Here is a 72,089-nt window from a genome sequence, read left to right on the forward strand (position 1 = left end):
AGTATAGATACACAAAGAGACAAAAAGTGAAAGACTATACATCAAAATGTTAGCATGTTGGAAATTAGTTTTAAAACTGCCGACACTAAACTCTACATTATTGATAAACTCTTCCGGACACACTCTCAGACTGTGCCTTCTTGGTTTTCATACTGCCTCTCTCCGGCTGCTTCTGAGAGGCCCTTGCTGGCTGTCTTCCTCCACCGGACCGCTAAATGTTGGAATTTCCTGGCTAGGTTCTGGGTACTTTTCTCTTTTTTTCTACAGTCACTCCTTATGTGCCCAGGCCCATGGCTGGTTTCTTTTCTGGTCTCAGCTTTGTGAACCTTTCTTCGCCCCGCTGAGCCTCCCTGTTGGTCAGCGGTTCCCACTAGGCTCACAGCCATGGAGACGTGTCCTGCGGAATCGTCTTTGATCTGTCTCTCTTCAGCTCTGCACAGTGAATGTTTGACGAGTTCATTGATTGTTCCTTCCAATCTGTTTCTCCTCGCTGTCTTCCCCTACAGCATAGTCCGGAAAGACATTGTAGTGTGGCCTTTTCTTCCCTCTAAGATACAAGGCAAGGTTCAGGATTCTGCACATGTCTTCCTCTCATAATAAATAACCAGCACCGTTCTCAAAACACAGTGCTGGGCTTTTAGGTTGAAGGGTTGCCCCGCTTCCCCATTTCAAACGTTAAATCCAACGCCACTACTCCTTCAATGCTTCTCTGAAACGTCTCTTTCCGTAGGAAACCTAACTCATCGGAGGATGGATCTCAAGTTGCTCCGATTATTGATATAAACCTTAAAAGAATAGTGTGTGTTACTTTCTTAAGGATATGAGCGGGGAGCAGTGAATTTGTTTTTGAAGATAGTGCTAGTAAAGTTGCTGGCGAACCGCTGCAACTAAACCCGGGAGCAGGTTGGATGAATCCCCGCTCCGCACCCCATGCTGCCGCGCGCCCCCACCCGGGCACCTTGGGCTCCTTCCGGCGGAGACTACATTTCCCAGAGTGCCCCGCGGGCCAGGAAGGCGCGTGGAGCTGGGCCGCCTAGACCCCGGACTGAGGCAAGATGGCGGGTTTGCGGTGAGCAGCAGTCCAGGTAACCGCTGCCCTCTCCTTTTCCTGTCCAGGGGTCCCTAGAAACTCGGCGGGCCCAGAGGCTTATTGGCAAGTGTTGAGGTCGCCTACCTCCTATCCTACGGCAGGATAAAGCCTCTGGCATGACCAGACTCAGGCTGTCTTGCAGAAGGGCCGGCGTGGATCCTCGCGCTTCCTGTGGGAGCTATGCTCCAGGTGAAAGGTGTTAGTTCTGGTAGCCTGTTTTTCAAACCTCAGTCCCTCTCAGGCTCTCCGTAACCCTGTATTCTTCAGGGTTAAATTCCAGGCCAAGGGATATACCCTCTGAATTCTTTTTTTGAGGTGAACAATCTGATCCCTGGGTTTCAGACAGAATGTCGTTTAAAACGTTCTGTTCCTCAGTTCGTAGTCGGAAGATACGGGTTTGCGTTTCAACCATACCACCTATTAAGCAGCGGTAAAGTGGGCGGACAAACCATTTGACTTCTCTGAGCCTAGGTTCTTAACTTTTCAAGTGGAGATGCCTACTTCCACACTTGTGAAAGAGCATATAATGTATAGGAAAATGGGTTGTAAACTATAGAAAGGATCTCGGGGATGTCAATGCTAATGTACCGACAGTGTAAGGAGTCAGCTGCATAGTTTAGCAGCTAAGACTGATAAAGTACGATTTTATCACTGTGCGGGGATGGGGGTATGGGGAATAGTCGTCGAATAGTCAGTTGCAAACGAGTGATGTATGTCATTTATTCCCAGCAGCCTGGAGTTGTTTTCCCCCGTTTTACCGTGGAAGAAACTGAGAGGATTGCTTAATGACTTGCCCAAACTTTCCCGGTTTGTAAATGATTGACTCTGAAGCTCTTGGAAGCAAGTTATTTAAATTTTGTACTTTAATTAATTCATGAATCAAAATAAAGATACTTCTCATGATTAATATGAGAGTAAAATGAATGGTAGTGAAAGCACCTTGCAAAGGTAGAAATCTCATACATATATAAGAGGGCGACATTTTATTTGGGGCTTTAGGATAGGATGTTTATGTGTGTTTCTCTAAGTCAATACTTAATAAGCCATGGCTGGGTCTTCTTGTTTAATATTTCATTTAATCAGAAGCAATACCACTGTAAGAGATGTAATAAGAGCTTGTGTTTGGTGCCTGGGAAGTTGTACACAGACACATTAGCTTTATGAAAGGAGAATGCTCTGTATAGCATGTGTGACTGACTGTTTCTAAGAGTAATTACACATTGGCTGTGCACTCATTGAATGGAAATAACTATAACATCTGATAATGTTGCTCTTTGTCCTGTATTGCCTGGAAAGAGAAAGTTGTGTAAAAAGTTTTGCGTTAGTGTCTATGGTTTTAGGTAGTGATCTTATTTTGCGGTGTTCAGTGTGTTGTGTCGCTTCAGTTTATCATAGGTAGCACTGGTTTCTCTTTATCTCTCATGCAGGGGTGAAGATTGTTATATCTAGAAGCAGATTTTGAAAGCAGTTTCTCTTCAAATCATCTTTATACCACCTGATAAGCATTTTGATTCAGCATGGCATTGGCAGCAGTAAAATGGGCAATATCAAGCAGAACTATCTTGAAACATTTATTTCCAATTCAAAGTAAGTTGGGTTTGTTTTTGTTTTAATGTTTAAGAGATTTTAAACTTTTTCAAATATTATAATGTGTGTTCACTGAAGAAAATTTACAGTGTTATTGTATATCCTTTCTATTATATAGGAGGTATATGTATTCCGCATGTTGTATGATGTGGAAAGATCCTTATATAGAGAGGGGTGTATGTCAGACAGTATCTGTTTTATGATCTAATTTGTGCATTTGAAAGATGATTGACCCATATGTGTATATCAACATTTATAAATGAAGAGTAAAAGATGTGGACCAAGTAAGTTATCTTTGTAGACCACAAGTGGGATTTAACTGAGGCCAAGTGAAGGACTAATAAAGAGGAACTTTTTCTGGTTTGAATCACTTATGTTTTCACATACCACTTTTTTAAAAAAGTGTTTATTTATTTACTTATTTATTTGGCTCTGCTGGGTCTTGGTTGCTGCTCAGGCTTTTTCTCTAGGTGCAGAGGCCGGGGCTACTCTTTGTTCGATGCTCGGGCTTCTTATTGAGGTGGCTTTTCTTGTTGTGGAGCAAGCGCTCTAGGGCACTTGGCCTTCAGTAGTTGCGGCTCCTGGGCTCCAGAACATCGGCTCGATAGTCGTGGCGCTAGGGTTTAGTTGCTCCCTGGCAGGTGGGATCTTCCGCGACCAGGGATTGAACCCATGTCTCCTGTATTGGCAGGCAAATGCTTTATCACTGAGCCACCATGGAAGTCCTGACATACTACTTTTTCGGCAGTTCTTAAAATTAGCAAACAAGGGCCAAATGTACAATTCCATCTTACAAAGATGATTATGTTAATATTTTGGTGTATTCTTTTGTATTTTTTCTATGTAATTTTTTTTAAATGTAATTTCTTCCTTTTCTGAAGAAATATAGTGTAATATTTTCTCCAAAGCCTAGTAATACATGTTTGATAGTCAAAACCATGACCTATATAAATAAACAGGCAATTAAAATCTTATTTCCCAACCAGCCTTCTTTTCTCTTCCCTTTTCCTCTGTTTGTGAACTGCATTTTCCTATTTCTAAAGCAGACATGGTTAGAATGCTACAATAGGTTTTCTTTTTCATGTTTAGCTAGTCAGCCAACATTTTTACTCATCTCTGCCCAATCTTAATTTCTTTGTTCATGTTTCCTGTTGACTACCATTTGTAATTGAACGTTTCTATTGGAAGGACTGATGCTAAAGCTGAAACTCCAATACTTGGGCCACCTCATGCAAAGAGTTGACTCATTGGAAAAGACCCTGATGCTGGGAGGGATTGGGGGCAGGAGGAGAAGGGGACGACAGAGGATGAGATGGCTGGATGGCATCACCGACTCGATGGACATGAGTTTGAGTGAACTCCGGGAGTGATGGACAGGGAGGCCTGGTGTGCTGCGATTCATGGGGGTCGCAAAGAGCTGGACACGACTGAGCAACTGAACTGAACTGACTGAGTTAAGAGGAAAAGAGTTATTTGAAGACTAATGGGTAAAAAACTATATAAGTAAAAGTATAATTAAGTAAAGAGGAGGAGATTGCTAAGAGTCTTTAGATATACACTAAAATCAGTGAAAGCAAAACTGCAGTCAGCCCTTGATTACCTGGGAGCATTTTTTGTTGTTGTTGAGAACTTGGGGAGAGAGCTCTGCTGCAATTAGTCTCTTTTTTGCTCTGATAGGAACTCAGCCCCAAGGCTGATGGGAAATCAGGCCTAATCAATTTTGACCTAGTCCATGTCCTGAAACAGCAGTTTGTCCTCACTCAGGTTAATCTGAAAACCAGTTAATCTGCCCATGGCAAAGTTAAAAATGTCTATGTAGACTTCAACAGTTGGGCTATCCCAGAAAATAACTCCATCATCAGTCATCCTAATAATCATTGACTACCTAACCTCTTGCATCCTGAAGCCCCTTATTCTACACAATTTGTATTATTACTAGTGAAGGTAAAATATTATTATTACTGTTGCTATTGATATTTTATACAAAAGGGAAGGATGTTAAAAGATTAGAGGCAAAGCAAACAGTTATTGGAAAATTCAATGAGCACAAATAAAAAGGCCTTCCTATACTCCGAAAGGAACATTTAAAACCCTCTGAAATATATAGTCACTGTGGAAATTTTACAGCTTTTAAGCACCTTAAGTCTTTTGATGTTTACAACTTTGAATTTTACAATAATTTACTTATCATGTGGTGGCATTCTCTTTCTGAAGATGAGAGTTCTCTGGCCCTCAGAAACTCAACCAAGTTGCACATCTGATAAATTAGAGCTAAGATCAAAACTGTGTCTTCTCAATATACTTTCTGCTATCCCATCTTTGTTGAAGTAATTTAAGATAATTCAGCATTTGAAAATGAATGGGACTATCAGCTTTTACAGATCGTATCATAATGCAGTTAAACTGTGTGTGTGTGTGTGTGTGTGTGTATAAATATATACATAAAACAGGAGAAGTCCTTGAGGTGTGGAGAACTGACTCTCATGGGAGATTCTTTTTGGCATATTGAGTTGCTTTGGATTGATTGATGTTAACTTTGGCATCAGTCCTAATTATGCCTTTAGAACTTCTGATACTTAACCATATCTAGAATTTTTCTTTTACTAAAATGTCAAATAAGTTTTTTAAGTATTAGTTATACAGAAGTTAACATTTCAGAGGTGGTTTAGCAGTCTCTTCTTTTTTATTAAGCATGATATGGGACACAGTAATAAGCAGGATGTTCATTTAAGAATTTATTTAGACTTGAAGTTAAAGTAGACAACTATGGAAACAGTACGTGGAATAGAAGGTAGAATGTATGTGTCATGAGGGTACAAACAAATGTCTGTAAGTGCGGAGTAGAAATTGTGCAGTTTCTGTTGAACTGAAAGTCTTGTCTTGAGTTTTCCCTCTTGCCTACCTAAAGAATGGTAAATTCTCTCTGTCCTTCCTCTGCCACCCAACCCTCTTTTCTTTCAGCAAGCATGTAGATCACTTAGCTGGTTTGTGTTCAGAGAATACAAATGACTTTTAATACTAATCCATACATAGTTAAGGTCCCCAACAGTGTCAAACAAAATAAAATACGTATAAATGATTTTTACATTACCCTCTGATTTGTCTTAATGAATACGCCTCTGTATTAGCACAGATAATGAAAATTAATAAATCTTTTGAAAGATGAGGTTATATTTATAATTCTTTGTATTTTTGTTATCTTTACATCAGTGGAATTGTGGGGTCAACATTTTGCTGAAGAATCTTTTACGGTCTAGTGAGTTTTGTTAAGGTACTTTTTAATGTATTTGAGTAAGGATTTATATTTAGAACTCTTAAGTATATGCAATCCTTGGGGAAAGGAGAGGTATACAAAGATGGAAAATGCAACTTTGTTTAGACATCTTTGATACATATAAATAACTGGTGCATTGAAAAAAAAAAAAGACCACAGAGATGGTATAGCAATGTTGTATGGAGTGTTGGTTGCGGAGTATGCAAAATAGATAGCTCTTCTGTGATGGGGGTTGTCGGGCAGGGAGAAGGGAAGAATTTCATGGAAGAGTAGCATTTGACTTTTGAAAGATGAGTCGCATTTGAACCAAGTTGGGATGGCATTCCATACTGAGGAGCAAGAGACTAGTTGAGAAGTTGATCTTTTCTACAGAAGATTTCAGAATTTTTTTTAACCATACTGAATTACATTTTTCCTTTATATTTAAAAGAGTTATCATTTCTCTGGACGTAGAGAAACCTTTTACAAACTGTCAAAAAAATATGGCTTTTGAATTTGCTGCTGCTGCTGCTAAGTCACTTCAGTCGTGTCCGACTCTGTGCAACCCCATAGACGGCAGCCCACTAGGCTCCTCTGTCCCTGGGATTCTCCAGGCAAGAACACGAGTGGGTTGCCATTTCCTTCTCCAATGCATGAAAGTGAAAAGTGAAAGTGAAGTCACTCAGTCGTGTCCGACTCTTAGCGACCCCATGGACTGCAGCCTACCAGGCTCCTCCGTTCATGGGATTTTCCAGGCAAGAGTACTGGAGTGGGATGCCATTGCCTTCTCCATTTGAATTTGCAGGTATTCTTAAAAAAGGAAATGTCAGCATTTTGATTAAGAAAAGTTGATTTTGAACAGTTTATTTTGTATATTGTCACTTAAACACTCTTCTTTTATGGACTGTGCTCTCCAGTTGCACTAAACTTTTTATTTATTTATTTGACTGTGCTCCCTGGCTTGTGGGATCTTAATTCCCTAACTAGGGATCAAACCCAGCCCCTGGCAGTGAATGCACCGAGTTCTAAACACTGGACCACCAGGGAATTCCCAACACTATAAAGTTTTATGTTCTTTTGTTGGCACTTTTTATTACCTCTTTAAGGAACGTTGTCGGAGAAGGCAGTGGCATCCCATTCCAGTACTCTTGCCTGGAAAATCCCATGAACGGAGGAGCCTGGTAGGCTGCAGTCCATGGGGTCGCTAAGAGTTGGACACGACTGGGCAAATTCACGTTCACTTTTCACTTTCATGCATTGGAGAAGGAAATGGCAACCCACTCCGGTGCTCTTGCCTGGAGAATCCCAGGGAGGGCGGAGCCTAGTGGGCTGCCGTCTATGGGGTTGCACAGAGTTGGACACAACTGAAGCGACTTAGCAGCAGCAGCAGCAAGGAACGTTGTACTCATCCACTAATAGCTCCAGTTTACTGCTTCATCCTTCAGAACACCCTAAAGATCATCTCCGCTGGAAAAGTGTTCTTGAACCTGTACTCCTCTTTTGTAGCTTGTCGGTGTGCCCCTTCTACTCCCATTTCTTCTGTGCTAACGGCTTATCTTTGTATTGGAGTTGTTTGTTTACATGTCCCTCTTTCACCGAATTTGAACCTTTTTTGAGGGTAGGATCTTAACTTGCTGAATCCTTAGCTCCAAGTACAACCCTGTTTCATAGTGAATATAGTAAATATTGGTTGAATGGGTAAACCTAACTTTACATTTGTGTGAGAATATATGCTCAGATGAACTAAATCCATTTTACTGTTTGGGGTTTTTACAGACGGAACCTTATATTGTGTTGGTCACAAATCTACATATTCTTCTCTTCCAGATGACTATAATTGGTATGTATTGAAATCTAATTGGAAAAAAAGAAATGAGTCTGTTAGCTCTAACTGAAATGATTGTTTTATTTCTTGTTTTGGTACTTCTGTTTTCTTTTCTGATTATTCTTTCTTTAATTTTGTTTAAAAAAAAATATTTCAGTGATCTTATTTACCCAGTGTCTGGACTTATAAATGTTTTAAATAAAAATCATTTATCATTGTGTTTCGGTGAATACTTCATTTGTTCTAAGACAGATGTGCTAATAGAAATGCTGTCTTTTCTTCCTGAAGCATTCTTTAGTTTTTTTGAAAAGTTAATTACTTTTATGATTTTCTCTTAGAGTTCATATCTGTTAGCTTAAACAATTATATATCTTTTCTTTTGTTGATATTGAATAATCCTAAATTGCAAATATTTAATTTAACCACAAATTATTTGGTACTTTCTCAGTTCTAGTCAGTATGCTAAGAACTAGGAATAGCATATGAATGGAATGTTGTCCTTCGTAGTAGAGTCCTACGTGCAGAAGCTACAGTGTTTTTTTTCTTAAGTTACTTTTATTTAATTATTTATTTTTGGCTATGCTGGGTCTTTTTTGATTTGTCTGGGCATTCTCTACCTGCAGTGAGCAGGGCCTTCATTGCTATGTGCCAGCTTCTCATCTTGGTGGCTTCTCTTGTGGAGCACGGACTCTAGGCATGGGGGACTCAGTAGTTGGAGCTACGGGGCTCTAGAGCCTGTGGGCTTCCGTAGTTGTGGTGCAATGGGCTTAGTTGCTTCATGGTGTCTGGGATCTTCCCGGACCAAGGATCAAACCCCCATCACCTGCATTGGCAGACAGATTTTTTTTTAATCACTGAAGAAGCAGGAAAGCCCCACAAAGTTGTTTTATTGTGAATTTTAGTAAAAATGTATTTTCTTATCTCTTGAGACCAGTTTTAATTGTAAATTTAGTGTTAGGATAGTGATGCAACAAGACTAGATAATAGGTGCCACTTATTGAACCTGAAAAGATTGAATTTTACATGTTTTGCATTATGCCAAGGGCGCTTGGAGAAATGCTGATCTAGAAAAAGTGTTCAACTACAATCTTTATGGTTGGAAATTCAGGTGATCCTTTACCTGGAAGATTATGTATTTTGCTGATCTTCAGCTTTAATAATTCAAGTAATCTTATAGCTTTTTGAAGGTAGCTTTTAGATAAGGAAAGGAAGTTCTATTAATAGTGATGAGTGAACATGAAGATCTCTTCCAAAGATTTGGAGAACAAACTAACAAAACAAGTAATTTGAAGGATAATAGATAAAATCATGGGTAATGGGTTTGTTATGGTAGTTAAATTGACATACTTTGTGGGATGATCTGAATTGTCTCCTGTGATATGGGTACCTCCTTTGCCAGTCCAGTGACACGGCACTTATTTTTCAGGGATTGGTGATTAACAGATTTCAGCTCTAATACTCATTTTGCCTTGAATACAGTATAAATTTGTCTCTGAAACGTTCATTCTTCTTTTTTTTTTAAGCAAAGTAGAGCTTGCTCTGACATCTGATGCCAGGACAATAGTATGCTATCACCCTTCTGTGGACATTCCATATGAACACACAAAAGTATGTATAAGCAGATCTCTTATGATTTTTAATTTGCTGTTGAAAATATACTTCTTTACAGTGTCCAAAGAGAAGGGAATTGTTTGATTTTCTTTATTTGATGTTGATCGTCTTTTGGCTTTTTTATTTTGCTGTTTTTATTTTTCTCTTCCTCTTTCTCTAAAGATTTTTTTTAATACACAATGTGAACCATTTAAACACAATTAGGGCATCAATTTTCTTGCCTAAAATTTGGCGGATTACTGACTAGGGATCAAACACACTTAGTATAAATTTTAAAAACACATTGTGCCATGCTACTGTATATTGCAGTCTAATAAATTATGAAAAGTTTGTATTTTAGAGTGCTGTTTCATAACTTTTATATTGTGTTGGTTCTGATCATCCTTTAAATGTTTGGTGAATTCCTTTTTTTGGTTAGTTTTTTCTAATGGGCCAACATGGGCATAATTTTAAGTGGCCTAGTTTAAGTAATGTTTTCCATATTTCTTCAAAAGCAGAGCACTAGATAAAGGAGGCTTTGTTTTTACTTTAATACAATTTATTTAACTTGACCCAAGTCTTTATTTATTATTTTATGTACGAATTGCTTTCTCTTTTTTCTTTAAGCCTTCTTCTATTATATTTGGTAATATTTGATTTGCTTTTTGAGGTAAAATTACTTAAGTAATTCATCATATGATGCATCTAGTGGTAGCTGTTTTTAAAAATCATCATTAAGGCTAGAGTACTGATTTGATAGAACAAATTAATGTCAGTTTGCTATTTTGTATTCTTTTTTTTATTTCATCATTTTGTCTGCCTACTTTGTATTCTAGCTAGATATCATAGGCAGTAATTTTGTACCTTTTCTGTTTCATTTCTTTGAACAGTTTTTAGAAAACAGGTAAAGTCACTGACTTTTGGCCTGTAACCTCTAGCTCATACTATATTGTGTCTTCTCCCATTTTTATTTTGTATTATTTTTCTGGTTATGTGCTTTATTCCTGTGTTAGCAGTTATACTAAAAAGCCCGAGATTGTGTGGTCTTTTCTCACTATCCAGACTCTCATCTCCATATAGCTCTTCGCATCCCTGAATCTGAGACTTTTCCTGTCCTTCCCAACTCTTAAAATGTCTACATTTTATTAAAACTTACTGTCTTTATAAAGTCTCTCAGAACCTTAACTTCTTCTAGAACGTTGCCTTCGCCTTCTAACTCTTAAAAGAAACTTGGCTGTACCCTGGCCCCATTGCTTCCTTAGCACTCTTAAGTAGTTATGCTTTCTCTCCTAAAGCCTTTTACTACTGAGCCTAGAGATAGAATAGATGTCCCTGTGGCTCTTCACTGTCATATCCAGATCATCTTTCTTCCTCCCTAACAGTTTCTGGCTTTGTAGTTTGGATCATTAAATCATGTTATCTACTTATCTTTTTTTTTTTTTTGCTGTCATCCTGCAGTTCACTTCTCATCCTCCCTTCCCCGTCCCTCCACCCTTCTTTGAAGATTTTAAATGTACTTTCACACTCACCAACACTGTTTGTACCCCAATTCTTTGTTATTTCAGTGTCCGTGTAGATGATCTGTCTACTACCCCAGCCTCTGACTTCTTGACCTTTTATCCCTACAGCGGCCCCCACTGCCATGGTTGTTCCTGCTACTGTGCTGTGCTTAGTCGCTCAGTGGTGTCCGATTCTTTGCGACCCCATGGACTGTAGCCTGCCAGGTCCTCTGTCCATGGGGATTCTTCAGGCAAGAATACTAGAGTGGGTTGGCCGTTCTCTTCTCCACGGGGTCTTCCCAACCCAGGGATCAGACCCAGGTCTCCCATATTGCAGGTGGATTCTCTGTCGTCTAAGCCTCCAGGGAAGCCCATGGTAGTTTTCTAGAGAGGTTTTAATCACAAATAATTCTTACTCCCAATCTAGATGTTTAAGAATTCCATTAGTATGCTACCAACTCGTCCTAGTTTCCCAGCTCCAAGAATTATTTATTCCCTCATTAAGACCTCCATCGACTGATGGAACCATGTTTTCGCAGTCCTTTACATATCTCATACAGTCTCCTTGCCTGGGATCGATTCCATGGTAGTCCTCATCATCACTCCCTTGCATACGTACCCGTCTCTGTTTCTCTTTTTGTTGCCCTTCCTTTATCAGTTGTCTCCTCTCTGGTGTCCTCAGTATCCCTCTCTCTAGTCTAGGAGATCACTCCTGTGAGGTCACACGTAATCCCTCTACACAGTGGATTCTCTGCTGTTCTTTAAGGTAGATACTTAGGAAGCTCCTGCCTCAGGGCCCATGAGGTTACTGCTTCCTCTGCCTGAATGCTTTCTCCAAAAAAATCCTGTAGTTATTCCCTCTCCTTGAGATCTTTCCTTATTTGTTACCTAGGGAGACCTTCCTTGGCCACTGCATTTAAAGTAGTACCCCTACCCCTGGAGTCCCTGTTGTCCTTCTTTGCTTTGCTTTTCTCAATAGCGTTTATCATTTCTGGCACAGTGGATGTTTTCCTGCTATTCTGTGTGTCTCCCTTCATTAAAATGTAAGCTCCATGAGGACAGGGCCTTGTCTATTTTGTTCTATTTTTTGCTATATTATCAGCACCTGGAAAACCTTTGTACTTGGTTGGTGCACAATAAATATTTGTTGATCAACTAAATAAATTGGGTCCTCTCCATGATTTTCTGTTCTAAAGCTAAGAGATACAAATTTGTAGAAGCTTGGAATTTTTTTGTTTCTCAAGTAATTACAGATTGAACTTTATTTACAATAGGAAGCATTCTTGAAAATACGTTGTTGTTAAAATATGTTCTTTTTGAATCTACATTTACAGATTTCACAAAGTGTATAGCGTTAAATAACTGTATTTAAACATAACTTAACATTTAGATTTGATTTTCTTTTCTCAAGGAAGTAGCTGCAACTCTGTTCTGTGCTGTGCTTAGTTGCTCAGTCGTGTCCAACTCTTTGTGACCCCAAGGACTAACTGTAGCCTGCTAGGCTCCTCTCTGTCCATGGGGATTCTCTAGGCAAGAATGCTGAAGTGGGTTGCCATGCCCTTTCTCCAGGGGCTCTTCCCAACCCAGGAATCAAACCAGGGTCTCTTGCATTGCAGGGGAATTCTTTACCATCTGAGCTACCAGGGAAGCTCAGCTGCAACTCTAGTGGATCCTTTAATTCTCTAGGCCTCTCCTAGAAAGCATATTGCGTACAAAGATCCTGGTCATATGCAGAAATACCTACTGACACTGACTTTAAGAAAATTAAAATGATTTATATCCTTGGTTTTCTGGTAACTTGCATTTGCATCTAGATGTTGATTATATTCCAAATATCCAGGTAAAAAGATCCTTCTTTCTGTTTCGGCCAGGTATAAGTCTTATTAAAACTAAAAATGTTTTTCTAGAATTTATATTTCTAGTTTAGGAAAATAAAGCTTTTAAACCAGGGACAGAAAAATAATGATTTGGAAAAATAAAGTAAAAATGTAAGTATTAGGCAATTCTTTTTAGTGGTTGACTTAGTGGAAAATTTCAAAAGTCAAATTTTTAAAATTCTTAAGGAAAACAAGGAAAATTCAAGATGACAGTTCTAAATGTTTTTTTTTAAGTTGACATACAGTTTTAGTTTTTCCTTTTTACTGAAATATTCATGTACCCTTTCTTTGAAATTTGATCAGGGAGATCAAGTGCAACCTAAAAGTCAGTTCTGAGTCTGTAGAGGCTTTTGGTTTAGATTTCGAGGGAGCCATTAATTCTAATATCTTTTTTCTGTGTGCCTGGGAAAGAAAATGTTTTTAATTATACAAAGCAGAGAGAATTTGTGATATATTAGAATTGAGCCTGTTTGGGAATAGGAAGAGAGACAATGAACATTTATTAACTTGAAAATAGCTGATAATATTTAAAACATTTGATCTTTAGTAACAAGTATAGTAACCTAAGGGGCTTCTCAGTTGGCTCAGTGGTAAAGAATCCACCTGCTAAACAGGAGACTCAGCTTTATCCCTAGGTTGGGAAGATCTCTCTGAAGAAGGAAATGGTGATTCATTTCAATATTGCCTGGGGAATCCTATGGACTGAGGAGCCTGGTGGGCTACAGTCCATGGGTCACAATAAGTCAGGAATGACTTAGTGACTAAAAACAATAACAGCACAATAACCTAAAGGAGAGAAAACTATAGGCTCTAATCTAGTGTTCGCTGGTATCCTTCAGAGCCTGATAGTAACTTGCAAAGACATATATTAATATTTCATTCTATATGTAAGAGATGACCTTATAAAATTACTTTAAATGTTTAAGGAACACTTCTTTAAAAAAAATTAAGTAATACTTTTTTCCTGTTTGAGGCCTTAAAAGAAATATTAGTAGTTTGTTCAGTCACTCAGCGGTATCTGACTCTTTGCAACCCCGTGAACTGCAGCATGCCAGGCTTCCTTCCCTGTCCTTCACTATCTCCTGGAGTTTGCGTAGTTTCAGTAATGAGTCAGTAATGCTGTCTAACCATCTCATCCTCTGCTGCTCCTTTCTCCTTTTGCCTTCAGTCTTTCCCAGCATCATGGTCTTTTCCAATGAGTCAGTTCTTCGAGTCAGGTGGACAAAGTATTGGAGCTTCAGCTTCAGCATCAGTCCTTCTGATGAATATTCAGGGTTGATTTCCTTTTAGGATTGATTGGTTTGATTTCCTTGCAGTCCAAGGGACTCTCAGGAGTCTTCTCTAGCACCGCATTTTGAAAGCATCAATTCTTCAGCTCTTAGACTTCTTTATGGTCCCAACTCTCACATCAAACCTATATTAAGTAGGTAATTACTCCTCAGATTTTACAGAAAGGAAATTAAGAGCTTAAATAACTTTTCCAAGGTCACAGAGTTAGTAGTTATTGACCAAAGCCCCAATTCTTAACCTCTTCATTATACTTTCTCCTTATTCCCTCCCACACTAAGGACGTGGTTCCTTGTTTCTACCTATGTCAAATTGTTGTGCTTAGTTCTCAGTGGTTAAGTGATGTCTGACAGTTTGCAACCCCATGAACTATGGCCTGTCATGCTCCTCTGTCATGGAATTTCCCAGGCAGGAATACTGGAGTGGGTTGTCATTTCCTTCTCCAGAGGATTTTCTTGACCCAGGGATCGAACCTGCATCTCCTGCATTTCAGACAGATTCTTTACCACTGAACCACAAAAACTGAAACTGAAAGCTTTTTATAATCTTAATTTCTCAGGGTCCTTTTTTTAAGATTACCTGTTCATTGTGTGTTTTTACCTACTTTGCTTTACTTGTAATGTTTTTTATTCCTTCTAGAACTCATTCTGCACTCTGTGACAAGGCTCTAACTTGGCTCCTGTTTTATTTTTCACTAATGTCTTTGTTATTTTGCATTTCTGTAGTACTTACTCAGTTGCACCACCATCATGTACTTACAGATTGCTTTTTTAAATGGCTTTATTTTTTCATGTACATAAGCAATAAATATGAATATATGCTCTAACATTTAATACAGTGGTAGAATGTAGTAGTTGTCATTAATAGAAATTCAAGGTTTCATTGTGTTGTAATACATATATAAGGTATTTGTAAAGCTTATATGTGTTTTCAGTTCATTCGCTTAGTCCTGTCTGACTCTTTGTGACCCCATGGACCGCAGCACACCAGGCTTCCTTGTCCATCACCAACTCCTTAGCTTGCTCAAACTCATGTCCATCGAGTCGGTGATGCCATCCAACCATCTCATCCTCTGTCATCCCCTTCTCCTCCCACCTTCAGTTTTTCCCAGCATCAGGGTCTTTTCATGAGTCAATTCTTCACATTAGGTGGCCAAAGTATTGGAGTTTCAGCTTCAGCATCAGTCCTTCCAATGAATATTCAGGATTGATTTCCTTTAGGATTGACTGGTTGGATCTCCTTACAGTCCAAGGGACTCTTAAGAGTCTTCGCCAACACCACAGTTCAAAAGCATCAGTTCTTCGGCACTCAGCTTTCTTTATAGTCCAACTCTCACATCCATACACGATGCTGGAAAAACCATAGTTTTGACTAGATGGACCTTTGTCGGCAAAGTAATGTCTCTGCTTTTCAATATACTGTCTAGGTTGGTCATGGCTTTTCTTCCAAGGAGCAAGTGTCTTTTATATATGTTATATATAAATATATATATGTTTTATATATGTTATATATATATAATATACATATATGTTATTTTATATATATATTTTATAAAACTAATATAATGTTACAATCTTGTGTTATATGTCATATCACTTAATATTTAAAATATGGGTAAGCTGACTTTCCAAGGCACTGATTTTTAAGAGCTTTAGTCAGCCACTGTTGCTGATGGGCATATGCTATCTTACTAGTGTTGGGAAGAAATGAGATTTTTTTTTTTTTAGTAATTAACGTCTTTGGGGAAAAAAACTACTCAAATTATTATAAAGCATCATTTAATGCCAGTGCAGTCACCTAAAATGAAAATATTGAAAAATTTTCCTGTTTCTTTTGGATATAAGAAATGTCATTTTCAATTAACGGTTTTTCATTGTATCTCACTTTAATGTTAGAGACTGTAGACACTGTAATTTTTCTTTTTTGCCTGAGCCATGTGATATGTGGGATCTCAGCTCCCTGACCAGGGATCAAGCTCGAGCCCCCTGCAGTGGAAGCATCAAATTTTAACCACTGGACCATCAGGGAAGTCCTGAGACTATAAACTTTTAAGTTAAAAAGTAAAATGGACACAATTTATAGTTTTGAGAAATAGAGACTAAAGTAATAAGTACTTTATTATTGGGGGAAGATAAATTTAAATAATAACTTTATTATTGGAAAGGAAACCCAGAACTTGATATGAGAAGGCAACTGTTTCTGGGGACTTCCCTGATGGTCCAGTGGCTAGGGCTTTGTGCTTCCACTGCAGAGGGCACAGCTTCAATCCCTAGTTGGGGAACTAAGATCCCATATGCCATGCCTGGTGCAGCCAAAAATAAATTCTGATACGCTAATGGATAGTGCAACTCAGTGAAACCGTTCTGGTGACTTATCTACCCACCTTGAGATACTGTGGTGGTAATTATTTTACCGTCAACTCAATCAGATGCTGGCTAACATTCCTACATGCTGATGTTCACTGCTGTTTGTTTTGTAGCCTATCCCTCGGCCAGATCCAGTGCATAACAATGAAGAAACACATGATCTAGTACTGAGAACCAGATTAGAGGAAAAGCGTGAGCACTTAGAGCAAGGACCCATGATAGAACAACTCAGTAAAATGTTCTTTACTACTAAGCACCGCTGGTATCCTCGTGGACAGTAAGTGGTTTTTTTTCTTCTTCATCTCTCACTGAACACTAAAGAAATAACACAACTTTCTTTCTGTTAACAGCCTTCTGAGGTTGTACTTTGCCTGAAGGGGTTAACACCCAGTATGTTCACCTACTGAATTGTGCTTTTAAATCTACATAAGTGTAGCTAAAATGAAAGTATACTTCTTTTCTTCCTTTATTTTAGTGGGAGAGTTTAATCAAAGCTTTCGGGGAATCTTGGAGGGGTTCTTAAAATTTTTTCTATTTTGTGATATAGTCATTTAAAGTATTGTTTTTATTCATTGTCCTTAGAATATTTCTAACTAGATAATCTGTGCAAAGTTTTAAATTCATTATAACAAAGCACAGCTCTTTTCCACTCAAAAAGAGCCTCTCTCTCCCTTAATAATCTTTCTGTAATGATATTTCTGCATCAGTTTCCAAGGGAAAAAAATCTATGATTTTTTTTTTGCCACTGTAGTGTCTGAGTTAAAACAATATTTGTTTTTAATTTATTGAAACATAATTGGCCTACAATGTTATATTAGTCTGAGGTATACCTCAAACTAGTGATTCAGTATTTTTATAGGTTTTACCCCATTTAAAATTAATACAAAATAATGGCTATATTTTCTTGTGTTGTGCAATATATCCGTGTTGCTTGTTTACTTTATACATAGTAATTTGTGTTTCTTAATCTCACAGTTTCTTAATCTACCTTGCATCTCTCCCTTCTCCCCACTGGTTACCACTAGTTTGTTCTCTATGTGAGTCAGTTTCTGTTTTGTTACATATGTGTGCATGCTAAGTCACTTCAGTCGTGACCAACTCTTTGCAACCCCATGGACTGTAGCCCGCCAGGCTCCTCTGTCCTCCAGGGGATTCTCCAGGCAAGAATACTGGAGTGGGTTGCCATGCCCTCCTTCAGGGAATCTTCCTGACCCAGGATCAAACCTGCATCTCTTGTGTCTCCTGCACTGGCAGCTGGATTCTTTACCACTAGCGCCACCTGGGAAGCCCGTTTTGTTATATACATTTGTTTTATTTTTTAGATTCCACATATAGGGGATAACATAGAGTATTTGTCTTTCTCTGTCTGACCTATTTAACTAAACATAATACTGGAAATTCCTGGTTGTCTAGTGGTTAGGACTCCGTGCTTTCATTGCCAAGGACATGGATTCAGTCCCTGATTGGGAACTGAGATCCCACAAGCTGCTGTATGTAGCAAATAAATATATTACATCTTCTTTATCCATTTGTCTCTTGGCTACCATAAGTATCTTTCAATTCCTTTACCTATTTTATGTCCCCTTCCTTGATTTTTCTTTCTTATTCAATACCCACTTACTTTATACATGCAGTCTGTGTTTTTCCCTCTTTGGAAATTACATTATAGGATAGCAGGTTAGCAAGCCATTTATAAAGCCCCATATCTCAGTCACTGCTGTATTCTAAGATTTCTATGATTCATACCATTGCTCATGTTTATCTTTTATTTCTTTCCCATCATCTCGATACTTTAGTTCAAGCCCCACCTTAAAAAATTTTTTATAATAGCTTTCAGTACTTGTTTCCTGCATGTTTCATATTGCTGCAGTTATCTTGTGATCTTTTGTTCATAACCAAATTGCTGAAGTTACAAAAGTTCTGTGTTGATTTGTAATTTGAAGAGGAAAGACTGAAGGCAAGAAGACCATTAGGGAGTCTTAAAACCAAATGTGTAATCTTCAGACTTTTCTGTCTAGTACCCTACCTATGTTTAATCTTATTACTGCTAATTAGCTTTGACTGCTAATTAATTTAATCTCCTGGTATGTTTTCTCCCTTCAGGATTACTAGGCATTTTCAGTTCTAAGCAGACTTTAATTAGATGCAGTTGATTATCTCAGTATCTCTCCTAATAAAGAGTTCAACAGAAAAACTCCAGATGCTAGCTTATGTGTACAAAGAAAAGTTTTACCTGTAGGCATTGCCATTGTGATGCATCATCTTTCACAATTTCAATGTGTGATTACTGATACTTAACAAATATTTATTTGGTGTATATATATAGATAGTTTGGTTTAATGGGAGCCATTTTCAAGTGTTGGTTTCTAGATGTTAGAGAACATTTCTTAAATATCAGGCGGGATATACAAGGTTATTTTACTAAATATTTCACAGTTTTAAAGTTACAACAGTTAAAAGAAAGGGAGGGACCCATTATGAATTTACTACTTGGGGCTATATAACATCTTTTTAAATAAGTTATTGAAAGGTATAAAATACTTGTTTTTAAAATATTTTAAAACAATTCAGAAGCATTTAAAGTATAAAATAAAAATCTTCTTGATACCTACAAATGCTGTATTCCCCGTAGATGAACACTGTTAAACTCTCCCTATATGAATAACCCTACCTCATATTATACTCAGTTCTGTGCTTTTTGAACTCCAATAAAGTAGAACCTTTTCTGAGAGTATAAGTATGTTAAAGAGGCCGGACTGACTTAAATCATCTTGTCTCTGCTACTTACTGACTAGTTATTCAATCTTCTTATCTATTGAAGAAAATAGAAATCAGTTCAGTTCAGTTCAGTTCAGTCGCTCAGTCGTGTCCAACTCTGTGACCCCATGAATCGCAGCACGCCAGGCCTCCCTGTCCATCACCAACTCCTGGAGTTCACTCAGACTCGTGTCCATCGAGTCAGTGATGCTATCCAGCCATCTCATCCTCTGTCATCCCCTTCTCCTCCTGCCCCCCAATCCCTCCCAGCATCAGAGTCTTTTCCAGTGAGGCAACTCTTTGCATGAGGTGGCCAAAGTACTGGAGTTTCAGCTTTAGCATCATTCCCTCCGAAGAAATCCCAGGACTGATTTCCTTCAGAATGGACTGGTTGGATCTCCTTGCAGTCCAAGGGACTCTCAAGAGTCTTCTCCAACACCACAGTTCAAGAGCATCAATTCTTCGGTGCTCAGCTTTCTTCACAGTCCAACTGTCACATCCATACATGACCACTGGAGAAACCATAGCCTTGACTAGACGGACCTTAGTCGGCAAAGTAATGTCTCTGCTTTTGAATATGCTATCTAGGTTGGTCATAACTTTTCTTCCAAGGAGTAAGTGTCTTTTAATCTCATGGCTAATAATGCTTAATTTGCTTGGTGGTTTTGAGATAAAATATAATCAAACAGCTGGCATATAGTATATATACAGTAGTAGTGTGATAATAATTAATATTGTCTCATTGTCTCCTACTCACAGTTTTTCTCTTATTCTTTTTGAAGCATCTTTCTTTTTTTTTTTTGACTATGCCATGCAGCTTGTAGGATCTCAGTTCCCTAACCAGGGACTGAACCCAGGCCAGGGCAGTGAAAGCACCAAATCTGATGACTAGGCCTCCAGAGAGCTCCCTGAAGCACTTTTTCTTAAATAGGCTCTTTTGAGGTGTAGTTTACGAACTTCAAGTTTACCAGTTTAAAGTTTACAACTTTGTGACTTTTGACAAATGTTTTAAGTGAAATATTCACTAGTTTAAGTATGTAAATGTATACATTGTAACAAATATATACTGCTAGTGGTAAAAAACCCACCTGCTTATAGAAGATGTTGAGACAAGAGTTGGGTTTCTGGGTGGGGAAGATCCCCTGGAGAAGTGAATGGCAATCCACTCCAGTATTCTTGCCTGGAGAATCCCTTGAACAGAGAGCCTGATGGGCTACAATCCACAGGGTTGTAAAGGGTCGCATAGGGTTGTACTTAGAACAATCAAGATGATGCTGATCAGACCACCAGTGACCAATTTCAAGATAACTGTCGGAGCTGAGTGTACTGTTTTGTGCATGAAGCCCCCTCCCTCTGTCTACAAAAGCTCTTGCCCACCAACTGTCAGTCAGGGGAGTCAGCGTTTGAACAGACAGCAGTACCTACTCACCCTGGGAACCAGTCTTCAAAATAAGGCAAACTTTCCTTTCCACCAGCCTTGCCTACTTATTAGCTTTTGAGATGCGAGTAGCTGGACACCCATTTTAGATAACAGTTATACAACTGTCTTGTGTAGTTATTACATGCTGTACATGCTGAGTATAATATTTAGCTTATCATTATTATTGTTATTCTGTTGTTATTACAACTTGTTATTTAGTCTTGTTGGACGGTTTTCCTTTGTTTCTACATTTTCTCACTTCACTTATTCGTTGGCTAATGTTTTCCCACAGACAAAAAGCAAGCTGAGGATATGTGGGGAGGGCGGTCAAGGGCCTTAAGGTCCTGCTTTGTTTCATAATCACGACCACGATCATGATATAGACTGTTTTCATAACTCCAAGAAGTTCTCCTATGCCTTTTTGCATTCTGATCCCTCCCTATAATCCTCACCCTTGGCAATTACTTGTCTGCTTTTTATTACTTTCTAGAATTTCATATAAATGGGATTATACAGTACATAACCTTTTGTGTCTAACTTATTTCACTAAGTACAGTGCTTTTGAGATTCATCCATATTGATGTATATACCAATAGTTTGTCCTTTTTCATTTCTGGATAATATTTTCTTGTATGGATAGACCACAGTTTGTTTATCTGTTAACCAGTTGGGCATTTTGGGTCCTTTCCGGTATGTTGGCCGTTTTATTTTTTAAACTGATTTGGGCTGTGCTGGGTCTTCAACACTGCCCAGGCTTTTCTCTCGTTGTGGCAAGTGGAGGTGATACTCGTTGCGGTGCACAGGCTTCTCATCGCGCTAGTTTCTCTTGCTGCAGAGCACGGGCTCTAGAGCATGCGAACTTCAGTGGCTGTGGCACGGGGGCTCAGCATTTGCAGCTCCTGGACTCCAGAGCACAGGCTCAGCATTGGGAGCATGGGCTTAGTGGCTCCCTGGTATGTGGGATCTTCCTGGATCAGGGATCAAACCTGTGGCCCCTGCATTAGCAGGAGGATTCTTATCCACTGCATCACGAGGAAAGTCCTATTTAAGTTTTAAAAATTTTTATTGGAGTATAGTTGACTTACAGTATTACTGTCAGGTGTACAGCAGAGTGAGTGTGTGTGTGTGTGTGTGTGTGTGTCTGTCTGTCTGTGTGTGTGTGTCTCTGTGTGTGTGTGTCTCCATTCTTTTTCAGGTTCTTTCCTGTATAGGCTATTACCAAGTAGAGTTTCCTGTGCTCTACAGTAGGTCCTTGTTAATTATCTATTTTATATATAGTAGTGTGTATGTGTTAATCTCAGTCTTCTAATTTATCATTTCCCTCCACTTTCTCCTTTGGTCACCCTAAGTTTGATCTCAGGATCTGTGAGTCTGTTTGTTTTGTAAATTAGTTCATTTGTATCATTTTGTTGTTGTTGTTGGGCTCCACATGTAAGTGACACCATATGATACTTACTTTCTCTGTCTGACTTACTTCACTTGGCATGGTAATCTCTTGGTCCATTCATGTAGCTGCAGATGACATTAGTTCATTCTTTTTTACTGCTGAGTAAAACCACATATATTATATATATGTACCACATCCTGTTTATCTGTTGATGGACATTTAGGTTGCTTCTGTGTCTTGGCTATTCTAAATACACTGCAGTGAACACTGGGATGCATGCATCTTTCTGAATTACGGTTTTCCCTGAATATGTACAGGAGTAGGATTGCTGGATCATATGGTAGTTTTGTTCTTAGTTCTTAAAGGAACACTCATACTGTTCTCCATAACGGTTGTACCAATTTACCTTCCCACCCACAGTATAGGCGAGTTTCCTTTTCTTCATACCCTCTCCAGCATTTATTGTTTGCAGACTTTTTGGTAATGGCCATTCTGACTCGTGTGATGTAATGCCTCATTGTAGTTTTTGTTTGTTTTTAATTAATTTATTTTTAATATTTTGACTACACTGGGTCTTTGCTGTGGCGTGGGGGCTTTTTGTTGTTGTTGGAAGGCTTTCTTTTGCTGAACTGTGTAGGCTTCTCTTATTGTGGAGCATAGGCTTAGCTGCTCCTCTCCCCGACCAGGGATCAAACCCGTGTCCCTTGTATTTGAAGGTGGATTCTTAGCTGCTGGACCCTTGGGTAAGTCCCCCTTATAGTTTTGATTCGCATTTCTCTGATAATTAGCAGTGTTGAGCATCTTTTCATGTGCTTTTTGGCCATCTGTCTGTCTTTGGAGAAATGTCTGTTTAGATCTTCTGCCCCCCATTTTTTTTTCTTTTTTTTTCGGCTGCACCTTTAGGCATGCCAGATCTTAGTTTCCCAACCTGGAATGGAACCTTGCCCCTTGTATTGGGAACATGGAGTTTTAACCCAGTGGACCACCAGAGAAGTCCCTGCCCATTTACTGATTGCGTTGTTTATTCTTTTGATATTGAGCAGCATGAACTGTCTATATATTTTGGAGATGAATCCTTTGTTAGTTGCACTGTTTGCAAATATTTTCTCCCATTCTGTGGATTGTTCATTCATTTTGTTTATAGTTCTATTTGCTGTGCAAAATTTTTTATAAAGTTTGAAGGGGTTTTTTGTTTGTTTGTTTATGCCAAGTGCAGCATATAACCCTGATCAGGGATTGAACTGGTGAATCAGAAGCGTGAACTTAACCACTGGACCACCACAGAAGTCCTCAAAAGTGGGCTTTTAAAATTAAATATAGTTGTATTTTGTTTTTTTATCCAGTCTGACTTCTGATTTTAGTATCAAGCCATCTTAAGTGCTTTTTTTTTTTTTGATTTTCAGTACTTGCACTCTTCTTCTGCCATTTGCCCTTAGCCTACTTTTTTCATGAAATTTGATTATAGTCACTTTGAATAGCTACTGCCTCTAAAATATTTTAACTATAATTTATTAAATACCCATTAACATTATATTTGTGGGTAATTTTTTGGTTTCATCTTTTGCTGTCATTCTGTCTTCATCAGGAATGCAACTTCTGTTTTGTAGTTTCCTGGAAGACCTCTAATACAGTATCTTTAATATGATGTCTATTTACTAAGTCACTGTCTGATGGGATATTATCTTACCTAATTATCTTTCCAGTTTGTTGAAGGTGTTGTTTTTCTTTGAAGCTGTACTTTATGGTAGTCTTTGGGTTGGTCCATTGGTAAATTTCCCTGTGATTCTTGGAAGTTTTATTTTCAGAGTTGAGCTGTTAAGTCATGAGGATTTGTTTAATTTCCATTTTATCTCTGTATGTCACCTGTGCATTAAGATGTTCTTTATTATCAGATTCTGAATCAAGGTCAGAAAAGGCTTTATGATCTCAAGGTGTTGCCTACCTCATTCAATCCTGAACCTACCTGCATTTAATTATTGATCTCACCCACAGTGGGGTGGACTGGAAGCATAGGTAGTATGACTGTACAGAATTGATGCTGAAATAGTCCAGTGGATAATAAATACTGGGGGTTAGGTTATCTCACATATGGAGATCCACTGTTAGAATTGTTACCACTAAATTTATCAACTGGATATTACTGTTTCCTAATCCCAATGATCTTATTTACTTTAGGATGGCAATCTGAAGAGTCCTCTTAGATTTGGGCTTTATACTGAGACTGGGTATAGAACTGTTTGAATTTTCAGGCTGAGAATGAGCGATGACGAAATTTGGGCTGAGGGTTTGGGATTAAATTGAAGTTTTGGTTCCCTCCCCTCTGCCTTTTGCCTATTTTTATATGTAGTTGTGCAAAGATTGATTTTTAAAAAATATAGCATTTGTAACCATGAGGCTCCTGCTACTTCCTATTTGATGATATTATAGGTGATGAAAACAAATTACCCTAGCTAAATCACTACATTATAATTTACCTGATGTAATAGGACTTTGAATATATTTTGTGAAAGGTACTCCTTCTACAAATCAATTTCTTTGTACTCTCTATAGTGTGCATTAGATAGCTCCTCTGTATACAGGTGTTGAGGACCTGATTGTGAGTCATTTTGCTCTTCTCTGCAGCCCCTGAGGTGTCTCCTGTTGACCTTTAATGTCGCCAGTATTCAAGAAGCAGGACATATCAGTGCCCTAAGTTGCCAGCATCTGTGTCCAAGCTCTTCTTCCTGTCTTTAGTCTTCCTCAGTTGGTGTGAAAAAAATAAAGTCAGTGGAGCATTCCTTCCATTATGGTTCTTGCAGAACACATCATTTTAGCAATATTGCAGGGTTCCTAGTGGTTCTGTTTGAGTTTTCTGTTATTTTTCTCACTTATTCAACCTTAATAAGTTTGCTGAAACTCTTTATTATATTTTTTACATATCCAGAGTTCATATACTATTAATATCTTGGTTTCTCTTGCTGATTCCTTTTCATTTCCCTTATGTCTAAATTTTGGAGTTCCCCAAGGATTAGTCCTTGGTTCTCTCACCTTTTCTGTGCATTCCCTAAGACAGTGATCTCATCCAGTCTTATGGGTTTAAATACCATCTACATTGGGTCCCAACTCTCTCTCTTCCTGTCCCTTGACCTCCAGACCTGTATTTCCAGGGGCCTACTTGACTTGTCTAATGGATATCCTTAACTTAATGTGTCTCTAACTGAGCTTCTCATGGTCTCTCACAAACCAGCTTCTCCTGCAATTTTCCCTGTCTCAGTTAATGCCAGTTCCATTCTTCTAGCTGCTTGGGCCAGAAATCTTGGTGCCATTCTTAACTTTTCTATTTGTCTCACCCCCAACATCTGCAGATCTGTTGCCTCTATCTCCAAAATGTATCAATTTGACCGTTTATCACCGTTCCCTCTGTCATCATCCCGTCTGTGCCACCATCTTTTGCCTGGTTCATAGAAGCTTTCTAACTGGTCTCCCTACTTCAGCCTTTGCTTTCCTGCAGTCTTTTCTGAGCACACAGCCAGAATTCTGCTAGTTATTATAAATTTTCTGTTGAAAAACCTCCAGCAGCTTTCCATCTCACTCAGAGAAAACTATAGGCCTTACCTGTTATCTACAAGAATTTACGTGATCTGACCCTCTATTACCTTTCTACTCTCATTTCCAATTGTTCTCTTCCATCTTCAGGCTGTTGCAACCTCATGACTTCTTTGCTGTTCCTTCAATATGCCCTTCCTTCCACCTCGGACCCGTTATTGTTGTTCAGTCGCTCAGTTGTGTCCGACTCTTTGCAACCCCGTGGACCGCAGCACGTCAGGCTTCCCTGTCCTTCACGTCTCTTGGAGCTTGCTCAAACTCATGTCCATTGAGCTGGTGATGCCGTCCAACCATCTCGTTCTCTCATTCCCTTCTCCTGCTCTCTATCTTTCCTAGCATCAGAGTCTTTTCCAGTGAGTTGGCTCTTCACATCAGGTGCCCAAAGTACTGGAGCTTGAGTTTCAGCTTCACCGTCAGTCCTTCCAGTTCAGGGTTGATTTCCTTTAAGATTGATTGGTTTGATCTACTTGCACTCCAAGGGACTCTCAAGAGTCTTCCCAGCACTACAGTTTAAAAGCATCAGTTCTTCAGTCCTCAGCCTTCTTTATGGTCCAACTCTTACATCCATATGTGATTACTGGAATAACCATACCTTTGACTATACAGACCTTTGCTGACAAAGTCATGTCTCTGCACTTTAATATGCTGTCTAGGTTTGTGATAGCTTTTCTTCCAAAGAGCAAGCATCTTTTAATTTCATGGTTGCAGTCACTATCCACAGTGATTTTGGAGCCCAAGAAAATAGTCTGTCACTGTTTCCATTGTTTCCCCATCTATTTGCCGTGAAGTGATGGGACCAAATGCCATGATCTTCGTTTTTTGAATGTTGAGTTTTAAGCCATCTTCTTCACTCGTCTTTCATGCTTATCAAGAGGCTCTTTAGTTTTTCTTCACTTTCTGCCATAAGGGTGGTGTCATCTGCATATCTGAGGTTATTGATATTTCTCAGTCTTCATTCCAGGTTGTGATTCGTCCAGCCTGGTATTTCACATGATGTACTCTGCATATAAGTTAAATAAGCAGGGTGACAATATACAGCCTGGACATATTCCTTTCCCAGTTTTGAACCAGTTCATTGTTCCATGTCTGGTTCTTATCCTTGCTTCTTGACCTGCATATAGGTTTCACAGGAGGCAGATAGGTGGTCTGGACCATCTCTTTATGAATTTTCCACAGTTTGTTGTGATCTACACAGTCAAAAGCTTTAGTGTAGTCAATGAAACAGAAGTAGATGTTTTTCTGGAATTCTCTTGCTTTTTCTGTGATCCAGTGGATGCTGACAGCTTGACCTTTGGTTCCTCTGCCTTTTCTAAATCTATCTTGTATATCTGAAAGTTCTCAGTTCACATACTGTTGAAGACTAGCTTAAAGGATTTTGAGCATTACCTTGCTACCATATGAAATGAGTGCATTTGAATGGTAGTTTGAACATTCTTAGGCATTGCCCTTCTTTGGGATTTGAAAAACTGACCTTTTCCAGTCCTGTGGCCATTGCTGAGTTTTCCAAATTTGTTAGCATATTGAATGCAGCACTTTAACAGCATCATCTTTTAGGATTTGAAATAGCTCAGCTGGAATTCCATCACCTCTTCTTTGGAGTTTTTATCACTGAAGCCTTCCTTGGCCAACTTGTTTATCTTATTTTTCTGTTAATACACTAGAATGTAAGCTTCATGAGAGTGGGGATTTTTTCATTTTTTTGTGTACCACAGAAACTTTAGTGCCTAAAAATGATGCCTGCTATGTAGTAGATGCTCCACATATTTAAAAACAAATGAATAAGTGAATGATTCTGATTTTCATAATATCTCTTAAAAAAGAAAATAGGTAACATAATTTTATCAAATGCAAAGTTATGTTGAAAAAAAGGATGGAAGGATTGAAAGAAGTCTGGATTGAAAGTAAGAAGGATATGGAACATAATTCTAAATTTCTGAAATATAAAGCAATTCTATAAACATATGAGTGGCAGTACCTCTTTAAAGAGCAACTTGAATATTTTCCCATGGAGGCAACAAAAATTAATTCTCACCATCAGTAGGAAACATTGAACGTCCAGCTGCATTGTGAACCAGGGGGTGAAGTACTGTCCTGGACTAAGAGCTGTTGACAAATCTTTCAGATATCACTGAGTCATTGTGTAATTTAAGAAGGATAACAATACGTTTTGGCTTGCCAGGGACTGTCTCAGTTTAACTATTTTGTTAATTATTAATAGAGCAGGTTTTTATTTTTTAAATGATCCCAGTTTAGATGATAAGTCATAGTTCAGTTCAGTCGCTCAGTCGTGTCCAACTCTTTGCAACCCCATGAACCACAGCTCTCCAGGCCTCCCTGTCCATCACCAACTCCCGGAGTCCACCCAAACCCATGTCCATTGAGTCAGTAATGCCATCCAACCATCTCATCCTCTGTTGCCCCCTTCTTCTCCTGCCCTCAATCTCTCCCAGCATCAGGGTCTTTTCCAATGAGTCAGCTCTTTGCATGAGGTGGCCAAAGTATTGCAGTTTCAGCTTCAACATCAGTCCTTCCAATGAATACTCAGGACTGATCTCCTTTAGGATGGACTGGTTGGATCTCCTTGCAGTCCAAGGGACTCTTAAGAGTCTTCTCCAACACCACAGTTCAAAAGCATCAATTCTTCGGCACTCAGCCTTCTTTATAGTCCAACTCACATCCATACATGACTACTGGAAAAACCATAGCCTTGACTAGACGGACCTTTGTTGGCAAAGTAATGTCTCTGCTTTTCAATATGCTATCTAGGTTGGTCATAACTTTCCTTCCAAGGACCAAGTGTCTTTTAATTTCATGGCTGCAATCACCATCTGCAGTGATTTGGGGGCCCAGAAAAATAAAGTCTTCCACTGTTTCCTCATCTATTTGCCATGAAGTGATGGGACTGGATGCTGTGATCTTAGTTTTCTGAATGTTGAGCTTTAAGCCAACGTTTTCACTCTCTTCTTTCACTTTCATCAAGAGGCTCTTTAGTTCTTCACTTTCTGCCATAAGGGTGGTGTCATCTGCATATCTGAGGTTATTGATATATCTCCCAGCAATTTTGATTCCAGCTTGTGCTTGCTCCAGCCCAGCGTTTCTCATGATGTACTCTGCATATAAGTTAAATAAGCAGGGTGACAATATACAGCCGTCATGTGCTCCTTTTCCTGTTTGGAACCAGTCTGTTTTTCCATGTCCAGTTCTATAAGGGCACCTTAAAATTCAGGTATTTGCTTCCGAGTGTTGACATTCATGCATGATAAAAAAATCTGTAAATGCGATTTGACATTTATTGAGCATATTTTAGAATTTGACTTTGTTAGATTCAGGGCTATCAAGACCTCAAAGTGTTTTCTGGTCTTAAGCATCTTGAGTAGTGAAAATGTTTGAGCATTATAAGCTGAATCACACTTGTGTAGGACAGTGCTTAGATTTTTAGAACTACAGACTTCATTGAGAATCCAATGAAACCTATTAATCCACTTCCCAGGAAAATAAATACATGTTCAAAATTTTAATAAATAATTTCAGGAAGTTTGTAACTTCCCAAACCCCTATTCTGTGTCTCACAGCTTTTACAGAACATCTTTCAGGAATACAGTTGTGCTAGTAAAACCTTGATTATATGCCACATAACTGGAGCCCTTAAGAAAACCATAATCTTCTCAATGCCAATATAAATATATGTAGACATGTTCAGGTAGTGATAATATGTTATATGTGTTATCCTACAACTTAGTATTCCCTGTTAGTATATATAGATGTACTTCATTTATTTAGTTTAATTTCTGTATTTTGCAGTTTATCAAAAAGCAGTGTATGGGAAAGTTGCCTATATGAAACCTTTAAGATAAGCAAAAAATACTTGAGATCATCTTAATCACAACAACTGAAGGACATAAGATACATGCCTTGTCACTCATTGGTATAGATATCTTTACATTAAATTTCCACACTAGCAAAAAAGTTAAAAATTAGCTCAGATCAATTTGCCACAGTCTCACCTTAAGGGAATTTTTGAAGAGAACTCATCACTGAAAGCACATGTACTCTGTGCAGAAATTTTCTTGACTCAATAAAGAAAGAGTTCTTTATTGAAAAAATAATTGAAAAGAGCAGTTGAAAAAAGAAAAAGGAATTCTGCATGGTGAAAACACTTCAGTCACTGGTAACAGTACATTTTATTTCTCTCTTTCTTTCTATACATAAGTTTTAATAGTTCGCCTATTTTTATATGGTTTTAATCATACTGTGTATATAAATTTGAGTCCTGTATCATCCCTTCCCCCTTTAATATTGAATATTATATATTTAATATTTTCATATTAAGATAGTTAATATTTTAGCTACTTAATGCTTTAGGATAGATTTCCAGAGAGGAATTATTAGATCAAAAGTTATGATTAATAAAAAAAATTTTTGATAGTGTGGTTTTCAAATGTTATACTGATGCATACTTTAAGCAGTTGGGTCTGATATTGCTTAGTTCACCATACCTATACTTGGATTGTACATTATAATTTAAAAAGTATTTGTGATTACAAAAACAAGGGAAAAGATTTCTCACTGTTTTAATTTGTAATTCTTCCATTTTTTGTGATACTGCACATTTTCCATATAGATACTACTAATTATATTTTATTGTTTATTAAAATATGATTTTGCAGCTCCAGAGGCTTCCATTTAGAGTTGATCATCCCCTTTTAAATAAAACTTCAATAGCGTGTATCCTTCATATTTGCAATGTGGTGTTTCTTTACTTCAAAGACAACCATTAGATTTAAGTTAAGGAACAGTCATCTAGGTTACCATATTAAACTACCTCAAGGTGTGAAAAAAGACTTTCCAAATGCTTAATTAAAAGAAAGCAATTTTCACAGCAGGGAAATGTGGCTTATTATTAAGAACTATCTACTTGAGGTATGTCTTGTGTATGTATTATGTTTCATTGATTTTTTTTTTTGCGTGCCAATAAACACCAAGCTAATAGAAATTTGATATTTCTATCAGGAACAGTTAACTTTTATTAAAATAATCTTATTTTAAATGTTTTCTTCTTTTCAAGGTATCACAGACGTCGTAGGAAACTGAATCCTCCAAAAGACAGATGATATTGATGTTTTCAGGAATCAAAGAGGAATGTTACCCTGGATCTCATTTGCCTTTTGAGAAGATACAGTTGGGTGTATTGACTAATATGTTATATAGTAAAATAATAATAAAACATCTTTTCATATATTAGAATGTGTATTTCTTTATATATAGTAAGTAATTCTGAATTTGACAATTCAAATTTTAAAGAGCCTATTTTATAGTGTTTTCCTGTTGAGTTATTTCAGTCTAGTATTTATTTTTATGTGCCTAGTACAATTAGGTACTTTTATCAACCAAATACTGTTAGTAGTATAAATATGATTAATAAAAATGTTCATGGTTCTTCTGAAGATTTTTAAATTGCTTTTGCAAAGAAACTCATGCTGTTCACACAGAAAAAGATGTTATAATGTTTCCTCTCTTGTGGCGCTAGGGAATAATTACATTTTAATAAATTTCTACTATCTGCTAGGTCCTTTGTTTACAATATTATTAAATTCTCAAAATAATCCTCTGAAGAAACAGCATCTTTCCCATTTTACAGATAAGGCTAAGTGACTTGAACTCTGCCTACCTAGCAAGTGGCAGAGCCAGGATCCACACTGTCAGGCTCCAGAGCTTTTTAACAATGCATCACTATGACAAGAGGTGTTTTCTTTCACCCAAGAATTTTTACTTTCCTAGAAAGAATATATTGACATTTTTTTCTGGCTGTCTTTTTTTTAAAAATATAAATTTATTGATTTTAATTGGAGGTTAATTACTTTACAGTATTGTATTGGTTTTGCCATACATCAACAGGAATCCACCACAGGTATACACGTGTTCCCCAACCTGAACCCCCCTCTCTCCTCCCTCCCTGTACCATCCCTCTGGGTCCTCTCAGTGCACCATTCTGGCTGTCTTAAAAATTGCTTCAGAGCACATGCAACTCTGATTAGAGCATTAGTATTACTAAATTAAACTGGCATTATAAGAATCAGTTCTGTTCAGTCACTCAGTCATGTCTGACTCTTTGCAACCCCATGGACTGCAGCACGCCAGGCTTCTCTGTCTGTCACCAACTCCTGGATCTTGTTCAAACTCGTGTCCATCAAGTCGGTGATGCCATCCAACCATCTCATCCTCTGTCATCCCCTTCTGCCTTCAATCTTCCAGCATCAGGGTCTTTTCTGATGAGTCAGTTCTTTGCATCACGTGGTCAAAGTATTGGAGTTTCAGCTTCAGCATCAGTCCTTCCAATGAATATTCAGGACTGATTTCTTTCAGAATGGACTGGTTGGCTCTCATTGCAGTCCAAGGGACTCTCAAGAGTCTTCTCCAACACCACAATTCAAAAGCATCAATTCTTCGGCACTCAGCTTTCTTTATAGTCCAACTCTCACATCCATACATGACTACTGGAAAAACCATAGCTTTGATTAGACAGACCGTTGTTGGCAAAGTAATGTCTCTGCTTTTTAATATGCCATCTAGGTTGGTCATAGTTTTTCTTCCAAGGAGTAAGTGTCTTTTAATTTCATGGCTGCAGTCACCATCTGCAATGATTTTGGAGCCCAAGAAAATAAAGTCTGCCACTGTTTCCACTGTTTCCCCATCTATTTCCCATGAAGTGATGGGGCCGGATGCCATGATCTTAGTTTTTTGAATGTTGAGTTTTAAGCCAACTTTTTCACTCTCCACTTTACTTTCATCAAGAGGCTTTTTAGTTCCTGTTCACTTTCTGCCATAAGGGTGGTGTCGTCTGCGTGTCTGAGGTTATTGATATTTTTCCCAACAGTCTTGATTCCAGCTTGTGCTTCATCCAGCCCGGGATTTCACATGATGTACTCTGCATATAAGTTGAATAAGCAGGGGGACAATGCACAGCCTTGATGTACTCCTTTCCTGATTGGAACCAGTCTGTTGTTCCATGTCCAGTTCTAACTTGCTTCTTGACCCGCATACAGATTTCTCAGGAGGCAGGTCAGGTGGTCCGGTATTCTCTTGAAGAATTTTCCAGTTTGTTGTGATCCATGCAAAAGCTTTGGCATAGTCAATAAAGCAGTAGTAGATGTTTTTCTGAAACTCTTGCTTTTTCTATGATCCTACAGATGTTGGCAATTTGATCTCTGATTTCTCTTATAAGAATGTTAATAGTTTATTCTTTTGATTATCACTACCAGCTTATATATGATCAGCATTGCTGCCTCTGTGATTTCTCCTTAGGAAGTGAGGAATCTTTTAAGAAGATGGAAAGTTATTCAAACTTGTGCAACATTTGTGATATTTTTAAATTGGATGTGAAAAATGATTTCACATTCTATTGCTTAATCTAGTTCTTTTCATAAAGGAAGGTGAAGGTTCAAGTGTGCAGTAAAATGTAGGAATAACAGAAAAGTATAAAGGAAATAAAACTATGTTACTCATTTGGGGGGAAAGCGAAAGACAATAGAATTTGATAATTGAAATATTAACTACTTACATTCAGTGACATATCTTCAAAAATAGTTGTTTCAGGTTGTTATATCCAAAATTTTACAAAGGTTGAGATATACCATGTTATGAAAGTAGTAAGAAAAACTAAAATTTTCTTCTAAATGCAAGGATCTACTAAATACAGAGTGTTTGGTTGTGATATGTCGAAAGTGCACATGTACATGTGAGTCCTTGGGAGGATTAGTTTTATTTGTACTGGAAGTATCATACATTGTAGTTAACACTGTAGTTCCTGGAATTCTGGTTTTCATGAGTTGCTGAATAAGTACATATTTCATCACCACCTTCACCTCCACTCAGCTTCTCCCATTTTCCACCTCAGCGGTGTAACGTATTATCCGCCATCACTAACATTTCATGGAAGATTAGTTTGTTTTTTCAGAAATTTAAAAAATATGTAAGGTCTGATGACTCTTTAAATGGAATAAATTTAGTTTCATGAAAATACTACTACTAAGTCCTTATTCTCATATTTCCTTCCGTTGGTAAGGTGGGTTGTTGTTGAGGCTTCCCTGGTGGCTCAGATGGTAGAGTCCACCTGCAAGGCAGAAGACCTGGGTTCGATCCCTGGGTGGGGATGATCCCCTGGAGGAAGGAATGGATTGTTGTTTAGTTCAGTTCAGTTGCTCAGTCTTGTCGACTTTGCGACCCCATGAATCGCAGCACGCCAGGTCTCCATACTTCAAATTGAAAAAACGCTTTGTCGGTGAAACCACCAGAGGGCACTCTCATATAGGGTTCGGTTTGAGCACACCTCACCCAAAGGGCAGTGACTTAATGTACTTAATTTAGCAGATACTATTTGGGTATTCTATAGGTAAGAATGATAAGTAGAGTAAGTGGCCCCAGTGAAATTAATTAAAGCCATCATTCATTCTGTTGATCTAGTCATTTGTTGTACCCCTACTGCTATGAAGAGGCATTGTACTTTTTGCCAGGCCAATAACAGAAAATGGACCCTTAAGGAGCATAGTATCTACTTAACTAGTATCTACTGAGCTACTTAGTTTTTCTAATGATGTTGCTTTTTAACCATGAATATAATGTATTATTTTTTTAAAATTAGAGACTAAAGAGAAAATAAAATTATCTATAATTGTCCCATCTAAAGAGAACACTAACATATTTGCTACCTTTCTTTCCTGGGTTATTTTGCTACATAAATATATTTCCAAAAATAATTGTATTTATTATGCATATTGTTTTATAACTTGCTTTTTCACTTCGTATCATGCATTCTTTTGCTGTATCAGTACTCTCATTTAATTGATGCATATTTTATAAACTGGAATGTAATAATTTAATTAACTCCATACCATTAGACGTGGGCTTTCCAGGTGTCGCTAATGGTGCTAAGAACCTGCCTGCCAATGCAGGAGACGTAGAGATGCAGGTTCGATCCCTGGGAAGCTCCCCTGGAGGAGAGCATGGCAACCCATTCCAGTATTCTTGCCTGGAGAATCCCATGGACAGAAGAGCCTGGGTGGCTACAGTCCACAGGATTGCACAGTCGGACACTGCTGAAGCGACTTAGCATGCACGCATACCATTAGACATAGTCATTATTTCCATTTGTTCCCTATTATAAGGAGTGCTGTTACTACATCCTGGGCAATAGTTTTGTTTTTTTTAATTTTTATTTTTACTTTATTTTACTTTACAATACTGTATTGGTTTTGCCATACATTGACATGAATCCACCATGGGTGTACATGCGTTCCCAAACATGAACCCCCCTCCCACCTCCCTCCCCACAACATCCCTCTGGGTCATCCCCGTGCACCAGCCCCAAGCATGCTGTATCCTGCATCGGACATAGAATAGTTTTTTTTAAAAAGACTATTTCTTATTAAAAAAAAAAATTTTATTCTAATATAGTTGATTTCCAGTGTGTCAGTTTCAAATGTACAGGAAAGTGAATCAGTTATATATATTTTCTTTTTCAGATTCTTTTCTTATTATAGGTTATTACAGAACATTGAGTAGAGTTCCCTGTGTTATACAATAGGTCTTTGTTATCTATTTTATGTATAGTAGTATGTATATGTTAATCCCATTCTGATTTATCACTTCCCCCCACATTTCTCCTTTGATAACCATAAGTCTGATTTCAAGATCTGTGAGGGAATTCCCTGATGGTCCAGTGGTTAAAGATTCACCTTACAGCGCTGAGGGTGCGAGTTAGATTCCTTGTTCGGGGAGCTAAGATTCCACAGGCCGCATGGCCAGAAAACCAAATCATAAAGCAGAAGCAATATTGTAACAAATTCAATAAAGACTTTAAAAATGGTCCACATCAAAAGAAAAAGAAAATCTGTGAGTTTGTTTCTGTTTTGTAAGTAAGTTCATTTGTATCATTTTTAAAAATTAGATTCCACAGATGAGTGCTATATGACACTGATCTTTGTCTGACTTCACCTGGTGTGATAATCTCTGGGTCCACCCATGTTGCTGCTGATGGCATTCTTTCATCCTTTTTTATGACTGACCAAAATTCCACTGTGTGTACCATATCTCTATCTGTTCCTCTGTCAATGAACATTTAGGTTGCTTCCATGTCCTGGTTATTGTAAATAGTGTATAGTGGTGTCTTGTTTTAATTTGTATTTCTCTGATGACATAGAATGTGGAGCATGTTTGTATCTGCTTCTTTGCCATCTGTATGTTTTTGATGAAGTGTCTGTTAAGGTCTTTGACCCTTTTTTTTTTTTTTTTTTTAGCTTTATTGAGTTAGAATTCATATACCATACAATTCACCCATGTAAAGTGTATAATTAGATAGTTTTTAGTATATTCATAGAGTTCTGTAGCCACAGTCAATGTTAAAATGTTTGGGACCCATTTCTAATTGGGTTATTTGTTTTCTTATTGTTGAGTTTTAAGAGTTCTTCGTATATTTTGGATAACAGTCCTTTATCAGATGTGTCTTTTGAAAATATTTTCTCCCAGTTTATGGCTTATCTTTTCATTCTCTTGACAGTGTCTTTTCAAAAAGCAGGCATTTTTAATCGACATGAAGGCTAGCTTACCAATTCTTTTATGAAATGTGTCTTTGGTGTTGTATCTGCAAAAGTCATCACCAAACCCAAGATCATCTAGATTTTCTCCTGTGTTATCTTCTAAATGTTTTATAGTTTTGCTTTTTACATTTAGACCTGTAATCCATTTTGAACTAATTTTTGTGAAAGGTGAAAAGTTAATGTTTGGATTTTTTTTTGCATGTGGGTGTCTAATTGTTCTAGTACTATTTGTTAAAAAAGACATTCTATGCTCACTTTTGTTGCTTTTACGCCTCTGTCAAAGATCAGTTGACTACTGTATGGGTCTACTTTTGGACTCTGTCTCACTGACCTGTTTGTTCACTCACCAATACTACATTGTCTTGATGATTGTAGCTTTACAATAAGCGTTAAAATCAGGTGGTTGTCAGTCCTCTGACTTCTTCAATACTGATGGATTACATTAATTGATTTCTGAGTGCTGAAGCGGTCTTACACACCTGGGACAAATCCCTTTTGGTCATGGTGCATAATTCTTTTTAGACTTTTTTGGATTTGATTTGGTAATATTTTGTTGAGGATTTTTGCAGAAGATTTTAACCAAAGGATTTTGTAAAGGGGATTTGGGTTGGAAGTATCTATGAAACTCCAGAAATTGTGTAGAATTTTGAGAATTTTTGTATCTGTGTGTGTGTGTGTGTGTGTGTGTGTGTGTGTGTGTGTGTTTCCCCCCTTGGGAATAAGTTCTGTGGTTTTTCAGCAATTAAAGGCTCTGTCACATTATGCCCTAGTTCTTACATGCCTGCAGCTAAAGCACATAATAACATTAGTAATGGAATGATATTGATATGCAACAAAGAGTAGTTTCCACATATTCTCAGAAGCAACCTTAATTAGATTCAAGCTTTTTTAAGAAAAGAACAAAACAAGACATCATGTGCCTTTGTTTTAGATGGGAGAATTCCATCAAGGAATATTTTTTCAGTTTCAGATGTGTATTCAGAAATGAGTCAACTTGTTTATCTATATAAACACAAGAAGTTAGCAAACCATTTCTTTTGCTGAAGGCATAGATAAGTATTTCCACTGTTTATAGACAAAAGGAATGATTTCTTAGATTTTTTTTTCCACCAAAGTTAAAAATTATTTGCTAATATTTTTACCAAAATAATTTGCAAATATTCCAATGCTAAAGAAATGCTTTCCTAATTACAGCTCAGCTGTTAACCCCCTACTATTTTCTCATGTACTGTTTAACCTTCTGAAAGTAAGACTTCAATGTACGGGCAAGAAGTGCTCAGAGTATGTAATGTGTTTTCTAATTCTACCAAAAGGCATCCCCTTAGATTTAGTAACATCACTAAAATCAGCTCACATTTATTTAGTATCTTCCTGCAGAAAGCCCAATTTCAGCAAGTTTTATTAAGCACCTACTGAGTTCAAGCCACTGTAGACTCAGAGATGAGATCTCATTCCTGACGGATAAAATATCTTCCCCAGACCTTCTTTTCTTTCCCATCTAGTCAGAATTCACCTCTTCCTCCTCCATAACCCAGTTCAGTTCAGTAGTCGCTCAGTTGTGCCCGACTCTGCGACCCCATGGACTGCAGCATGCCAGGAGCCCTGTCCAACGCCAACTCCCGGAGTTTACTCAAACTCATGTCCACGGAGTCGGTGATGCCCTCCAATCATCTCATCCTCTGTTGTCCCCTTCTTCTCCCACCTTCAATCTTTCCCAGCATCAAGGTCTTTTCCAATGAGTCAGTTCTTCGCGTCAGGTGGGAGTTTCACCTTTCAGCATCAGTCCTTCCAATGAATATTCAGGACTGATTTCCTTTAGGACGGACTGGTTTGATCTCCTTGCTGTCTATAACCCAAAGTACATGTAATTACTACTGTACTATCACTTTAGTTTGTCTTGAATTAGAGCAAACTTTGTGGTCAGTAGCACAGTGAAATCATTTGAATGCTCCCTTGGCCTTTTCCATCATTGCCTTCCAGGTATAATTACCATCAGTACACTCATAGGAGATAGAATAACAGATCTGAGAGAAACCTAAAGGATGATTTGGGGCACAGACTTTACATATATGTGTTCAGAGTTACCAAGACTGATTGGCTTCCCCAAGACTACATATCATGGCAGAATGCTATGCCATGGCCTTGGTTATGCCAACCAATGTCTTCTTTAAGCGTTAAGGATATTTTATTTTTGGCTGTGCCACATGGCGTGCAGGATTTTAGCTCCCTGACTAGGAATTGAACCTGTGCCCCCTGCAGTGAGAGCACAGAGTCTTAACCACTGAACCCCCAGGGAAGTCTCAAGGATATTTTAATATGTATATAGGTATATACAAACTGATGATATTTGCCTCCAGTTGCAGATATGCCCAGTGATACACTAGTAAAGATTTAACAACTGGATTCCATGGTATAAATACTCTTATCATGGCTGATTTAATCTCCCAATGGTTTAACAATTGGCTCACAACATTTCTGAAAATTTAATAATAGAATTTCAAAGGTTGGTGTGAACCAGTCCTAGCATTCCACTGGCTATGCCTCTGAAATCATACATTTACTATTAAAGCATTAGATTATTTCTTCACTCGTTCTAGTTCTCTATTCAGAGACACTTTACCTTGTTTTCTGGTTAATATTTCCAGGGAGAAATAAATTATTCTTTACATGTCAGCTTCAGCCTTCACTTTCAGTTTAAGGACTTAATGACTTTTAACAAGTTATCTTTCCTTATTTATTTTTGGCTGTGCTATGTCTTTGTTGCCGTGCGCAGGCTTTCTCTAGTTGGGGCGAGTGTGGGCTACTCTTCACTGGGATGCGCGGGCTTCTCGCTGCAGTGGCTTATTCCGGTGCTGAGCTTGAGCTGTCTAGGTGAGTGGACTTGGGTGGTTGCCGCTTGCGGGCTCTAGAGCTCGGGCTCAGTAGTTGTGGCACACAGGTTTAGTTGCCCCGGTGGCATGTGGCCTCTTCCCGATCAGGTTTTGAACCCTAGTCCCTGTGTTGGCAGGCAGATTCTTAACTCTCGCACCACCAGGGGAGTCCAAGGATTTAATAACTTTTTGATAAATGTCTAAAATGACTTGGTCTGTCTTTTAAGAGAGCTTCAGATGAGTCCTTGAGTATCTATTATTTATTGGCTAAGTTACAAACTGCCACAAAACTCACTGGCCTAAAACAACCATCCTTTATTTTAGTCAACAGTTCTTCTGGGTGTTCTTCTAGTGTAGGCTGGGCTTGTCTATCCAAGGTCATTAATTGGGTTGATGAGGCTGGTTGGTCTTGGATGACATCATCTGTGTGTCACAGTGATTGAATGTCAATCAGCTAGAGCAATAAGAGGACCTATGTTTCTCATTGTCCAGCAAGCCAGGCCTGGCTTGGTCACATGGCTTCATGGTCTCACAGGTACAAGACTGGAAGCTGTCAAGTTTCTAAGGGCCAAGCCTTTGAACTGGCTTGACATCGCTTCCCCAAGGCCATCCCAGGTTCGGGGAGTGGGGAAACAGACTCTCTAGCTTTTGAAAGAAGCAGCAAATACAGTGGCCATTCTGTCACAGTAGGAATCACTAATCTTAACTGATTTACATTTGGGTGTAGATTGTCACGTGTCTGTAGGACAGAGCTGAAGGCTCAACATCAGTAAAAAGTTTTCAAATGTGAACACTTACTTATTTGTGGCTGTGCTGGATCTTCATTGCTGTGCGGGCTGTTCTCTAGGCATGGCACGTGGAGGCTCCTTTCTAGTTTGGGGGCAGGCTTCTCATTGCAGTGGCTTCTCCTGTTGCAGAGCACAGCTCTAGCGCGCCTGAGCTTCAGTTGTTGCAGCCGCCGCTCAGTTGCTGTGGCTCCCAGACTCTAGAGCTTGGGCTCAGTAAGTTGTGCATGGGTTTAGCTGAATCTTCCTGGATCAGGGATCGAACTTATGTCTCCTGCATTGACAGCTGGACTCATCACCAGTGAGCCACCAGGGAAGCCCCACAGTAAGAAATTAACTGAAGTTTTTTTTTCCTGATGTCCAGAAGAAATTCATAACTTTTACTTACAAACCAGCTTTACTTGAATGCCCTCATTGATATGCTCATTAACTGATAATTTCCTTATCAATTAGAACATTTATTTTAATACTGTCTTTTTTCCACACACACTGGTTAGCTAAAGAGAGGGTGGAGGTGGGAAAGGGTTAAACAGTAGGTACAGTCTGCTTAACAATTGGAAGCTGAAATAAGACTTTAGGTAATCAATTGATAAACTGTGTATTGTCATTCAAGTTTAGGAAAAGAAGCACTCACTGGGAATTAGATTTGTGAAGACTGCTTTTTGGAGAACCACTTTTTAAATCCACCTTATTGAAGTATAGTTTACATACAATAAAATGCACATATTTAACATACAGTATTTGTCTTCATTTGCCTGACTTATTTCACTAAGTATAATACCCTCCATGTCCATCCATGTTGTTGAAATGGCAAAATTTTGTTCTTTTTCTTTTTTATGATTGAGCAGTATTTCATTGTGTGTGTGTGTGTGTGTGTGTATGTGTATGTGCACACCACATATTCTTTTTCCATTCATCTGCTCTGCACACTTGAGTTGCTTCCATACCTTGGTTGTTGTAAGTAATGCTACTGTGATCATTGGGTGCATGTATCTTTTCCACTGAGTGCTTTTGTTTCTTTGGGTGCATACCCAGGAGTGGAATTGCTGGATCAGATGATAGTTCTAATTTTTAGATTTTTGAGGAATCTCCATAGTGTTTCCCATAGTGGCTGCACCAATTTATGTTCCCATCAATTGTTCACAAGAGTTCTCTTTCTTTCCTCTCTGATCTCGCCAGCGTTTGTTATTTGTGGTCTTTTGTGTGTGTGTGTATGTGTGTGTGTGTGGTCTTTTTGATGATAGCCATTCTAACGGGTGTGAGGTGATATCTCACTGTGGTTTCGATTTGCATTTCTCTGGTGACGAGCAGTGTTGAGCATCTTTACATCTGCCTCTTGGTCATCGGTGTGTCTTCCTATGTGTCATACACACATCTGTATGTCTTCTTTGGAAAAATGTCTGTTGAGATCTTCTGCCCATTTTTAAAATTGAATTTTTTATTTTGTATAAGCAGTTTATATATTTTGGGTATTAATCCCCTACTGATCATATCATTTGCAACTATTTTCTTCCATTCAATAGGTTGTTTTCATTTTGATTTCCTTGGTTTTGCAAAAGCTTTTAAGTTTAATTAAGTCACATATGTGTATTTTTGTTTCTATTTATATATTGCCTTAGGAGACAGATCCAAAAAAGATTGCTATGGTTTATGTCAATGAGTGTTCTGCTGATGTTTTCTTCTAGGAGTTTTATGATTTCTGGTTTTATGTTTAGATCTTTAATCTATTTTGAGTTTGTTTCTTATGGTATAAGAAAACATTCTAATTTAATTCTTTTACCTGTAGCTGTCCATTTTCCCCAGCACCACTCACTGAGGAGGTTGTCTTTTCCCCACTGTACATCCTCATCTCCTTTGTTATAGATTAATTGGCCATAAATGTGCAAGTTTATTTCTGGTTCATGTGTCTAGTTACGTGCATCTTTTGATGACTGTAGCTTTGTCGTATAGTCTGAAGTCAGGGGCCATGATTCCTCCAGCTCTGTTCTTCCTCAAGATTGCTTTGGCGAGATTGAGAACATTTCCACCATCCCTCAAAATTAACTCTTGCCCCTTTTGCTGTCTCTCCTCTCCTGCTCCCAGCATTAGATAATCAAATATAAGTCCAAATAATTCTCTTGTTTACCTTCATTGCTGACAAACATAACTATCTGTAAACAACAGAAAGATTACAGTGTCAGTGAATGTGGTTTGAATTTTTGAGCAGGAATACAATTAGATGCATAGCTGCAATGATAAGAAAACATTCTGAAGTAGTTACTTAAGTTAAGGAGCTTGACCCAGAATTTAAGTCAACATACCACTTCCTTTCAGAAAGTCTTAGTATAAAAAGTTCATCAGCTAAATTAAACAGTGTGTTTAGTGACTTAGGAAATATTATAAATTATATAAAGGCTAATGCAATAAATTTGAAATTATTCATTTTATTATGTGATAATCAGAAAACATTATAAACAACTATGATTACATGCTGAGATATGATAGTTATATAGGGGGGAATTCTGTTGAGTATATTTGATTATTTAGCTTCACTTCAAGAAACCAGCTTGGTTCCAACTTTTTAAATATAAATTGGCCATCTAGAGTTATTAACTTGTTTGATATCTTCAAAATTGGTCTACTCAAAGCAGGAATGCAAGATGTTTTTCAGTGGAAGATAAAGGGCAAAAACAAAAGGTAGAGGCCAGGAAGAACAGGGTTTCTACAGATTGTGATTCCATGTTCCATAATTTAACAACTGTCAGTGGAAGTGGTGATTATCTTGATGCTGCCCATGTGCAAACAATTTACATCAAATGATTATTAATTTGATAGAATGTTTTGAATTTTATCTTCCATTAAAATAAAGTCCAGACAGTAACTTCATAGATCTGGAACCCATTTATTTCATCAAAAGATGATTTAAATTTAATCATAGACTTATAGGATATATTGTTCTAACTAGCAACTAATGAAGAATTAAAAATAAACTTTGAAATTTCAGAATCACTCCCTTCATTTCGTACAAAAGTTAAAACGAACAGTTTGAGCATGCTGAAATTATCTTAAAACTTTTTTTTCCATTTCTACCATCACCCCTTTGTAAGCTCAGTTCTTTCTTAGGGATGATATTAAAATATCTCATAGACGCAGTCTAGACATGCATCATTTCCTGAAAGTAGCATTGTCATCAGTCCAACCTGGATTAGATATTTTAACAATAAAGAAACAAGCTCATTTGTCACATGGTATTTTAAAATATTAAAACTTTAAAATAGTAATATGCAGGCTGTTTATTCAAAGTATGCATGTATTGGGCTAATCCAGAAAATTGCTAATTCACTCATAATTTTCTTCATTTAGAATTGAAGAACAACAAAATGTTAAGAGTTATAGAAATTTGGTTCCCATGAGGTTCAAGTGGTCAAGAACCCACCTGTCAATGCAGGAGACATGAGATGTGGTTTCAATCCCTGGGTCAGGAAGATCCCCTGGAGGAGGGCATGGCAACCCACCCCAGTATTCTTGCCTGGAGAATCCCATGGACAGAGGAGCCTAGCAGGCTATAGTCCAACAGATTCAGAAAAGAGTCGGATACAACTGAGTGACTAACACTTAAACCTTCATAGAAATTTTCTATATTAATCCTGAATGTACTCAGATTTGTTCTAATTCTATTTACTAAAATTAAATTTTATGTTCATTGAATTAGGCAATAAAAAATTAAGTTTGTAATTTTCATTTTTTTCTTTTCATTCTACTAAGTTTTATTATAATTTATGAAAGTATTAGATCATAATTGATGGTTTAACAACTTCTGTTTGACAGCATTCTTTCCAGACAGTTATTCAGTTTTGGCTTAAACCCTTCTAGTAACCTGGAGTTCCAGGAAGCTAACTCCATTATTGGACAGTTCTCATTATTAGAAAGTATTTCCTTATACTGAGTGGAAATCAATCTGCCTATGATTTGTAATCCTCAGGATTGATCCTCCCCACAACTGTAAAAAAGTATATTTAGTCCCTCTTACATATGACAGCTCTTTGTATATTTGAAAACACTTGTCAAATTCCTATTTTTCTTTAAGCTCCACTTTTTCTGTTTATCTGTATGACGTGGTTTCCAGAAGCTCCCAGTCTTAGTTGCCCTCTTCTGGACATATTTTTTTAAATGATGTCTCTCTTAAAATGTATTGCCCAGAATTGAACTGAACATCATTTTCGTGTTCTGGACAATATACTTCTGCTAACCCTGTGAAAATGGTCTCCAAATTCAGCTGATTCTTGTATAAAAATAAATTCTTTCACCCTTCTTAATTCTTCTTAGGGAGAAAAGAAAAAAAGTTTTATTTCATTGCTAACCTCTGTGATTTTTAATTTTACAGTGTAAGTGTTAGCAGTATGGCTGATAATGTAACCAAAGAAGATTTTAAGCAGGGATGATATTTTTAGAAACTTCATTTTGGCTAACTGGGGGGAGGGTAGCAGATGGACCAGAACAGGAGCAAGATGAAATCTGGGGTGACTGATGTAGTTATTTAGATGACAAATGGTAATGGCCTCGATTAGAGAAGCAGAAGAGAAGATGGCGAGAAGGGGGCAGATTCTAGTGATATGTAGGAAGTAAAATTAATAGGACTTGGTGAGTGATTTACATGTGAATGACAGTAATGCGTGAGAAAGAAGGGAAAAAAGCAGCTGTTGACATCCTGGCGCTGACCTGGCATTCAGAGTCAGGCCATGTTATTTTCTGCTGGCATAAGAATCTCACAGAATACCAGCATCAGACAAGATTAGTCAGTGACCATAACATGAGACAAAACAACTCTGCTTGATAATTTTGTGGAAGCACAGACAAAAACAGGGTCACTGCGCCATTCACAAAGTACAAAACAGTCTGCCCCTCTCTCTGAAATGAACGATAGCTGCTTCTTTACCAATTATAGAGTTATAGTTCCTCTGGGCTGTCCTTCCTGCCCATGAGACGTATTGCGTTCCCAACAGTAAAATGCTGCATCTTTCCAATGGCGGCCAGTCTAGAGCAGACCTCTGCTTCTTCAGTCCTCTCTCAAATCACTCAACCAAATCCCAAATTCCTTAATAGTTTTCTTCAAACACTCTCCTTCTGAGTCCCAGGGCTCCCTAGGCTGTGTGTCTTCCTTCCCTGCAAAGAGTAATTAACTCAGCTTTCCAACTAGAGATGAGTTCCTGTTGGTCTCTGCCTGAAAGACACTGACATTAACAGTAATCCTAACATGTACATACTGCTGTATTTAAAATGAGTAACCCACAAGGACCTACTGTACAGCACATGGAACTCTGCTCAGCGTTACAGCCTGGATGGAAGCGGGGTTTGGGAGAGAATGGCTACACGTATATGTATGGCTGAGTCCCTCCTCTCTTCACCTGAAACGTCACAAGTGTTAATTGCCCATGTTGCTTGCTAGTTGCTCAGTCGTGTCCAGCTCTTTGCGATCCCATGGACTGTAGCTGGCTAAGCTCCTCTGTTCATGGAGTTCTCCAGGCAAGAATATTGGACTGGGTAGCCTTCTCCAGGGGATCTTCCCGCCCAGGGATTGAACTCCAGTCTCCTGCATTACAAATAGACTCTTTACCGCTTGAGCCATCCAGGAAGCCCATTAGCTGGCTATATACCCCAAAACAAAATAAAAAGTTTGTTTAAAAAAGAATAACCACAGAATTTCTTGCTGCGAGAGTCAGATGTTGGTAAAACCAGAAACAGAATAAAGAATACTAGATGACATGATGAAGATGTCTTTAATTTTTAAGAGGTTATGAGAATTATACTAAGTGGAGATATCCAGGTGCTATCCAGGATGGATTCTGGAGCTTTAACAAAGTCTCTGTGCTAAATCTATCTCTTCTCTCTACCCACATAGAAATACACTTAAAAGTTATATATTTGGGAGCCATTGTTTATATAACAACTGGAGTTATGGGATTAGCTGAGATCACCCAGGGCAGGAATAGAATGAGAAGACAGCTGAGGATAGAACCCCAAGGAACACCTGTTTGATGACTGGGCAGAAAATGAGATACCAGGAAATACTCTTGGAGGGGTCTAGCATTGAGAAGATGACCACAAGTTAGAGGAGGTTTCAAGAGCGAGGATGAGATTAGTAGTTTTATATATGGCCAAGAATTCAAGTAAGATAAGGAGCCCTACAAACTATTTGACGTTCCCCATTATTTTTGAGCACCTCTTTACTTGCTGGTACAATAAGATATTTCAGGCTCATCTTCTACTTCCCTCGTCTAGATTTGGAATCAGCCATTTCTGAGGACTCCTGTTTCCTTCGAGTGGAAAATGTTATCGATACTTAGAAACCAAGATTTTGTGTCCCACTCCTTTTAAAAAGCGTGTCTGAGAAGAGCTATGTAGTATCATGTAGGGGAATAGAAGGACGAAGAGGGGGAAATTTGGCTTAGGTAAAGATGAGCAAAGCAGAGGTCTAGTTATTAGAACTGAAACTTAAGCTCAATGCAGGTGAAAGATAAATAGAACTCCAAGCTTTCCCTAAAATTAGGATTCATTTTAGGAGATCTGGGCAGAGGTCTGACTTTCATCAGGCATTGCATGATCTCAGCAGGGCAGGAAGGTCATCTGTGAAGGGCGGGCAGTGAGCAAAGCTGAACAACTGCCTGTGAAATGTTTGGGTTATCTACCTGTGCCAAGCATTTTATCTTGGTGTGTGGGCTTTAGCATTGCAGTTGTAACCCTCTACTTGTTAAAGTGACAATTATGTTTACAAAGAATACTTTATTATTTTTAAACTCTTTAGTATTCTTCATTATTAATAAAAGAATTGGATGCTTGATGTGAACATCTCTGGCTTTGTTGACCTAGCATTCCAATCCTCTTTCTTCTGGAAAATGCCTATTTTTCTAACACAAACGTCTTGTGGGGAGTCCCAACTCCTGGCCTTAGCGAACTGGACTGGAGATGATTAACCATATCAAGTAGGGCTGATCAAAATATAATGCTTTGGTCCTGAGTAAGCAGATAACCTACACCAGACCAATGAGAGTCCTTCTTCAGGATTTGAAAAACTGGCAGTGGACAAAGAGGCTTACTCCCTTGCTAAGACAGATTGAGAAGTGACTTCCCTGAGAGCTCAGTTGGTAAAGAATCCACCTGCCATGCAGGAGACCCCCGTTTGACTCCTAGGTTGGGAAGATCCCCTGGAGAAGGGATAGGCTACCCACTCCAGTATTCTTGGCTTCCCTTGGGGTGCAGCTGGTAAAAAATTGAGAAAACATTCAATTTGTTTTGGCATAATTCCTGGGGAGAAAGCCAGAGTAAGAAAAACAGAGATAAGGGATTAAAGGAAAAGAGTCTGGGTGTGGTTGAATCCCTGACTCCTTGTGTGCAAGGCCCAGATGTGTCCTCATCATCTCAGAACTAGCTGAGCCTTCCAACACAGATTCTTTTTTGCCTAAGCTAGTTTGACTTGGGTTTCAGTCACTTTTTACCCAAAGAGAGAGACCTCACTCATACAGTGACTTCAAGTAACTGATTTTGATTAATATTGTCAAAAGCTAACTTCATTTATATCCCCAAAAGTTAACTTCAGGAACTTCCCCTGTGGTCCACTGGTTAAGAATCTGCCCTGCAATGCAGGAGACTCGGGTTTGATCCCTGGTTGGGGAACTAAGATCCCACCCACCGTGGAGTAATTAAGCCCGCGCACCACAGCTGGAGAACTGTGTGCCGCAACTAGGACCCGACAGAGCCGAATACATAAATGAATAAATATTTCCTAAAAAGTTAACTTCATTTTGATAAATATCTCAAACAGCCCACAGAAAATGGTAAGAAATAAAATGACCATAAATTGCTGTTGTACTTTTCCTAATAAAAGTATCAGTTGTGAAAAAATTTTTTTCCATCCAGGCAGTGTCCTAAAGCTCTCTTTCTTGTTAGCAACCTTAGTTTAGATTGTATTTCCACTTCCACCTCCCCCATCACACTGTTGCACTGAATGTATATTATCTTGTCACTATAAAACTCTTTTTGAAAGCAACAAGAAATAAATCAGTTTTGTAAGAGAAAATACATATACTCTCTTATCTTTCTTTTCCTTAGTTACAAACAACTTCCCAAGTGCCTACACAAGCTTACACTTTCTCTGATGAAGAGTTATTTTAACAGGTTTTACTGTCTGTTTACTCTTTTGGTTCTTCTAGTTCTTAAGGCTAAGGGAAACCCCAAACTACGTGTTCACTCAGACATTTGCTGAGTTTCGAAACAGCTACCCAAGCTGGTTAATAGCTGTATTCTTTAGAAAGAATCTAATCACCCAGAGCCATCCATGGCAGTACTAACCAATGCATCCCATAATTTTTCTTTGCCTGCCTCTCTTTGTAGAATCAGTCTCCAGTTTTCTCCTGGGTAATTTACTCTCTTCCCACTCTCAGCCTACGAGGCCTCAATGGCATTCTGATTCCTACATGGAGTGGAGTCACGACCCAGGCTCAAGACAGCCTGCGCCTGTGTTCCTGAGTGGGTACCTGACCTGTGCTGCTGCTGCTAAGTCGCTTCAGTCGTGTCTGACTCTGTGCGACCCCATAGATGGAAGCCCACCAGGCTCCCCCTTCCCTGGGATTCTCCAGGCAAGAACACTGGAGTGGGTTGCCATTTCCTTCTCCAATGCGTGAGAGTGAACAGTGAAAGGGAAGTCGCTCAGTTGTGTCCGACTCCTAGCAACCCCATGGACTGCAGCCTACCAGGCTCCTCCATCCATGGGATTTTCCAGGCAAGAGCACTGGAGTGGGGTGCCATTGCCTTCTCCAGGGTACCTGACCTAAACCAGTGCAATTCAAGGACGTTTCAAGACTTTTATGAATGCTACCAGCAGATATATATTTTTTCTTTCCACTGGGTATGAACTTAAGGGGCTGAGAGTTTGGCATTCCTGCAGTTATTTTATGAGCAGGTGGGGGTTGTCTATCTGAGAACAGAGCTGACCCAAAAGATAGGAAGCTGAGAGATGGAGAAAGAAAAACCAGGTCCTAGTTACTTGAACCAAAACTTACCTTTTGCTTAAGCCCATTTGAATGGGTCTTTCTGTTACCAAGAGTTAACTGATACAGCAATGACCATGTAAAAGTCACTTGAATAAGAGTAAAAACTGGATAAATACATACAAATCTGAAATTTCAAAGAGCAAGAGCTGAAAACTCAATTATCTATTGACCATGACAGCCTTTCCTATAGGCTTGCCAAAATTGTCTAGAAAAAGAGAGTGAAGCACAAGAAACCAGGTTCTGAGTATTCTGAAAAATCCAGACAATTGCTTGGACTATCTCCGAGTCTGAGATGTTTAATCTAGTCCCTTAACAATGCATTACAATGAGAACAGCTGCTCTGAGTTGTGACCATGAGACACCAGAAAGTCACAGGTATCAGAGAGAAAAGTTCATAGGGTCATAGAATTTTAGGTTACTACTGTTGAGTAATAAGGGAAATGAACTCATGCCATTTCCAACAATATAGAGGTGAGCCTTGAACAACATGGGTTTGAACTACGTGGATCCACTTATATGTGATTTTTTTTCTATGGCAAATACTTCATTACTACACCATCCCTGGTTAGTTGAATCCAGAGATGCAGAACTGTTGATATGAGAAACTGTATATACAGAGGACCAGGGTATACATAGGGCCAACTAGTAGTCATGTATGGATGTGAGAGTTGGACTATAAAGAAAGCTGAGCCCCGAAGAATTGATGCTTTTGAACTGTGGTGTTGGGGAAGACTCTTGAGAGTCCCTTGGACGGCAAGGAGATCCAACCGGTCCATCCTAAAGGAGATTAGTCCTGGGTGTTCACTGGAGGGACTGATGTTGAAACTCCAATACTTTGGCCACCTAATGCAGAGAGCTGAGTCATTTGAAAAGACTCTGATGCTGGGAAAGATTGAGGGCAGGAGGAGAAGGGGACAATAGAGGATGAGATGATTGGATGGCATCACCAACTCAATGGACATGGGTTTGGATGGACTCTGGGAGTTGGTGATGAACAGGGAGTCCTGGTGTGCTGTGGTTCATGGGGTTGCAAAGAGTTGGACACGACTGAGCGACTGAACTGAAACACTTTGTTTGGGATAGTGTTTTCACAAGCATATCCAATTATAAAAACTCCTCAAATTGTACTGAAGATCTGTGCACTGTATTATTTATAATAATATATTTCAAAGTTTTTTTTTTCGTATACAATACATATACTAATGTGTTTAAGCACAGGAATGACATCAGATTTGCAGTGTGAAAAAAGCGCCTGGCTGTGGTTTGGAGAAAGATAAGAAGAGGCCTGAATGGAAGTGGTAGATCATTTCCTCTGCTTAATTCAAATTATCTAGAATCCAGAATACCCCTGAGCATCAGTGCATATCATCAGTGCATATTCTTCCCTTAGAAGAATTCAGACTTGGTCTTTGCTGACCTCCTCTAGGAGTTGTACTGTCAATGAACCACAAAGAGAAGTTAGCTGGAGAAAAATGCTGGGAAACTCAGATAAGAAACTAAAGAAACTGCAGACAAGGGCAATAGATGGAGCCAATTCTATGACATAAAACCTTTCAAGACAGGATTAAATAATCATGTTTGTTCTTAATATTTCAAACCTGTCAAATGCTTCCTTGGGTTCTCTTCTCCCATTTATAATTTTCTCCTGAAATTAAGAATCTAACAGACTGGAAGTGACTGGCATAATAGGAAGGCAAAAATCATCTTTTACCCACAGTTAGAATGAATAGAATTAAAATAAGACTGAGTCAGGTTATGTCTCTAAAAGAACACATGCAGTATTATAGCAATGAAAGAGGGTTGGGGGGGCAGGTGGATTGGGTTGTAGGATCCTAAACGTCTTATTGCAGGCACCACCTCAAAGTCAGAAAGGCCCTTGCTTGCTGAAGATTTAGAAGAACCACAGAAGCTAAGCATTTTACAGCTGGAAAGAATTCTCAGATTGCACTTCGGCCTGATCATTTCACTCATGGAATGCGGGAGCAAAGGGACTAGACTACCCAGGAACATTCATAGCTAACATTCGATTAATACTTACCAAGTACTTCCACACCGACTGCCTCCTTAAATCCCCATAAAGCAATGGCAAATTACTCATTCTTCTTTTCAGAAGTTGGGGCTCAGAGAGCAAAGCAGAAAAAGTGAATTTCTATCAATGCACAAGTTTCTCCTCTCCTTCTAGGGTACATCACTACATCCCTGTTACCACCTCTCTTGCAGCTGGAGGGGTAGGGTAACCTACCGTACAATGCTTTCTTCGCATTCTCGCTTCTTTGCCAGTGCAGGAGAGGAGTTCACAGTCCCAGGGGATGGTGAAGCCATCCACTGCAAGGATCCTGGGTCTCTGAATGACTCTGTGGAGCAGAGAGATTTTCCCCCATTTGTCAGCGGACGTTCAGCTTTCAGGGATCCAATATGTTGTTTTCTTCCTTTGTGTGCCATTTCTCAGGGACTCTCTGATCCTTATCAGTTCCTGGAAAACAGGAATGAGGAAAGCTGCAGTTCCCAGGACTGAGATCATGGGAAAGGGCACCTGCTTGGATTCCCTTCAGTGACTCCCTTCAGTGACCTTTCAGGATTATCCATTTTGTTGCAACTGGTGGAATTCCATTCTTTTTATTGGCTGAATAATCATTTTATTGAAGATATATAACCATGCATTTCTGCAAATAAAGTACCATTATTTCACTCAAGACTTGGGTCCCCTGCGTCCTTCTTCTTGTAGACTCCAGTCCCCAGGTCCTGGTCTACGAAGACCGTGACACCCATTCACTGATCCAACTGAACTATGAGAGGAATGAGAAATAAACCTTTCCTCTACCCAAGCACTGATATTTTGGTGCTTGTTTCCCAGTTAACCTAACCAACATAAGAAAAATTAAGGGACCCATGCAAAAATCCATGTATTAATTTATTTAACAACAACAACAAAAAAGGTATTGAGCACCTATTAAACCCGCTTGGTATAGTGTGTTCATCAGCGAGTTAAGACAGATCTGGCCTGCACCCATTCAGCTAACAGCTGACACAGGTATGGACAGGGATAAGACCCAAATGAAAATGTGTTAACTACAGATTTCTCTCGTTCTCTACTTCACATGCTCCTTCCCAAATAATTTAAATCAACATATGTCATTCCTCAAAGTTTACTTTAAAAAATGGACAATTTAGCCCACATATGCATTATAGGACGGAGAGAAGAGGTAGGGGGTGTTTGTTAAGCTCCTGTACTCCCCAAGACATAAGAAGGCCCAGCCCCAGTAAAATCTCCTTGTATCACAGAGCCTTTGTCAGTAGACGGGACTGGAAAACCATCGTTTTCAGATATTTAAATTTTCAGGTATTTAAAGATCTACCGTTGACCTTTGAACAACACAGGTCAGGGGTACCAACCATGACTCTTTACACAGTTTAAAATCTGTGTAAGATAAATAGTTGTTCCTCATTTCAGTTCAGTTTACTTCAGTTGCTCAGTCGTGTTCGACTCTTTGCGACCCCATGAACTGCAGCATGCCAGACCTCCCTGTCCATCACCAACTCCCAGAGTCCACCCAAACTCATGTTCATTGAGTCGGTGATGCCATCCAACCATCTCATCCTCTGTCGTCCCCTTCTCCTCCTGCCCTCAATCCCTCCCAGCATCAGGGTCTTTTCAAATGACTCAGCTCTTCACATTAAATGGCCAAGTATTGGAGTTTCAGCTTCAACGTCAGTCCTTCCAGTGAACACCCAGGACTGATCTCCTTTAGGATGGACTGGCTGAATCTCCTTGCAGTTCAAGGGAGTCTCAAGAGTCTTCTCCAACACCACAGTTCAAAAGCATCAGTTCTTCTGCACTCAGCTTTCTTTATAGTCCAACTCTCACATCCATACATGACCACTGGAAAAACCATAGCCTTGACTAGATGGACCTTTGTTGGCAAAGTAATGTCTCTACTTTTTAATATGCTGTCTAGGTTGGTCATAACATTCCTTCCAAGGAGCAAGCATCTTTTAATTTCACGGCTGCAATCACCATCTGCAGTGATTTTGGAGCCCAGAAAAATAAAGTCTACCACTGTTTCCACTGTTTCCCCATCTATTTCCCATGAAGTGATGGGACCAGATGCCATGATCTTCGTTTCCTGAATGTTGAGCTATAAGCCAACTTTTTCAGTCTCCTCTTTTACTTTCATCAAGAGGCTCTTTACTTTTTCTTCACTTTCTGCCATAAGGGTGGTGTCATCTGCATATCTGAGGTTATTGATATTTCTCCCGGCAATCTTGATTCCAGCTTGTGCTTCCTCCAGCCCAGTGTTTCTCATGATGTATTCTGCATGTAAGTTAAATAAGCAGGGTGACAATATACAGCCTTGACGTACTCCATTTCCTATTCGGAACCGGCCTGTTGTTCCATGTCCAGTTCTAACTGTTGCTTCCTGACCTGCATATAGGTTTCTCAAGAGGCAAGTCAGGTGGTCTGGTATTCCCATCTCTTTCAGAACTTTCCACAGTTTATTGTGATCCACACAGTCAAAGGCTTTGGCATAGTTAATAAAGCAGAAATAGATGCTTTTCTGGAACTCTCTTGCTTTTTCCATGATCCAGCGGATGTTGGTAATTTGATCTCTGGTTCCTCTGCCTTTTCTAAAACCAGGTTGAACCTCTGGAATTTCACGGTTCACGTATTGCTGAAGCAAAGTGTAAGACAAACAACAACAACAAAAACAAAGTGTAGGACATTTCTGTCACCTCAGAACGTTCTCTTGCTCTTCTTTTCCAGTGATTCCCTCCCCTGCCCAGCCCCCACACCCAGAGGTGACCACTTTCTGATCTTTATCACCATAGACTGGTTTTGCCCATTTTTGGATTCATACAAATATAAGTACACAGTATGGATGGTATGTTCCTGGCTCTTTTTACTCAAAGTAATCTGGATCGCATTCTGTGTTGTTGTGTGTTCATTCCTTCAGTTGACTATGAATATGCTGCAATTTATTTATCTATGTATTTATTTATTCTCTTGTTGATGGACATTTGGATTGTTTCCAGTTTTAGGCTATTTTCAGGCAACTATGAGTATTCATGTTAAGTCCTTTGAGGAAGTTTCCATTTCTCTTAGGTAAATATCTAAGAGTAGAATCGTCAAATAGTAGGGGCTTAACAATCTAAAGACTCATTTAATGGTACTGATGAACCTACTTGCAGGGCAGGAATAGAGACGCAGAGGTAGGGAATGGACTTGCTGACACAGTGGGAAAGAAGAGGGTGGGGTGAATTGAGAGAGTAGCATTGAGATATATACACTGCCATGTGTGACAGTGTATATAAACGACCAGCCGGAAGCAGCTATATAGCACAGGCAGCTCAGCTCGGGGCTCTGTGAGGACCTAGAGCGCTGGGGCGGGGCTGGGGGAGTGTCGGAGGGAGGCTCAAGAGGGAGGAGACATGTGTATACTTACAGCTGATTCACATTGTTATACAGCAGAGACCAACACAACATTGTAAAGCAATTATCCTGCAATTAAAAATAAATTTTAAAAATAATAAAGACTCATTCAAGATGAAAACCAAAACCCTGCAAGGCCTCGATCACATTTCTGGAGTCATCCTGCAAACTCCCCCTTCCCTTCACTCTCTGGCTGCAGCCCCCTGCCTGATACATGCTTTCCTCCTTCTTTTCCAGCTTACCTTTCAGATCTAAATTCCAGCAACAACGGCTTGCCTTCCCCCTTTAAGGTAAATCCCCTACCACAAACAAGCATTCACAGCTCTATGTTCTTGATGCCCCACCCACACCAAGACTGGTCTTATATTCACGGGCATGAGTACAGCTGCCCCTCCAACAACTGGAGGGTTAGGGGTGCTGACCCTTTGCACACAGGAAAATCCATGTATTACTTTCAGTCGACCCTCCCTATCTGCAGTTATGCATCAGCAGATTCAACCAACCCTGATGGTGGTATACTGTAGTGTTTGAAGGAAACAAAAAAAAATCTGCATACAAGTGGACCTGCACAGTTCAAACCCGTGTTGTTCAAGGATCAACAGTATTTGGTTGGTGTTTGCTTCTCATTCATCAGCAAGATCCATGAAAGCAGTCTGTTTCACTCACACAGTGCCTGGTCTAGATTCTGGCACATACTAAGCATTCAGTAAGTCACTGCTGGATGAATGAATGATGGTGCTGTCCCTCACCCACCACAGGTTCTATCGTCACCTTTGGTACAGCTCTCTTTGGTCATCCAGAGATGAAACTCTTTGTTCTTGTCATGGATTTCCTCATAGCCTGGACTCAGCTGGAGGGAAAAAGACCAGGCAATCAGTTTGCTCAGAATGCCTGGCTCCCAGGAAAGAGAAAATCTTTCAGTCTCAAGAGTCTTTGTCTTAAGCAGAACATTATATAAACAAAATTCCCACTAAAGGACTTCTGATCCAAATAAGACAATGAAGCAACGCATTAGCAAATATTCCATCTTGAAAGAGAGCAAAGAGGACTTGCTCCTGGTTTTGTCTCCCCTAGTGTTTCTTCTTGAGGTCAAAGTACTGGGGGTTCTCAAGACAGCACTGGTTTCTTGGAAAGCAGGCATTCTTCTTTAGTAGAGAGTCAGGGAATGAAGGTGTTCCAGAAGAAAAATTAAAGATTAAAATGCTATGCAATGAAATTTACTTATATATTGAAAAGCGCCTTGGTAAGGCACTTTTACAGGTTGACTTGCCAGAGCAGAGGTGCTGACTAGGTGGGAGGCTCCTTTTCTTTTGTGTGAGCAAGGCTAATTAGAGAGATGCTCAGCTTTACATCCTCTCTCCTCCTCAAACCCCTCAATAGGTAGAGGAATGAAGATGGTTACTAGAGTCTTACATACCTTTGGGTGACTCCATATTCCTCTTGGAAGGGACGATTTCCCTTCTGGGTTGATTTCTTGTTTGCCCAGAGTGATAATCATGAGCAGAAGAGTGTGGATACTCATTCTTTTCTAAGTGTTTTACCTTTGCATAAAGACTGCGAAAATGTGACCCTAGAGGATGAATTTAGTACAGAAAGTACTATATGTGTTTGAGAAAATAACTGGAATTTTATCACCACCAGATTACTTTTATTGCCACCAGGAAATGAAATTATTTTAGGAATCAGCAAACTTCTGTAGAAGGAATGGAATATGCTCTCCTGTCTTTAAATAGGGATGAGTGATTTGTCCTTTGAGGAAGATCTGAGGAAGCCAAAGGTGACAGCATGCATCAGCAAGTTTACTAGAATGTTTATTAAGAAAGTCTATATTGTTCATATCTTTTGATCTAGTAATTCCATTGCGAGATATCTGTCCTGAAGAGTCACTCTTTTGATATAGACAAGATTCTATTGCAAGGAAGGTCATTGCTGCACTATTTACAACAGGGAGAAATTGGAAATGGCTTAAATGGTTAACAAAAAGAGAATGGATAAATAAATTCTGGGGTCTGCTTATCATAAATATTATGATTTTAAGTGTTTGCAAAATCTAGTTAATAAGAGAGAAAAAATTATCCTAGTGAAAGAAGAATACGACTTGAGATGTAGGTACTCTGTAAATATTTCTTCAATTAATACATGGATAGATTACTTTTATAACCAGAAAAAAATGATTTGAAAGTCTGCCAGAGAAATGGAGGTCAACATTCAAAAAAAAAAAAATTAGAGTTAACACTTTTGGAAAGGCATTTTGCAGAGGTAAAGAAAACGAAAGCAATTCTTCTTCCCCAGCCCCCAACCCCCAAGAAACCCACAAAAACTTGACCTTGAATGTAGGCCAGAAGAAAGATGTCTCCCAGGACATTTTAGATGGAAACAGAGTCCATTTGCAATGACTAGGGGTGGGGGGTGCTTTCCTCTAAAAGGAAATTTTGTTAACTTAATAGTCTTTGAGCACTTTTTTTGGTGTATGTGCTGAAAATTTTGCTGAGATGTTGGCTTGAGAGACTTTTCTAATTTAAGAGTTTTGTTCCCTCACTGTTTGGTTAGGTGGAGAGTTGGAAATATTTCTGCCTCATCAAACAGCCTCAATTCCAGAGGGACACCCGACAGAACATCTGCTTTGTAAGCCTGTTTCCTCCTCTTGCCCTCTAAAGTTGAGACTGGCAGCTGTGGGCATTCTTGGAAGTGTTTGCCGCGAACATTTGGGCTCATTTTTAAGAACTGGCTCATTGCCAATCTGCGCTTCAGCTTCTGATGTTTAAATAGGAGCTGCAACTGCACCAGATACAGAAGAGAGAGTACATGTGCACAGAGGAAGCAGAGGCGAGGGGCGCGAGGAGAAAGCCCACAGGGGCGCAGGTGGAAGTGACACTGAGGCAAGGGCAGCGCTTCGGTGGAGTTGGGGGTCCACCTACCACAGAAATGTTTCAAATGAAGATCAGGACAGAACCGTGAAGGTCCAAAGTCACGCCTAAGGATACATGGGTTCTGAAGCAGATTTCACAGGGCTTCGCTGGGTGGGAAGACCCAGCTTTGGGAGGTGGAGGGAGATTTTGGAATTTTGGAAACCCTCTTTAAGAATACAATTGTAGGATACAAATAGTATAACAAGAAGACACAATAGTGTTTACAAACGCTAAACCCCACTATGTGTATCCGCAAGCCAACTCTCCTTTAGCCAGATCGCCAAACATCGAAGGCCTCGCCAAAGCTCCCTGACCCGTGGTAGACTGGGATGGGAGGAAGGTCAGAGAACAAAGAGAGAGGTCTTACTTCACTGTGGCTAAAATGTCTTAACCCCACAAATTTAATAAAAACACATTGTGAGCACATTGTTGGACTTTCCTTGGGCCCTTTACAGGGCACTTTGAAACTCAAGCTTCATTAACTTTGAGATGACTCCACCTCTGACCATCTCCCACCCTGAGCATTTCTCTGAGGATTACATCAGACTGAAGTTAGAGGCAGCCAATGGGATGAGTGGGACGCAGAAATTATAGAAAAGTGAGGAACTCATACAGAGAAGGCAATGGCACCCCACTCCAGTACTCTTGCCTGGAAAATCCCATGGATGGAAAAGCCTGGTGGGCTGCAGTCCACGGGATCGCTGAGTCAGCCACGACTGAGCTATCACTTTTCACTTTCATGCATTGGAGAAGGAAATGGCAACCCACTCCAGTGTTCTTGTTTGTAGAGTCCCAGGGATGGGAGAGCCTGGTGGGCTGCCATCTATGGGGTCACACAGGGTCAGACACAACTGAAAAGACTTAGCAGCAGCAGCAGAGGGACTCATCACATACATTAAAAAAATATATTTTTATTTGGCTAAGTCGGGTCTTAGTTGCTGGAATCATTTCATTGCGGTGCATGGCCTCTCTTGTGGCACAGGGGCTCCAGAGGGTGTGGGCTTAGTTGCCCTGCTGCTGCTGCTGCTGCTGCTAAGTCGCTTCAGTCCTGTTCGACTCTGTGCGACCTCATAGACGGCAGCCCACCAGGCTCCGCCATCCCTGGGATTCTCCAGGCAAGAAAACTGGAGTGGGTTGCCATTTCCTTCTCCAATGCGTGAGAGTGAAAAGTGAAAGTGAAGTCACTCAGTCGTGTCTGACTCTTCGCGACCCATGGACTGCAGCCCACCAGGCTCCTCCGTCCATGGTATTTTCCAGGCAAGAGTACTGGAGTGGGGTGCCATTGCCTTTTCCATAGTTGCCCTGCAGGATGTGGTATCTTAGTTCCCCAGTAAGGGATCAAACCCAAGTCCCCTGCATTGCAAGATAGGTTCTTAACCACTAGACCACCAGAGGAGTGCCCCCCACATACATTCTTATAATGCTTGTGAGATGATGAAGGACACGTTAGATTTTCTGGAAGATTCAGTAAAGAAATCTTAGAGCGAAAGATCCAGCTTCTCGCCGTACGTATTAGCACAAGTTGGGGAACAAGACTGCTTCAACCCAGTGGAGAGGGGAAAGTGATTTAGGCGGAGAAGTTACTAGGGATGAGTGAGCTGGGCGGTAGTCCTCTTCCAGGGACCTGACTTTGGCTTGACTTGGCAATCATTGCTAGCTTTACACTGACTTCAGGCTAGCAAATGGAGAACTTGGAGCAAGTTTCTCAGGGGACAGAGCTACACACGTGGAAAAAAAAAAAACAAGGTTGACTTTTGGACCTAAGGTTGTCTAATGAACTTTAAGTTCTAGAGCAAGTCAGGGGATTAGGAGTGAGTGGTTGGCAGAGGGATGATGGAGAACACTTTCAGCTCCAGGAATCTCTGAGTTTCCACTGGCAGCAATGGTGAAAGTGGGTGCAGGGACTGGATGGGTGATTATAGCGGGTGTGGCAGAGAACCCTTGAATGAGATGTAAAGTCAAACCATCTAGGTGAATTAAAAACATGAGTTTACCAGACAGCATATTTTATAAGAACACACAGAAACAAAAGAATGCAAATTAAATACCTTAGAAGCATGGGCTGTGGGAGATGGGTACGAGTAAGACTGAGGTTGAAAGGGAACAGATTACTGACTTACCCAGTTCTTAATAAACAAGAGAGGAGCCCCGAAAATAATCAAAGAAAGCATCCAACAGCAATGGGAAAGCATCAGTTTTTTAATTTTGTGTGTGTATCTGAAATGGGAAGATTTCCAGTAATAACTCTGGGTGGGATCTGCATACAACAGTTTCAGCTTCTCAATGGTCCCAAGATTGTGGAGCTTTGGGAAACAAGGGCTGCTCATGTATGAGATGGAGAAGGCGTTGGCACCCCACTCCAGTACTCTTGCTTGGAAAATCCCATGGATGGAGGAGCCTGGTAGGCTGCAGTCCATGGGGTCGCTAGGAGTCGGACACAACTGAGTGACTTCACTTTCACTTTTCACTTTCATGCATGGAGAAGGAAATGGCAACCCACTCCAGTGTTCTTGCCTGGAGAATCCCAGGGACGGGGGAGCCTGGTGGGCTGCTGTCTATGGGGTCGCACAGAGTCGGACACGACTGAAGTGACTTAGCAGCAGCAACAGCAGCAGCATGTATGAGAATAGTAGGGATATTTTTTAAAAAAACAACTGCTTCATAGTTTTTTTGGGGGGGAAATGATACATGATTTTGTTTTTTAGAAAGTGCAAACCAAATCAATTATTGAATTAATTTAATCCATGTAAAATACTTGAAAGATTGCCTGACACATAGTATACCCCTAATAAATGTTACCAAAATAACCTGAAATTCCACTACTCAGAGAAAACGACTGTTAAGATTCTGGTAAAGGTCCTTTCCAGGAAATATAGCAATTTACATCTTCAGTTGTATACAAATGAGACCAAACTCTATCTGATGCTCTGAAACAAAATGAAACTCAGTCTCTATACACACATCCCATCAGCTCTGCACCTCTGGAGAAGCCCAATACAGCTTGTTAGGTTGCCCAACTCAGAGGTCTATTGATTTTCTGTATTTCTTTTCTGTTTATCTTTCCTTTCTTTCTTTCTCTCTCTTTCTCTCCTACTCTCTCTTTCTTTCTCTTCCTTTCATCCTGAGAATTATCTCCTAGCTCTGTGGTCTGGGTCTGTTTTAGCCCTTATGCTTATGTCTAACATGAGGCAATGACCTAGGGCTCCCCCAAAGTGAGGGGATCTAACCTATAATCCCTGGGTTTTTTGGAGGTGAGGAGCCTTTCTGACTAGGGACTTGTCGATTATAGAAACAATCGGGTCTCAAATAAAGCCAAGTAATTGAGAATGCTGCTTAGTTATGGGAACTTACTTTAAAAACGAGTTCCTCCTTCCTTTATCAGTTAGCAGCGGAATGTACGATTTCCTGTTCTTCCCCACCCCACACCACTTGCAGGGGTTGATGTCATCATCTCCACCTAAAAGAACAATGTTTTCTGCGGTGATGGAGGTTCTGTGATGTCATTGGGATTACAAAAGCTGGCAAGGAAATCTGCTATCAGCTCTTATAACTGGAAATTACAAAGGAAATTAATTGTAAGCTTTCTAAGAAAGGATTGTTCAGTGAAACTTTTTCTTTCTTAATTTATTATACAGAGAAAGTCTTTCTTCTGTCTACAGAGAATGCCCGCCAAATTCAAGAGACTAAATAAACAGGGTTGGGGTAAGAGATAGAGCTCTTGATTGGCTAAGTATCTGTGCCAAAGTGGTAGCTATCTTCAGACTGCATAGTTTGGTGACTGTACTACTTTTCAAGCAATCAGATCTGGGCTGAGGAAGCTTTGAAATTTCCTACCTTCTATATCTTAGATCAGATCGCCTAAGCAGGATCTCCTGCCTCCCTTCCCCAGTTCCAGCCCTTAAAATGGAAGCAGGATGTATTTGTTTCCATGTGGCTGCTGTAACAAATTATACCACAAACTGGATAGCTTAAAACAACAGAAGTTAATTTTCTTACAATTCGGGAGGTCAGATGTTCAAAATCAAGGTGTCAGGAGGGTCAGTTTGGAAATCGCATTTCAACGACACCAAGTAGGGAGGGGCCATGGCTGCCATTCGGGGCAATACTGTCACCAGAAGAAAGAGAAAGCATGCCGCCCAGGCAGCCTCCAACCCCAGACCAAGGGAACAGGCAGAGAGGCAGGGAGTGCAGTTCAGACAGGGTGAGCTGTGGCCCGGCTGGGGAGGCACCTGAGTGGTGATGTCCGTCTATTAAATTTGACAGCGGGTGCATCATGTTTAACTTCAGTGAGAACATTTTCTACGGCATGTGAGGCTGGAGGACTGTTGAAAGAAGAATGTTGAAGAATGAATAGGAGTCGAGGAAAGCTGAGATGGAGGTGGTCAGAAGCCAAAGAAAATGAGGGTCTTTAGCACTGCAGACAGTTTTGCTGGTGCAGCCTTTCAGGGCCTAAGGCAATGTCCTGGAGCAGAGGCTGTCAAAGGCTGGTACCCAAACCAGCAGCATCGGGCATCCAGAAACTTCCTAGGGAAGCAAGGGACCTACCCAAGACTTAACTGAATCAAAAAATCATAAGTTAAAGCCCTGAAATCTGTGTTTAACAAGCTCCCAAATGATTCTGATGTAGGCTAAAAGCTGAGAACTAGGCCCTGTGGGGCTGGAGAAGCAAGCTTTGATAGAGCTGGTGGTGCCATCTGTATCAGGGACGCATCTGTGCGTGTGGTGAACATGTTGAGTCCAGCTGGGCTCGCTGGAAGCAGAGTCTAGTCTGGGGGTGGAGTGAGGTATTGAGCCTAAGGGCATGAATTTCGGCGAAGCAAGCAAATGAGGAAAAACACTGATTCCTTCCCAGGACAGGGTCCCTGCTGCTTGAGTATGAAATACACCTGTTTTGATCTTTCAAGCGGATCAGCAATTTGACATCTTTCCACTCCTCTGAGCAACACAGTAGTGAGCGGATCTCCTGAAGGACGAGCCTGGTGTTGGCTCAAGCTGTCACAGAGCGGCATTTCTCACACTATTTGCAGAGCCCCTGGGAAATGTTCACCAGAAACTCCATCTGCTCTTTGACTTTAGGTTTTATGGTTGAAAACCTTTCTAACATGGATCTTTCTGTCACTTGGGAGGCTAGGATTATAGCCAAAGCAGCAAAGTTGCAAAAGATTTATTATCTTTACAAAGCCGAGTGGCTTTAAGATGGACTCTCTAATCGTGGCCCTATAACTCACTTGGGCTCCGGTTTACTTTCTTGGGAAGAAAAGATGGAGAGGGAGTTCCTGCTGGGTGCTGGGGCTTGCCTGTGACCTTCACCATACGTCACCTCTTATGAGTGTCTGCCTCAGATTTCCCTTTAATGACTATAATGAAAGTCATCTGTCCAGCAGCAGATTGCAAGAAGGATGGCACAGTGTAAACTTGAGGCGAGCAGGCTGGTTAGTTCTCGGATTTCTAACACCTAGAATTATAACCGTGCCCATTAAACATATTGAAAGAAGAAAAGAACATGGTAATTGCAACAGAATTTTGGGTCATTTTGGAACCTACAGGTCTCCGGGCTGCCAATCTGAGCATTAATTCTCACCACATGGAACCGTAAATACAGCACGTGAAGGTAGGACCAGCTACCTAATTTGTGGGGGCCAGGGCACATTGAAAAGACAGGGCCCCTTGGTCAAACACTATTAAGAACTTCAAGATAAAGCAGAGTGTTATACCAAATGTGGGGTCTTTCTGGGTGTGAGGTCCTTTGCTCCTGCACAAACCCCATGAAATCAGATCTATAGGTAGGAGGCAGGGCGAAATCTTACTAGTAACATATATATACAGGTTGTGGTTTTTGCAGAAATCCTTGAAATGACCTATAAAATTTTATGTAGTTATTTTCTCCTTTTCTATGAAAGAAACAGACAATATCAAGATGGAGGATGTCTAAGAGAGGATTGCTTGGTCTCTCAGTTGTGTCTGACTCTGCAGCCCCACAGACTGTAGCCCACCAGTCTCCTCTGCCCATGGAATTTTCCAGTCAAGAATACTGGAGTGGGTTGCTATTTCCTACTCCAGGGATCTTCCACATTCAGGGACTGAACCAGTCTCTCTTGCATCTCCTGTATTGGCAGGTGTATTTCTTATCACTAGCGCCACTTGAGAAGCCCCTATGGTAAGATTCAGTTCAGTTCAGTTCAGTCACTCAGTCATGTCCGACTCTTTTTGACCCCATGGACCACAGCATGCCAGGCCTCCCTGTCCATCACCAACTCCTGGAGTCCACCCAAACCCATGTCCACTGAGTCGGTGATGCCATCCAACCATCTCATCCTCTGTCGTCCCCTTCTCCTCCAATCTTTCCCAGCATCAGGGTCTTCTCAAATGAGTCAGCTCTTCGCATCAGATGGCCAAAGTATTGCAGTTTCAGCTTCAACATCAGTCCTTCCAATGAACACCCAGGACTGATCTCCTTTAGGATGGACTGGTTGGATCTCCTTGCAGTCCAAGGGACTCTCAAGAGTCTTCTCCAACACCACAGTTCAAGAGCATCAGTTCTTCGGGGCTCAGCTTTCTTTATAGTCCAACTCTCACATCCATACATGACCACTGGAAAAACCATAGCCTTGACTAGACGGACCTTTGTTGGCAAAGTGATATCTCTGCTTTTTACCATGCTATCTAGGTTGGTCATAACTTTCCTTCCAAGGAGTAAGCATCTTTTAATTTCATGGCTTCAATCACCATCCGCAGTGATTTTTGGAGCCCCCCAAAATAAAGTCAGCCACTGTTTCCACTGTTTCCTCATCTATTTCCCATGAAGTGATGGGACCAGATGCCATGATCTTAGTTTTCTGAATGTTGAGCTTTAAGCCGACTTTTTCACTCTCCTCTTTCACTTTCATCAAGAGGCTCTTTAGTTTCTCTTCACTTTCTGCCATAAGGGTGATGTCATCTGCATATCTGAGGTTATTGATATTTCTCCTGGCAATCTTGACTCCAGCTTGTGCTTCCTCCACCCCAGCGTGTCTCCTGATGTACTCTGCATATAAGATAATTACATTTGTATTATTTCAAGCCACTATATTTATGGTATTTGTTACAGCAATGATAGAAAACTGATACATTCCCCAACAGGAAACTTCTAGAGCAGCAGTCCCCAACCTTTTTGGCCCCAGGAATCGGTTTTGTGAAAGATAATTTTTCCATGGAGGGGGGTGGGGGGTTTGATTTGGGATGATTTAAACACATTACATTTATTGTGCACTTAATTGCTGTTACTATTACGATTACATCAGCTCCACCTTGGATCTCTGGGCATTAGATTGCAGAGGTTGGAAGCTTCTGTTCTAGAGCACTCTAACTAAAAGAAGGGGAAAATACTGGGCAAGCAAACAAATCAGCCAGAACGGATGTGAGCTCTAGACGAGGTCTCTGGGATCTCTTGTTCTATGACGCCCTGGATCTTTTCCCAGGGAAGACAGAATATATTTTACAAAGTTTTGTCGATAGTGGCATGCATGTGTCCAAAAAGCCAAAGCTCATACCTCCTGCCGGCGAGAGCAGAAGAGCCTTTGCGTGTCTCTCTGAAGGCGTTTAACACAGATGACTAACCTGGTTCCTTCACCCGTCTGCTGAGTAACCCCAGACAAGTTAACCTCTATGTGCCTCAGCAGGATGATAAATATGCACCTCATGGAGTTTTTATAAGGCTTAATAATGTTAATATATAAAATTAATGATTGTGACTGGCATGTGGTGAAGGCTCAATAAATGTTAATGGTTGCTGTTATGACTAATACTAATAGGCAGTATGTATATGATCAGTATCCTTAGATCTGGAGCCAGACTCCCTAGGGTCAGAGCCAGCTCCATCACTGACATCTATGCTTGGGCAGGTTATTTAACATCTATGAGGTCTACTCTTTTCATGTGTAAAATGGGGATATTAAAGGTATTCATAGTTGTGATGTGTGTTTACTTGCTCCGTTGTGTCCTACTCTTTGTGACCCCATGGACTGTAGCCCACCAGGCTCCTCCGCTCATGGAATTTTCCAGTCAAGGATACTGGAGTGGGCTGCCGTTTCCTACTCCAGAGTACCTTCCTGACCCGAGAATTGAACCCACGTCTCTAACGTTGGCAGGCAGATTCTTTTACCACTGCGTCACCTGGGAAGCCCCATAGTTGTGATGGAGGATAATCAATTAATACATGTAAAGTCCAGGAACAGTGTCTGATAATCCAGCAAAGGTCATGCGTCATCATCATCATCACTACTATGGGACCACCATCACGGCAGATGGTTAGGACCACCATCACGGCGGACGATTAGGACCACCATCACGGCGGACGATTAGGACCACCATCACGGCGGACGATTAGCAACCAAGCAACCCGCACCATGGACTCAGTAGCATCTCATGTGATCATCCAGACCTTTTCGGTTAGGAAGAACCTTGGTTCCCAGACTGTAGGAGGCACAGGCAGCAACACCATCTCTCCTCTTACCAGGAGATCAAATCATAGTAACACTGGGCAGGATACATGTGAAAGGAAAGTGGAAAAAAACAGTCATCAGAAGCACTGTAAGGAAAGACTCCTGAACGGGACAGGGAGAGCCTACCTGCTCCTCTTTTTTCTCCACTCTGCAATCATGCAGGGTTGTACCCACCTGTTGCTTTCCAGGCAATGGTTTTACACTTTGTAACACAGTAAGAACATTAGGTTAAGGAAACCTGCCATTTGCCTGTTCAGAGCAGTCCTCTCCACAATACCAAGAATTCCCACTTTGGTAGATAATGACAAGAAATACAACAGCCCGTTAGTAAACAGGCAAATCATTTCATGGCAATAGCTGATTTAATCAAAACATTCTGGTTTTTCCCTCATCTGAACCCACACAAGGGATGAACCAATCCAATTGGAAAAAATATTTGTTTTATCTTTGCCACATTTATTTACTCTTAGGGACTGTTTAACTTCATCCGGCAGAGAAGCTGGAAAGAGCAAGAATACTCAAAGCACTAAACAGCCTTCTCTCTCTCTGGCACCAGCCGGGAATGACCTGGACATATTTCCACAGGGACCTGTTTTTGAGCCATTTCTTGAAATCTTTTGCCCTCCTCTTCACTGGGGAGAATTAAATTGTTCTTGGGCCAACTTTGGTGGGGGGAGGCTAGGGTGCAGCCTGGGAACTGGAGGAAATAAGTCAGTCATTTAACAATCCTGCCCATCCATGCAAATGATTTCAAAATATGAAATATTTATTTTGAAAAAATTTACCGACAATTTATCATGCAAAATATTGGGTAGGTGTTATAGGAAGGCAAAGATAAATTAGATATGGATCAAATCTCAAGGAACTCTCAGTCAAATAAGTCACGTAAAAGACACACAGATACCTGTGGGGAATAGAAAGCTATGGGTGAGTTTTAGGTTGGATTTCTGGACGTAGCTAGAGCAGGGTTTGTGTGCTTTAATGAGGGATGTGGGGTGAAAACTTTGAGGCTGTGAGCGGAGGAGAACAGGAAAGAAGCTAGGGAAAGAGATAGGCATCTTGAGTCTGATCCATGAGGAGCTCTGAAGGACGACTAATGCCTATGGTATAATAAAAACATGTATACTGGTGTTTGCCCCTGATTTTGGAGCACAGAGCTCCTAAAACCTTTAGGAGTTATCTTGTGTAAGCTAATGAGATGATCCTGTGGAGACATCAGATAGCTTCAGGATGGGAGCTGGTCACCAGAAAAAGCAACTATATGATTAGAGGGTTAGAACGGTCAGTCCCACTTCCCAACCTCTGGGGAGGGCAGAGAGGCTGGAGATTGAGGTCGGCGCCCAGCGGCCAATGATTTAATCACTCATGACTACATAATGAAATCTTCATAAAACTCGAGAGTTGCTTTTTGTTCTTTACTGAAGTATAGTTGATTTACAATGTTGTGTTAATTATGAAGTGATTCAGTCATGTATTCTCTTCCTTTATGGTTTATCAGAGAATATTGATTACAGTTCCCTGTACTATACAGTGGGAGAAGGCGATGGCACCCCACTCCAATAAGCTTGCCCGGAAAATCCCATGGATGGAGGAGCTTGGTAGGCTGCAGTCCATGGGGCCGCTAAGAGTTGGATATGACTGAGCGACTTCACTTTCCCTTTTCACTTTCATGCATTGGAGAAGGAAATGGCAACCCACTCCAGCGTTCTTGCCTGGAGAATCCCAGGGACGGGGGAGCCTGGTGGGCTGCCGTCTGTGGGGTCGCACAGAGTCGGACACGACTGAAGCGACTTAGCAGCAGCAGCAGCAGTACTATACAGTAGGAGTTTTTTGTTCATTCATTCTGTGTAAAATGGTTGGGGTTGCTAACCCTGACCTCCTACTCCCTCTCTCCCCCCACCCCCTGCCCCTTGGCAACCCCAAGTTTATTCTCGATGTCCAGGAATCTGTTTCTATTTCATAGATAAGTTCATTCGTGTCGTGTTCTAGATTCCAAATATAAGTGACACTCTACGGTATTTGTCTTTCTCTTCCTGACGTACTTCACTTAGTATAATAATCTCTAGGTCCATCCATGTTGCTGCAAATGGCTTTTTATTCTTTTTCATGGTGGAGGAGAGTTCCGTTGTATGTAGCACAGCTTCTTTACCCATTCCTCTGTTGATGGACAGTTAGGTTGCTCGCATGCCTTGGCTGTTTGTGAATTGTGCTGCAATGAACACTGGAGTGCGTGTATCTTTTTGAACTACAGTTTTATCTGGATAAATGCCCAGGAGTGGGATTGCTGGATCATACAGGATTTCTAGTTTCTGAGCTGGTGAACGCATCCGTGTGCTGGAGGGTGGCTCAACCCCACTCCATAGTGCAGACTCTCCTGTGCCTGGGACACTTCTGGCACTTGCCCTACGTACTTCTTTATCTGGCTGTTTGTTTGTATCCTTTTCAGTAAAGTGCAACATAAGTAGAGCACTTTCTAGAGTTTTCTGAGTCATTCCAGCGGAATTATCAAACTTAAGAGGGCATTGTAAGAATGCCTGAATTTGTAATCAGTTGGGCAGAAGTGTGGGTCACCTGGGGAAGCCCCTTGTGACTGGCAGCTGAGTCGGGGGCTGTCTTGTGGGACTGAGCCCTTTAAATTGTGGGAGCCAATGCAAACTGACTCCAGGTAAATAGTGTTAGAGTTTGAGTTGGTATATACCCAATGACAGCCGACTCATTGGAAAATACTCTGATGTTGGGAAAGACTGAGGGCAGGAAGAGAAGGGGGCAGCAGAGGATGAGGTGGTTGGATGGCATCACTCACTCAGTGGACATGAGTTTGAGCAAACTTGGGGAGACAGTGAAGGACAGAGAAGCCTGGTGTGCTGCAGTCCAGGGGGCTGCAAAGAGCTGGACACAGCTGAGCCACTGAACAATATCCACTTGGTATTAGAGAGTTGGTTGGTGTCAGGAAAACCACAGCTTTTGTGTAAGAGATGGTGTCAGAAAATATCATATAGTGCCGCCAACGAGAGGGACTGTTGTACCCTGTGTCAGCTAGCCATTGCCTGTGGGCTGTCCCTGGGGATAGAATAAGCTCCCAAACATTTCTGGCCAAGCTGGCTCCCATGAGGCAAGCGCAGACTCTCCCTACACCTGCCTCGTAAAGACAGTGTAGGCAGGACACAGCAGCACGGACTACAGGCAGCGTTCAGAGGAGGACAGGAAAGAGCTGGGGGAGTTCCAGTGGGATACCACCTGAGCCGTTGAAATCAGTAGGCGGCTGAGAGGCCATTCACATGGTAGGTCTTCCATTTGATTCCTTAAAATCATGTAAAACAGATTCCTCAGAATAGTCATCAAGGAAGCTCCAGCCTGAAGATTCTGATAAGACAATTATAGCAAGCAGGATTCTCAGAAAAACCAGGGCTAATACAGGGGCAGGTCATTTGCTGAGGGTCACCCAGCAAAGGAGTGGGGTCCGCACCCAACCTGTGACTCCCGCACAGCCCCTTGCCCCACACCAGGCTCACTGGCTCCTCCTTTAGCTTCTGTAGCACTTGGGGGTTCTTGAACTTCAGAGTGCGTCAGAATCACCTGGGGGTGCTTCTTCACCCTAACTGCTGGGCCTGGCCTTGAGAGTTTTGATTCAGGTGATCTGGACCTAGCAGAGAGATGGTCAGTGGCAAAATTTGCTGGGTCCAGTGCAAAGGGGAAATGCAGGGCTCTGTCCTGGGGGGAGGTCCCTCTCCCCTTCCCATGGGCCCAAGGCCCGATCCCCACTTAATAGACACCCTCACCCCTCCCCAGGGAAACGCAACCTCCACACCATGACTCGCTCAGGACCCAGGTCAGGGCAGCAAGGGGTGCCTGAAAGTCACTGTGGTGCTGCCTGCCTGGGGTAGGGACAGTCACCACCTTGCCCTGGCCTGAGCACCCAGGGGTACGAGGCTGGTGTGTCTGACCCCCTCTCTCCCTGTGTTTGTGCCTGGGGTCCCCTCCAGGGGCAGCAGACTACAGTGAACCCAAGCCTCACTTTATCACTGTCATCAGGGGAGAGGGAGACGGGGAGCCTGGGGCCGATGGCCTAGAACCCGGGCAGAGAAGCACCGGGAGACTCCAAGTTCCCCAGCCTGCTCCCTTGTCCAGGCAGACTTGACTCAGGAAACACTCAAAGACAAAAGTCAGCTTCAACTGCCCAGTTCCTCTGAACCCACGCTGCCGTGTGCCTACGCTGGTTGCGTGCCCATGAGTCTCGCTCTGGCCAGGGGATATTTACATTTCTAGCAAGTTCCTAAGTGTTTCTGAGAACTGTGTAATCATTCTTTTTTTTTTGGAAAGCGAGGCAAAACATTGCTGCCCTCTGTGCCTCTCCTTCCCTCCTCTGTAAAATGGTGACACTTCGGCCTCGCAGGACTGGGGGAGGGGGCAGGGGAGTAATTCACATAGAGCTGAGAACACAGGCCGTGCTCTAGAACAGTGTTAGCAGCGACAGCACTAACAGTAACGATCGCTAGCTCCGCTTCTCTGCAGCTCCTGTGTCTAAGGCTTCTATTGGTTCTTTCCTCTCTGCTGTCTGTCACCTCAATTTTGAGAAGGAAAGGAAACATATATAGGGGAGGGGTTGGGGGGAGGGGGGAGGGATACCCCCTCCAGAGCCAGGAGGACTTGGTATATAAGGATGCTGCCATTTGCCTTCCCACACTTGGATCCTCTGAAATTGGCACTAGAGGGAGAAGCTGAGTGTGAGGAAGGGTGGGTGGACCGCTGCACCCCATGTTCCCTTGGGGGCCGAGCTTCTGCTCTGGAAAGGACATAGGAGTACCTTAGGGAGGAGACTGCTTCAGCTGGTATTCAGAGGAGGTGAAGCTACAGTCACTGCCGTCCGCTCCTGTCCCTTCAGATGTGAGTGGAGAGGGGCCACTTGCCCTTCAGCTTCAGACCAGGTGAACATGGCCAGAAGCACAAGCCTGCAGCAAGGCTGGCTCGTTTCCATGAGGCTTTATTAAGGTTGGGGTTATGAAGCCTTGCTTTCTCTGCAAAGCTTGCCCATCCCGTCCCACATGGAAAGAACACACTGTTCTCAATCTCTAGCTCAGGGAGACTGAGGCCCAGAAAAGAACGAGACGGAGTTCCTCTGCAGTGAGTCTCAGCCTGGGAATCTCCTTTGTTGCTGGTCTTTAGTCACTAAGTCGTGTCTGACTTTCTGAGACCTCCTGGACTGGAATCCCCCTAGGAGCTTAAAAAAACACGCCAGTGCCTGGGGCTTAACCCCCAGGGTTCTGATTTCATTCATTTGGGAGACAGTACAATTACTGGTGTTTAAAAAGCTCCAGACTGGGCAGCAAGGTTGAGAATCACTCTGTACAGCCTGAGGTCAGGGGCGACGGCGGAGAGGAGCAACCTCACATCCAAGGAGCCGCGGCTGCGCGGGTGCAGGAGGGCCGAGAGGACCTACTCCACATGCAAGGTCAGGAGGGGTGACCTCGTCCAAGGTAAGGAGCAGCGGCTGCGCTTTGCTGGAGCAGCTGTGAAGAGATACCCCACGTCCAACGTAAGAGAAACCCAAGTGAGATGGTAGGTGTTGCGAGAGGGCATCAGAGGGCAGACACACTGAAACCACAATCACAGAAAACTAGTCAGTCTGATCACACGGACCATAGCTTGTCTCACTCAATGAAACTAAGCCATGCCGTGTGGGGCCACCCAAGACGGGCGGGTCATGGTGGAGAGGTCTGACAGAATGTGGTCCAGTGGAGAAGGGAATGGCACACCACTTCAGTTTTCTTGCCTTGAGAACCCCATGAACAGTATGAAAAGGCAAAATAATAGGATACTGAAAGGGGAACTCCCCAGGTCGGTAAGTGCCCAATATGCTACTGGAGATCAATGGAGAAATACCTCCAGAAAGAATGAAGGGATGGAGCCAAAGCAAAAACAATACCCAGCTGTGGATGTGACTGGTGATAGAAGCAAGGTCCGATGTTGTAAAGAGCAATATTGCATAGGAACCTGGAATGTCAGGTCCATGAATCAAGGCAAATTGGAAGTGGTCAAACAAGAGATGGCAAGAGTGAATGTCGACATTCTAGGAATCAGCGAACTAAAATGGACTGGAATGGGTGAATTTAACTCAGATGACCATTATCTCTACTACTGTGGGCAGGAATCCCTCAGAAGAAATGGAGTAGCCATCATGGTCAACAAAAGAGTCTGAAATGCAGTACTTGGATGCTATCTCAAAAACGACAGAATGATCTCTGTTCATTTCCAAGGCAAACCATTCAGTATCACGGTGATCCAAGGCTATGCCCCAACCAGTAACGTTGAAGAAGATGAACTTTAACAGTTCTAGGAAGACCTACAAGACCTTTTAGAACTAACACCCAAAAAAGATGTTCTTTTCATTATAGGGGACTGGAATGCAAAAGTAGGAAGTCAAGAAACACCTGGAGTAACAGGCAAATTTGGTCTTAGAGTACAGAATGAAGCAGGGC

General features: G+C 40.6%; 1 protein-coding gene across 4 annotated transcripts; it reads left to right on the forward strand.

Annotated features, from left to right (window-relative positions):
- Nucleotides 1-1,043: 1,043 nt before the first annotated feature.
- MRPL42 (mitochondrial ribosomal protein L42) lies at nucleotides 1,044-30,921 on the forward strand. Of its 4 annotated transcripts, none has more exons than XM_052640965.1 (7): nucleotides 1,044-1,085; nucleotides 1,823-1,897; nucleotides 2,518-2,677; nucleotides 7,707-7,770; nucleotides 9,279-9,363; nucleotides 16,488-16,651; nucleotides 30,589-30,921. In XM_052640965.1, the coding sequence occupies exons 3-7, from the start codon at nucleotides 2,608-2,610 to the stop codon at nucleotides 30,632-30,634; spliced, it is 429 nt and encodes a 142-aa protein (XP_052496925.1). In that variant the 5' UTR covers nucleotides 1,044-1,085; nucleotides 1,823-1,897; nucleotides 2,518-2,607; the 3' UTR covers nucleotides 30,635-30,921. The 4 variants fall into 4 exon arrangements, with proteins under 4 accessions (XP_052496925.1, XP_052496926.1, XP_052496929.1 ...); XM_052640966.1 differs by having other exon boundaries at nucleotides 1,045-1,085; nucleotides 1,820-1,897; XM_052640969.1 differs by lacking the exon at nucleotides 1,044-1,085 and adding an exon at nucleotides 1,188-1,279 and having other exon boundaries at nucleotides 1,823-1,930.
- Nucleotides 30,922-72,089: the final 41,168 nt, after the last annotated feature.

The sequence above is a fragment of the Budorcas taxicolor genome, chromosome 5 (assembly GCF_023091745.1).
Source record: "Budorcas taxicolor isolate Tak-1 chromosome 5, Takin1.1, whole genome shotgun sequence".
NCBI classification, from domain to species: Eukaryota; Metazoa; Chordata; class Mammalia; order Artiodactyla; family Bovidae; genus Budorcas; species Budorcas taxicolor.

Coding starts and splice junctions, on each gene's coding strand:
- MRPL42 (XM_052640965.1), top strand. CDS start 2,608: ATGGCATTGGCAGCAGTAAAATGGGCAATATCAAGCAGAACTATCTTG. Junction 7,771..9,278: donor CTTCCAGATGACTATAATTG/GTATGTATTGAA, acceptor TTTTTTTTTAAG/CAAAGTAGAGCTTGCTCTGA. Junction 16,652..30,588: donor CGCTGGTATCCTCGTGGACA/GTAAGTGGTTTT, acceptor CTTCTTTTCAAG/GTATCACAGACGTCGTAGGA.